The sequence below is a fragment of the Phodopus roborovskii genome, unplaced genomic scaffold (assembly GCF_943737965.1).
Source record: "Phodopus roborovskii unplaced genomic scaffold, PHOROB, whole genome shotgun sequence".
In the NCBI taxonomy this organism is placed as follows: Eukaryota; Metazoa; Chordata; class Mammalia; order Rodentia; family Cricetidae; genus Phodopus; species Phodopus roborovskii.
In genome coordinates, this window is record NW_026126480.1 from 50,000,074 (window position 1) to 50,070,338 (window position 70,265).

The following is a 70,265-nucleotide window of genomic DNA, read 5'->3' on the forward strand; positions in this document are numbered from 1 at the left end:
TGATTGGGTTTTGTATCAGTGTTTTATGCTAGCCATCTTCAGTGCTTTGTATGGCAAGTGATGATCTTAGAGTTTAGAAATCTGCCCATAAAACTATCATACTTTCTCTGGGAAATTTTACAGCTTCCAGGTAGAAACCTGGTTGTTGATGTCTTCAGATTTTCTAGGTCCTCCAGAACAATCTAGATATTTACTTTATATTCTATTTAATTTAGTAACTATATCTCAACCCCTATGTTTGGGCATAGAAGGAGGATATAGTACAACCAGAATGCCATATATACTTACTATGGGGACAGGTACTCCATAAATCACAGTGTCTTTACTCTGTTCACTCACTCTCCACTAAGACTACCTCAGATGAGAATTCAGAGAGATGCTTGTGGGTGAACAGCTGACATATCCATCTACCATCCCATTAATTTTTCTATCCATCTTCTATACATTCATATATTCATGCATCTATCCATTCACTTTTCCAAACCTGCCAAACCATTCACACATTCATGAATGTATCTATCTGTCTGTCCAAACATTCACCTATTCACGCTTCTATCCAACCTTCAGCCTATCCTCTATCCATCCATCTAGCCACATGCATACATCTATCCACTCTCCCATCCATCAATCCACCAATCTATCTGCACATTTGTGTATCTATCCATCCCACCATACCATCTACATATTCATGTATATATCCATCCATCCACCCATCCATCCATATATTCTTGTATCTATTCATCAGCCCCATCCATCAGTCAGTCCATCCACATATTCATACATGTATCTGTCCATCCAATGATAACTCTGTCCTTGCATCTATCCATCCATTAACCAATCCACATGTTCATGCATGTGTCCACCCATATATCCTTCTATATATTCACTATCCATATATTCATCCATACACTCATACATCCATATGCCTTCCCTCCCATTCATGCAGCTCATATTGAGTTCCTGCTTTCCATTATATACTAGTCTAGATATTGAAGGTTCAATGCTGGAAGATATAAGCCAAGTGCTGGAAGATCAAATTGAGATTCAAAATGGTCCTAGCAAGATAATGTCATTGACATAATAGAAACAATATGCCTTTATGGAATTCAGGAACCCAAAGGGCAGATCCAAGTGCCCAGTTCCAGAAGATGGAGCCCTCTAGCTCCAACAGGAGAGCCACAGAGGTTTGAGGAGAACCTTTGGAGAGGACATGACAGGCTATGTGAAATGTTAGCCTGGCTGTCTCCTCAGCCTGGCAGTCCATCAGGCTTATGAAAATGTATTGTGTCCTATTATCTATGATTATCCTGAAGATCAGAATAAAATTCTGACAAGAATGGAATTCTGTCCATCCTGGTTCTAGGGGCTCCTCTGAGGTCTGATTGGAACATTGACTAACAAGGAAGGGGGAAAAGAAGAAATGAAGGAAGGAAGGAATGAAGGAAAATGGGTCCCACATCTCGGAAGCAGTAAGTTCTCAGTCCCAGATGTCACAGAGGATCCCTATGCTGAGTTGCATCTGGGGTTGTAGAACCGTTGAGAGACTAGTATAGCCATGGCAGCAGCTAACCCATCACTGTAGGAACTGTGCTCTGCATTTCTCCGCACCCCCCCCCCCAGACTCTGAACCCAGGGAATAGGGAGGCTCTCTCAGCCTTAGCCCACTCCTACCTTTTTGGCACTGGCATACCTTCTATCATCCCAGTGTGTCAGAAAGAAGCTTTTTGAGCTGGGCCAGGGACCTGTCTGGGGGTGTTGTAGGCAAAACAAGATGGGGAGGGTGGGTATCTTGTTCTCTCTCGTCCTCCTCATCTTCACAACCACCTCTGTAGAGAACCAATTTGCTTTATCAGAAAGTCTAGCAAGTGGCTGGCTAACCAAATAGCTAGAATTCCTGCTCCAAGGCACATCTGGTCCTGATCTAGGGGAGGCCAGGGATGACGGCAGGGGAGGTGGAAGTAGAGGTACTGGCCAGACCTTCCCAAAGCAATGCCCCAGGCCATTAAGGACAGCCTGCCATCCTGGCCAAGGGCAGACCCTCAACCCCACCAGTACATGAATCTAGGCCAGTCCTCTATGGGTCTGGGAGGGATGGGGAGAATACCCCACTCTAGTGTGTGCTATGGTGTTGGCCCATACTGTGCTCCTCCCAGCTGGAGTACCACCTTGTTCCCCACCCCATCCTGCCCCTCCTGTTCCAACCATCATCACTCCATGAACCTTCTTTCATAAACTTGCAGTTGGGTGCCTTGGTCTCTCCCTAAAAACTCTCCTGTTGCCACTCAGAGCCCTTGGCGGGGTAAGTTGAGGTTCAGAACCAGGACTCAACCCTGGGACACTTTGAGCTCCTGGTTGTTCCTTCTAAAGAGGCTCTTCCAGCCCTCCATGTCCAGGACTTTCTGCTCTGCCCTCTTCAGATGCAAGGGCGGGAGATTTCTCATGGGGGAGGGAGGTCCTTTTCAGGCCCAGTTGCCACCCTTCTGGCCCATCTGGTTAGTGGAACTTATCTCAGGGCTCGCTGGACTCAAAAAAAGACCCTTCTTCTGTGATCCAGACTGGCACGGACACAGGAAATTGAAAATGAGTGAAGACCGGATTGCCTGGGAGGAGCAAGAGGGTGTAGGAACTGGGGGCTGTGGTAAGGCTCAAATGAAAGGTTTGCTTAAGTTTCCTGTCTCCATAAAGAGCAAGAGCAAGCAGGGACCCTGTCCTTCCTTCTGTATGGCCAGGACCCTGACCACTGGACTTCCACAATGCCCAAACCATCAGTCCCAGCCAGCTCCCCAGAGGTAGCTCATACTTTCACAACAGTAGCCAGGAAACACCTGGCTGTGCATCTGTTGGTCCATTAACCCAGGTCACAATGACAGAGGACATCCCTGCTCTGCGGGCTCCAGGGCATCATGGCCTTGAGGGATGAGGAGATGCAGGAAGGAGGCCAGTGGACAGGTGGGGTCCATTAGTCTAGGCACCAGTTCTGTGAAATGGAGGTACTTTGTACTTCAGGGCAGACCTGGGGAGCAACCAGGCAGTATGTCCTCCACCTTCTTGCTCTGTGCGGAATGGATTCAATCAGACTGAGTCCTAACACTCCTAGCCTCCAGATTCATCCCCATTGCCCCAGGGGAGACAGAGCCTCCTCCAGCTCCTTCCCTTTCCTCACCATTTCACCAGGCCTGCAGTCCCTTCCTGGGGGCTCCCAGTGCCCAGGATGAGGGCACGGGCAGAGCAGAGGCCAGTGGGGGTGTGTAGCAGCCAGTGTAAACAGATCACTTCTGTCTGCCTGAGGGGAGGGTGGGGGCAGGGAGGGAGTTGTCTTGGGCTTTGTTATGTTCTGAAAAAAAAAAAAAAAGGCAAAAAATTTGGGTCACAAACCACAAACTGTTTTGCTTTCGGCATAACTGGCATAAACAGGCATTTTCTTCTTGGTTTCTGGCCGGCAGAGGCCTGGGTTGGCTGGGGCTGGGAGCGGGAGAGGCTGCAGGCTGCGCTAATGAGGCCTGAGGCCTCAGCCCAACAGTCAGAAGGGGGCTGGGCAGGGACAGGGATCAGCAAAACAGGTAGAGAGGCCAGGCTTGGGGGGATACTGTGAGCACCCCAACCCCAGCCTGTCTCTGCCTGGGCAAGAGCTCCTGCTGGGAGCCAGGCCTCAGTGACTCTGTGTGTGTGTTTGGAGGGGGCAGGGAGCTAGGGACCCTGGAAGTCAGGGCACCAGGGCAGGTAGAAACAAGTGCTTGAAGATGAATCTGATGGCCGGGCCCAGGAGATTGGTCCAAGAGTAAGAGGCCATTGTAGAGAAGGTCTCACCTCTAAAGAAGATTGACACAGAGAAGCATTTGTCTTTATATTGGGTGCCCTGGGGTCCCCAGAAGCACCATCTCTCTGGCCAGCTCTGGAGTAAAGCTACAGAGAACTCTAGACAAGCACTGAAAGGATCTGACAGTAGACATGTTTTGCTGTGGTCACTGCATCTCTGAGGGCCTGGCAGAGGGGCCAGATGGTTATCTAAAGAAGACAAGACATTTGGGGGGTTCAGAACAGAACCACCCAGGATATCAGAAGGCATGTCAAAGCCACCAGGGTGATGACAGACACCAAAGGGTCTGGGAGAGGGGGCAGCCTTACAGGACTAGATGTGGGGACACTGAGTAAGAGGACCCAGGGGATGAACACAACTGAGATATGGGGAAGAGGTCATGGCTGAAGAACCCCAAAGCCTACTCGGGCTCTGCTTTACCCAACATTCCATGTGATCCAAAGAAGATTCTAGATGGAGACTGGCAATCTCTGACCAGTCATTCTGGTTTCATGGGGAATATGTCTAGAGGGAGCTGAGAGTCTGTTTTATGGCTTGTGGGCATGGAGATAATGGATAGAAGGGTCTTTAGGATGTCCCCGGGGAATAAATGGGCACGTGAGGTAAGATTTTGAATACTGTTCTCTTAATTCCTAGAGACTTTGTGGGGCACATACATATGAAGTGCCATTGTGTACAGGGTGCTCAGGGTAGGCCTTGTGGAGATGGCCCTATCAAGAAAGGCTACATGGGGCAGGCCTCTCAGGGGAATTGATATAGGCAGGGCAGCTCTTGAAAAGGCTCAGAGGTCCCCAGATGTCAGACTCTTGTGGCTGGGACAGTTGTTGGAGGGAGTAGTGGCTAACTGGGTGTGTCAGGGTGGCTTCAGGTCTCCATGAGTTGGTTGGTTTATCTAGAAACTGCTGGCACATTTTAAACAGTGCAATGGCATCTGGTCTTTTTACCATACCACTACCTTGGTGCTGCAAGGAGGTAAGTGGAGCAGGTGGAGCAGTGGAGGTATGGCCTGGCGGGGCTCAGACCACTGAATAGAAGCTCCTCTTGATGTTACATATCCAGAACTGGGCTGTAACAGAGTGAGGGCACTCCAGTGCAATTCCTTTCCTAAACAACCCCAACTGTGCAGCTTCTACAACAGGAACATATTCTCTTAGAGACCAGGAGCCTAACATCAACTATCAAGGTGTGCAAAGGCCATGCTTCTTCCCAAGAATCCAGATGGTGGTCCTTCCTGTCTGTTCCAACTTCCAGGGTCCTTAGGCATCCCACTCTGGTCTCTGCCTCTATTTTTGTATAACCTATTCCTTCTGTAACATTTTGTGCCTCATGTCTTCTGAGGACACTTGTCATTTGAGTTAGGCCTATCCTAAATTAAAAATAATGTCATAGCAAAATCTTTATATATTTTTGAGGACCCTTCCTTTACCTAAATAAGGTCACATGCATAGGTCCCAGGATCAGGAGATAAATATGTCTTTCTGGAGGCTACCATTCACCCCACTGAAGAGATGTCCCTAAGTGTTGAGTGAATAGTAATGGCCTATATGGACCATGTGACTGACCTTGTTCTATCTCTGACCTCATCTCTTATATTTGTACCTCCTGCTGTTACAACCCTACCCCATCCCAGATGAATCTCTAATACTCCAAGCTCAGCCATGCACATCCCTCCCCTTACATGTTCTTCTCTACATTTGCCACATCCTATATGTCATCTTGGTGAGGCGAATACATTTCTACCACACTTACCCAGCTACTGCTAAGACAACCTGAACATTATAGATGCCCACCTATATGTGTGGATGGGGTAAATGATGGATGGATGGATGGTGGGTGGGCAGTTGATATATAGACAGTTGGTGGGTGAGCAAGTAGGCAGTTGGGTAGATAAATAGGTGACTTAATGAGTTAATGAGTTGGTGAGTGGATAGATGGATGAGTCATGATGGATGGGTGGATAGATGGTTGAGTGGTGGGTAAGTAGATGGATAGATTATTGGATGAGTGGGTGGGTGGATGAATTGGGTGTATGTGCATGGATAAATTGGTAGATGGGTGAATGAATGGGTGAGTAGATGGATGAATAGACAGATGATTGGATTAGCATATGGGTGAGTAGAATGGTGGGTGGATGGGTAGATATATGGATAGATGTATGAGAGGTTAGGTAGATGAATAGTTGAGTATGTTATTGTGGGATGTGAGAATGGGTAGATGGGTGAGTGGATGGATGGATTGTTAAGTAGATGGGTGGATGAGAACACAGGTGGATGAGTTGGTAGATAAGTGGTTGCATGAATGAATAAATGGGTAGATGGCTAGATGGGTATGAAAATGAATGGGCAGATAGGTGGCTGGATGAATGAGTGGATGGGTGAATGGATGATATAATGGATGTATGGTTCCTATGGATGGGTAGGTGGGTATATAATGGATGTATGGATGCTATGGATAGACTGATAGGTAGATGAGTATGTGCATCAGTGAATGGGAGATAGATGAATGAATGGGTGCATGGGTGGATGGGTGGTGGGTGGGTAAATGGGCAAGGATAGGTAGATGAATGTATGGATATAGGTAGATTAGTGGGTGGATAGGTAGGGACATGGATGGTGGATGGCTAGGTGGGCTTGGTGGATGAATGGACAGATGGGTGGTTGAATAAGTACGCATCAGTGGATGAATAAGTAGATAGAAGGATGGGTAGGCAGATAGATAAATGAATGGGTGGATAAAAAGATGGATGGATGAATGGTTAAATGTATGAGTAAGCAATGAGTGGATGTTTGGGTAGATGTGTGGAGACTATATATATATATATATATATATATATATATATATATGGAATAGATGAGTGGGAGGATAGAAGGATGGATGATTGATTAGAGGATGGAAAGACAAGAGGGTAGATGAATGGGAGTTAGAAATGTGGGCAGTCAAAGAGACAGACAGATAACTGGATCTTTGAAGAACTTTAACAAGCAGAATTCACTAAGCAGAAATGAGAGAAAGGAGAGCCCAAGACTGTCCTGGAACACCCAGTGAGGGAGGGGGGCGAGGCAGTCCTGGAAGGGTTTATGAGAGGTGAGGACTAATCCAAAAGGTCTGGGCAAAGTGGTTGATTATACTCAGGACTTTAGAGAAGTCAGAGGATGTCAGGGTGTCAGGCAGGTACCAGAAAAGACAGGTATCCACTGCTGTGAGAGTGAAGGCCAACTACAGTGGAGTGAGAAGCCACCCTGGGAGCTTTAGGGGTGCAGCAAGGGACAAGTGGAGATAGCAGGAGGTGCCAATAACTCCAGGTTAGGGTGATCAGGAAGGGGCCAGCCTAGGAAAGGGGGTGAGAGCTGGAGCCTGGATACCCTAATGCCAACTCCATAGGGGCCTAAGTCACTGTAGAGTTGACAGAGAGTGGACAGACCCACAGTGGGCTTTCAGGAACTCATGGGTGGGAACACAGTGCATCGCCCTCAAGGGATCAGGTGGCTTTGGGCCTTCCTCCAGCCACAGTAGACACTGAAGGCTTCCAGAAGATTCACCGGTTGGGAAGATGGTCTGCCCGATCCAGGCCCCATCCTAGCCTCAACTCTGCCATGCCAGGGCTGTCTCAGAAGCCCAGTCCTCTTTATTTCCACCTTGCTGCTGTCTAGATTTCCTCTTTAAGGATGAGCTTGCTTCTTCCAAGCAATACCCCAGGGCCACTGCACACCCTGAGCTTAGGAGTAGCTCTTGGATATGTATGCTGTATGCTGCCCTGGAGATAGATAGACCTGGAGGTCTGCAGACCTCCAGAGGTCACACCCCACAGCATGGCTAGCAAAAGACCCTGCAGTGAAAACAAAACTAAAAACTAATGCTAACTGGTACGCTGTCTCACACTTATAATTTCAACATTTGGGGGGCTGAGGCAAGAGGATTGAGATTGCTATGAGTTCTAGACCAGCATGGACATCCTTATGCAGTTGTTCCAAGCTTGCCTGGGATACAGTGTGAGATTCTATTTCAAAAAAACTAGCCAAACAATAAAAAGAAATGCTGGTGTGAAGAAATGACTGGGAAAAGGGCAGGATCCCCAGCACAGGGCCTCACCAGGGAGCCCCAGTTTGGGCTCCTCCCACATGGGGGAAGGGCAGATACCCACTTGCCCTGGGAAAAGTTGGGGGAGGGGCTAAGGAAAAATGAAGTGGAAAGAACATATCCAAGCCAGGCTTCAAGCATCTGGGGACTGGCCTCACTTTTCTCCCAGGATCAGGGACCCCAAAGACCACTGCCACTGGATAGGTGTATCTAGTGACTGCTGACAGGCTCTAGCATAGCCTTCAGAGAGGGAACAGTGGAGGTGACTACATGTGCAGGACACCCATCCCAGGCGTTTGTCACGCTGATTCCCCATGTCCAACTAACTAGAGTTCTTGAAGTATCCCGGTCCCCAGCCCCCAGCCCCCAAAGCTAAGGGCAATGATCCCCAGGATGTGTACTCGTGGCACATGACCCATTAGAAAAGCATCATGAGATCCCTCCAGCCCCACGGCACCCCATCTTTGAGGATTTGGGGCCTACAGTTGTCCCCAACCCTCTGGGTTCCTCAGAGAGTGCCTTACTGTGTAAGACCTAGAGGGTTATATACTTCAAAGATTGTCCTCTTCACATGTCATCCCCCAGGCACCCTCCTTCCCATCCTTCCCACCCACCTTTCCCTCCTTTTGATCCCCAAATAAAATAACAAAGAACTCAGAAAATAGAATTTTAAATGCTTTATTAAGTTTGCAAGCGATAACAGGTTAAAAACAAAACCCAAGCACTGGATTTTGCCAGAAACAGCATGTTAAAGGGACTGAGTTGAGGCAAACACCCCGGGCACTGCTAAGATGACACAGACAGTGACACAGGTGACATATGGCATTCGACGCGTGGGGAGTCTTCGTGTGATGACAAAGGGAGGGACCCAAGAGGGGACCCCGCCGAAGACAATAGGAAGAAACAAGATGGAGGGCCACACTAGGCACGGGAGGTCAGGGAGGTGCCTGCATCAAGGTGATCTATTGGGGAGAACTGTAAATTTGGGGACACAGAGGGTGGTCGGCAAATGCCTCTGAAAGCACCCATCCTGTCGAGGCAAATTAACACTGGGTGGGTGGATTCCAGCCGAATGGGCAGGTAATTTAGGGTGCCTCGAGATCTTTTGGGTATCAGGCCAATTCACACTCTCCAATTGTAACAATTTACTCTTTTAGTTTCTGTCCAATGTTCCAAATGGCCCATTCTTCAGGCACTTGCAGAGGAACCCTCTATGCCATGGTCGGGCTGACACACACCGCCCCCAAGGGTGGTGCCAGTCCTGTCACCTGGGCCCAGAAGCCTCAGGCCTCTAGACTGCTAGTGGACTGTTGGGCAGGGGGACTGCACTGGAGGCAGAAGTGGGGGTGAGGTAAACCTCCAGCCGCCCTGGTCCCTGCCACAGTCCTAGGCACCGTGGGGTGGCTGCAACGGCTTGCCAGACCCTCGGGCCTCGGGGTCCAGGTGACCCCGTGTACACAGCTCTCCTGGCTCTGCAGGCTTTAAGCCTCCTAGCTTCCCCAACTCCAGGCCTCACCCCACCCTGCCCACAGGAGGTCTGTAGAGCTCCAGACCTCCTGGGGACAAGGTGGGGTGCTGAGAAGTGGGCAAGATGACACTAAGGGCCGAGGGGAGGACTCCCCAAGTACTCAGAAGGCAGCCACTTGCTCCAGCCTGATGGAACCTGTCTACTTCTACATTCCCTTCCCCCCCAAATGGCAGTGGCCAGATGGGGGCCCCATCTTTGTGGCCTCCGAGCACCTTCCTAACACCTGAGGGGACACTGTCCCACGCCCCCTCCACTCCTCAGAACTCCTGGGGACCAGCCACTGTCCTCAGAAGCCAGGCCAGGCAGCGGCCTTCTCAATTCCTTTTATTTCTCTGTGGGTGCGTGGCCAGCACCCCACAGAGACTCCACTCCCAACTCAGGCCAAGCGACAGAGACAGATTAAAAACAAAAATCAATAAGGGTGATAAATGGCGGAGAGCAGGACATGATGGTAATAGTGGCGATGATGACTCAATGCACATTCATTACTTGGTCACTGCTCCCCTGTTACTTAGGGAGTGGGTACAATTGATTATATGCGCTTAAAAAGCTAGGGAGGGATAAAAAAAAAAAAGGAAAGACGCCCCAAGAAACAAAAAAGAGGGGAATAGATCAATTGGCGTAAAATTTGGGCTCCTAATTCTTCTGTAATTCTGCAAGTTGACCTGTGCCTCCTCCTGATTCTTCCATCCAAAACCTCTCTGGGACCACTTCCTACCCATAGCTCCCCCCACCCAGCCCCCACTGCCCCCCACCCACCCCTCCAACCGCCAGACTTCCCACACTCCCCACCATCAGTGTGAGTCTCCTGGGGAGCCCCTAACAAGTAGGGGCTCCCCAGGAGACTGACACAGATGGCCCATAGGTGTGTTCAGGGTAGGGGGTATCCCCCAGATCTTTCCTCCTAGAAACACACCCAGGTGTCAGACTACTCGGGCAGCATGTCTTACTCAGCAGTACCATCTCCTTATCTGGCCAAACTTATTCTACACTGGGGGAGGCCAACGCACAACACAGATACGCATTGGCCCACATGGTGGGCTGAGGAGCACTGGGCTCATGCTGTAGGTGCCCAGATGGAAGTGAGCCTTGTAGGAACACCTCCCTTCCTAGGAAAGATAGAACTTACAGCCTGATCATACACAGGGCCCACAAGCAGCAGCAGAAACTAGATGGACTGGGGGGGGGGGAGCTCAAACAATGCAAACTGCTCAGGGAATTTGGGGTGAATCTTGGTTTGCAATATGATTTTAATAGTAGCTATTCAGCCATTTCAATGTTCTTGTCCAATTGTTAGGGATATACATACATGTATGAATGCGTGAGGTGAGTGTGTAAGTGTAGTGTATGTGCGTGCATATATGGCGCATACTTGTGTGTGTTTGTGTGTGTGTGCGTGTCTGTGAGTCTGTAGGGATGTGTATAAATGTGCTTTTTTTTAGGTAGGTACAGAAAAGTGAGAATTTTGGGATTTGGGGGCTTGTGCCAATTAAGTTTTGTTTCCAGTTTTGATGTTCTATTCCTATCCTTGGGTTATTTCACTCAGCCCCATGGTGACATGGTGGCATTTGTGATGGAATGGCCAGTGAAGAAAGAGTTTGGGTGGCTGCTGTTGTTCTCAGCCAGCTTACAATAAAAGCACCCTATGTGAGTGGTGATAAGGAGAGGGTACTGAAGCAATGACATGCCACCTGCAAAATTTTGGGTCCCCTTCCTTTCTTCTTGGGTTCTGAGATCCAAGTCTAAGCCAATTTGACTAAAGATCCAAATGGGATGAAGAGGAAGGGGGCGGGGCGCCAAATTAGTTTATTTTGCCAATTGTTTCTAAGCCAATTAATTTTTAGTATGTTTTTAGCCAATTGATTTTTTTTTTGTTATTTAATTTTTAAATGAACAGTTCTGGTGTTTCTAAAAATCCAATTTGTTTTAAAGGGGACTGAATGTTTTAAAGTTTTTTGGGGTTTTTTTTTTAAGAATTTAAGAATAATTTTTGGGGGGGTCACTTGGATTGTTTAGAGCCAATCAATTTGGTTTTGGTTTTGAAGAGCTGCCCGATGGTGTGGGGCAGGGGGAGTAGCCTGATGTGGGGAGGCGGGGCATGGGGGTAGGTGGGGAGAAGCCTAGGGAAGGAAATGGAGCAGAGAGATCTTAGTGTGAGACGTGATGGTACTGTCCCTTGCTCAAGAGGAGGTCACAGAGTGATGGTACTACATTGCAGAATTACCAAACAATTTGGTTCACTGATGATTGCTGGACATCTCCGAAGAGGCTCCCCCGTGGGCGGGATCGATGGGTGGTAAGGCGATCAGGGGGCGGTGACGTTTGGCCTCTCTGAAGGCTTGGAGCTCTCTGGCGAGCATGCGACCCCGGCGGGCACGCAGGAGGGCAGGCAGGCCTCTGCGCAGGCGCTGGACGGACTGTCTCCAGGTGTCGTATTGGAAAAACTTGCCCACGGGGTATCTGGGGAAGTCGTCCTTAAGAGGAGGCGCTAGTCAGCAGGTGTCAGGGTATCATGTTAGCCTGAGTACCAGGTCTCACATGTCCCACCCCCTCCCCCCGCCCTCATTAGAGTCACATCAGCTTATGGCAGCTCCCCACAAATATCTATGGATGAACTCCATGACACCCCAAATCAAGAAGCTGATGGTCTCTTTGTCCCACCCCACCATTTCCCCAACCCCACCTCACTACCTAAAAATTTGCCCTCTGTCCCAAGCCTCACCGGAAGCACGGTCGGAGAGGTCGACACGTCCCTCTCGGACTTGGCGGGGGTGGCACAGTATGTCTCCAGGAGGGCCAGGTCGCAGCTGCGGAAGCAGCACTCCTCCACGATGCCACGGCTGCGACGGTTGGCACGGCTTGAAGGCCTGCCTGGAAGTTCCACAGGAACAGAGTGCTTTAGTCAACATCAGCTGGGTCAGCACCCATTGGGTGTCCTCCCCAGCCCCCAGGGAAGACTGCAGAAGGAAGAAACTACCCCTGCCCTCCCACTAGGTCACCCTGCGTGAATGAGGTAGAAGTGTGAGCCAGGTGGGCCAAGATGCCCAGAAAGGAGAAATGAAGGTGCACGCTGTAGGACCAGCCCCTGGCCTCTGGTGCCTCCTGCCTGGCAACTAACATGGCACAGCCTCTCTGTCTCACAAACTCCATGCAGACCAGAGGCCACACTGGAGTGGTTTGGAAAACAGGGAGGAGGGAGAGGGTGAGCCCCGCAAGGGGGCCATGGTGGACACAGGTGTGGTCCCTGGACTTGGAGCCCTGGCCTGGTGCCACCTTGAGCCTGAGGGGCCCACCCCCAACCCCCAGCACTGAGCTGAGACAGAGAAGATAGGGTAGGAGAGAACAAGACGGGAGGGGAGGAGTGAGGCACCCAAAACCAACTCCCTTCTCTTCTCCCGTCTTCCTTCTCTTCCCCCACGCACTCAGGTCTGTGGCTGGGTTGGGGGGTAGAGCCACTGAAGGCTACACCTTGGACCCTTCTATTCTGGAAGCCCCCCCCCCTTTGTTCAGGAGTGGCTCCCGGAGCAAGGGCTGGTCCTGCAGTGTCAGAGGGCGCAGAGAAGCCAGGTGGCTGGCGGGGGCTTCAGAGTGACCAGGAGCAGGAGTGGTTTCCAGAGGTTTGAAGTGGGAGTACACTCAGAGCAGTTCACAGGCAGGTAGGTAGAAGTGCAGAAGAGGAGGCTGCGAGTCCAGGACCAGGTGAGGAAGATAGAATGGCCCATGCCAGCAAGGAGAGTCATCCATTCTGGTGCCCCTGCCCTCCCAGGCATGCCCCACCTGGCTGTTCCCCATTGCTGTCTTCTGCAAGCAGGGAGCCCATGCCCAGCCCCCACCCCCACCCCCAGGCTGGGAAACCAAGAGAAGGCGTGAGCAATACTAAAAGCAGATAAGCAGCCCATGTTGTAGCTCTCTCAACCTGGCCAAGACCCGATGACCACATTTGGTTTTACTTTTATTAACTATCGGACTTTAAGTGTGAGACCACAGCCCTCCCCAAGTGGGAGGGGGTAAAGTAAGCCCAAGGCCAAATCAGCATATCTTAACTGTCACCCCACCCACAGAGGCCTGATTCTTCCCTTCCCCTCACCCCATGTGTCTGGAGTTACTTACTGAAGTAAAAGCCGCGGTCCGAACAGACAAACTGAAGCGTGTCAACAAGCTCCCCACCGCACAGGGTCTCGCTGGGGCGGTAAGCAGCAATGCAGCACGAGGCGAAGGCCAAAGAGATGAGAAGCACCAACATCGACTTCCCCATTGGGATCCCCATTGGTATCTGGAAAAAGAGATGCAGGCTTTGAGTTAGAGGTCCCAAGCCACACCCATGGTCTCAAGATGCTCCTCTCCATCAAAGACACCTATCATCTCTTAATTGAAAATGCAATTGAAATTTGAAAGGCAGTGTTCTCATTATTTACTTGACCTGCAAAAACAGGAGCACTTGAATTGCAGAGGTGACAAAGCACTTGAGCGTGGAGAAACTCAATGGGGCCAGGAAGGAACCCCGTGGTGGCTTTGAACTGTAAGAAACCCTCAAGGACCACCCACCCACAGGCGCAATTGTAGCTTGACCACACCCACAGCAGCAAGGGCCAGTGCTGGACACTGGACACTGGACCTGGTTTCCATGTTATGACATCATGGGGGTGGGGCCAGCCCAAGGGCACATCACCATTGCCACTCCTACTCTGGCCTCAAAGTGCTGGCCAAGATGGCAGATAGCTCCACCCCACCCACCGTGGAGCATGTGCATCCAAAGGGACCAGTCGCCAACCTCCCTGCCCCCCCCAGCTGGCCACCCCTCCCTAAGCAGCAGAGCCAGCTCCACCCGTCCAACCCCCACTCCCAGGCCATGCTAAGCAGGGCCCAGGTCAAGAATTCAATGGTTAGTGCAATGGGACTGCTGGCACTCCTGTGAGCCTTGCTCTCCAGGGTCACCCGGTCCTCCGAGTCCAGACTTTCCTGGGCACCTCAGACTTCAAGACAAAGCCTGGAGTCCCTTACCGGGCCTCAACTCTTTCTATCTAGAGTCAGGGGCCCTGGAGAGTCCCTCTATGGCCCATAGGTTCATCTTCCTGATAGGAACTAAATTCTACTCAGGGTACTAGAGACAGCAGTTCGGGTCCCTGGGGGGGCTGAACACTCCAGCATGGAAGGACACACCCCCTCCAAAGGCCAAAGATCGATCGAGTGGCCACAGGCTGGGGCAATGGTTAGTTAGTTTCTTTAGGGACGAGAGGCCATCATGGCTCACAGTAAGCCACCCTTGACCCTCAGAAAGTAGAACCCTCCAGGCCGCTGCCCCAGCCTCTGCTCCACAGGCCCAGAAAAGGATTTGGTGCTGCAAAGAAAACATGTGAGAGACCAATGCAGAATAGTCAAGAAACAAACTTGTTTGAGCTCCTGGGGAACTAAAAAGCACCTTTGCCCACCCCCTCTCGAAGACCCAGACCCACCGCCCAACGCCCTTTATGCTACTACCACCGCTTGCGATCAGCCAGCCATGGCTGCAGCGGTTAGTCCTGGGGTGGGGGGTGTCAGACAGAGCTGACTTCGAAGTCCCTTCCCAAAGCTGGCTCCAGGTCCAGCCCAAGTGGCTAGCAGAAACAGGCAGAAGGCTGACCAAGAGGTAAGGGATAGGTGAGGGTCCAGGGAAGGCCCAAATCTGCAGGAAGGGGCAGGCGGAGGGGAAGGAAAAGGAGAGAATAGGGCAGGTGAGGAAGCTTGGGGCTTGGGGGAGCACCGGACAGAGGCCGGGGAGGACGAAGGCTTGTGAGAGGCAGCAGGCCCGGCTGCAAAGGCAGAGGCCCCAGGCTAGCCGGTGCCCTGACCACCCCACGGGGCAGGCCGGAGCAGGATGGCAGCAGGGTCCTGGCTCCACGGCCCTGGTTACCTGAAGTTGGATAAGGAGGCCGCTGGGGCTGGAAGAGGAGGAAGACAGGAAAAGGCTGGAAGGCTCTCACAGGAGAAGCTAATGTCCAGTTTGCGAGCTGGTCAGTGCCTCGGCTTTTATGTCTGAGTCGGCTCCTCCCAGTCCCGGCTCCACCCTACCCCTACCCCCCTCCCTACTGACCACTCCCCCCCGCCCCCTTTGCACCCGCCCCCTCCCTCCTTTCAGCCAGTCCCCTCTCTCCTGCACCCCCAACAGCTAGCCTTGGTCCACTCTTTAGCAAAGCACCAAAGTGGGAGGGGGGCCTCATCGTGCGCCCCCAGCCCTCTCTGCACAGACTAATGGGGGCGGGGAGGGGGCTCCTTCCCACATCCTCCCATGGAAAGTTCCACCCAGTAAAAGGCAGGGGCAGTTATTCCTGTTTAGATTGTAACATTTTTGCTCTTCCAAGCCCGAAACCCGCCCCTCTCCCCACATTCCAGGTTGGGAATGTTGGGGATAGAATTGGGGTGTGCTTGTGTGTGTGTGTGTGGGGGAAACAGAGAACTGTGGCGTCTGGATTGATTGTCTGTCTCCTTTGCCAATTTGGGGGGGCTCCTGGCCCCGCCCATCCACTTTTCTTCTCTCAGTCTCATTGGCACCAAGTCAACATACCAGGGTGGGCTTCAGAGACTCTACCCCCCTCCTCATCACTCAGCACCCTGGGGGGACAGGGCCTGCACAATACGAATCAAACATTTTAAAGCCGCTTATTCCTCCTCCCCAATACGCACCAAAGAACCAGAAGTCTCCAGTGAGTTCAACTTACACACCCCCTCCCCACTAGTCCCCAGACCCCTGCCCCCTCCCCCACCCAACGGCGCAAGGGGGAGCGCGAGTTTGCAGAGGGAACGGCCCCCAGCCCCCAACCCGGACCGCACCAGTCCCACCAAGCCCAGGCTAGGCCCTGCGCACCCGCCTGGGGCGCCTGAGAGCCCTTACCTGGAAGCCGGCGACGCTGCTGCCCATCTCCCTGCTGCGAGTATGCAAACCAAACAGCGGGCGAAGGCCCTTCTGCCGGGCACTCCTCTGCCAGCGCCGCTCTGACCGAGTCGCAGAGGCCGAATGTGCGACGGGACAGAACGGGGAGATGGCTTTTTGGTGGGGGGGGGACGTCTCTTCTGCTTCTTTAGGGAGGATGGGGTGTCTTAGGGCTGGGGCGGGCTAGATATTATACTTTCGGGAGGGGAAAGGTATCGGGAAATGAGGTCAGCTGTTGTATCAAGGATAGTGGGGGGGCAGAGATAGTGAGAGAGATAGAGTGAATGTGAAACGGGGGGGACCACAGAGAGGGAGAGAAGAAGAGAGGACAGCGAGAGGCGGGTAGGCTCACAGCGGGAGAGGACGGCACGGAGAGAAACAGAAAGCGTATAATTAATCTGCGAAGTCAGAGGGAGGACGTGAGAGGGGAGGGAGTCTGAGGCGAGGAGGAGCGGGGAGGGGGCGGGAGGGGAGCCTAGGAAAGGTGGCGGGTAAGTGCGTGCGCGGGGGGCGCACGCAAGCGGAGGGAAGAACGCAACTTCGAAGGGCCGAGGACGGTGCTGAGGGGGGAGGAATGGAGGCGTCACCCTGGCCACGGGCACCCAGCTCGGTTAGGGCCGACGGAGCCCTCTGCCGTCGTAAGCCCGGGCCTCTGGGGGGACAGGCGTGGCGGCGCCGCGGCCACTCGGGACTGCAGCGAGAAGAGGGGAGCGGCCGGGCTGCGCGCCGGGGAGGGCTGGAAGGGGGAGCGCGGGGGATGACAACGCCGGCGACCTGCAAGCCGGACTGCCTGCGGTGGGGACCGCCTCCTCTGGCGAAGCAGGAATGGGGTGTTGAGGTAGATAGAGGAGGAGGCGGTGGGGAGATCCGCAGGCCCGACGGAGCGCGGCCCCGCCGACGGCGCCCTGCGCGGGAGTTAGCAGCGAGGCGGCGGACGGCGTCGACGCGGGGCCGCCAGCCCGGATGGAGGCGCTGGCGGGCCGAGCGCGGGCGGGCGTGGGCTAGGAGGCGGGGGCGGCCGGAAGGGGGGGCCGGGGACCCGCCTGGCCTCACGCAGCTCCGCCGGAGAGCAGGCGAACTCTGGGCGCCAACGCCCGGCTCTTATAGCCGCGCCACCCCGCGGCTCGGCGCCCGCTCGGGCCCCGCTGGCCTTCCGCCCGCGCCAATGGGCGCCCGTAGGGCCCTCGCCCCGCCCCGGGACCGCCCCCGCAACTCGAGCCACGGGGGGGTGGAATGCGGGCCAGGGGCCATGGGCGCGGGGATGAGGGTGGGGGGGCGTGCGGTGCGGGTCCCGAGGCTGTGGGGGTGGGGGGGATGGCCGCCCCAGCAGGCCCACGAAATACCGGGTACCCGTTCCAAAAAACATCGAGGCCCCATGTCATGTTTCCGGGGTGCCCTGTCCTTGTGCGACAGGGACGCGTGGTGTGAACCGACGTGCGTGGCACCCTAGGCCTCAGTGGCGGTGAGGGGATCTGTGCTCAGTTAGGGAGTTACAGTTAGTGCGCGCATCCTGGCACACAGAACTCAGGCTCAGGTAGCTGGGTGCTGGGCCGACGGTCCTCACTGGGACCCTCACAGAGACCTACCTGACAAGGCCCTCACAGGGACCTACCTGACAGAGCCCTCACAGGGATCTCTCTACCTGACAGGCAGTGGCGGTCCCCAGGATCGGCTAGGGTGGAGCCCACAGCCGCCACCTGCCTGAGCAGGCCGGGCGGGCTGCGAGGCACCTCGAGTCTCAGCCAGATCCCGAGCGCCCCCCGGTGCTTCTCGTAGGATACCTGAGCAGCCTCGGGGGGCCACCAGGTGCGCCACGAAGGGAAAGCTGGTTTGGCCACGCCAGAGTTAGGCCCTGCGTGGAGCCCAGCTCAATGTCTGCACCCTTAGGCAGAGAAAGAAGCAGGGCGGGAAACGTAGCTCAAACCATACCTGTAAGCCAGAGCTCACTGGAGTGCGTCTAAGCAGCGCGCCTTTGGGACCCACCCAGAATATCCGGATAACAGTTCCCCCGTCCTCAGTGCGTTGAACTTGCGTAGACGCGGGTTCGGCCCCAGGGGCCACCACAATAATTTGGGGTTCTGAGGAAACCATCTCCTGGAAGGTTCGGATGATGTAAGAAAGCCACTGTGATTTTTACGGAGTCAAAACCACTCACAAACCGGTGCACTCTGCTCCCCACCACCCCGCACTGTGCACCTCTAGGAGTGGAAGGGGCCATCACCGGCGGAAACCCGCACACCCCGGGCTAGCCTCTGGGCCTGGCCATCAATCACCGAGCCCGCGCTCTGCGCACGCCTCCCCAAGCCCTAGACCCGTAGGGCCAGAGGCTCCCGGGGCTGGAGGCTCCAAGCGGCCAGCCCCAAGCGGCCGGAGCGCTCAGCGCCTCTCCCTAGCTTGGCTTTGCCCAACGCTCTGCCCTTCCAGCTTCCTGGCCGCCAGGCGCTTTCCCTATCACCGCGTTGTTTGCAGAACGAATAATGTAAAGTGGCGCGTGTTTCGGGGCGCCCAAATCAAGAGCGCCCCGCCACCGAGGGAGAATCTATCAGCCCGCTCCCGCCCCGCGCTACTCGGCAGCAACCCTGGGGACTAGCTGCGAGGTAGCCCGGTGCCTGCAGCCGCAGAGCCGGGGCGCGGGTTGCGCACCATAGGGAGCTCACCGCAAGGCCGAAGGTCGGGTCCGAAGGCGCAGGAGGATCCGAGGAAAAGGGCCGCCGGAGAGGCTCTGTGGAGCGCAGTGGACGCTGATGAAGGTGAGCGAGACCCCAAAGGCAGTCCCCAGTGTCCCGGGGCAACGCCCAGTCCGTTGAAAGACCCGGGGACAATGCCCAAATTTGGGGGAAACTGGGGGCAATGCCCAGTCGTTTTCCTGGACCAGGGAGCAGCACTGCCCACGTCCTGGCCGTCGCGCAGTGTCCTGAGCGCGTTTGGGGCACACAGACTTTTCCAAAAGCTGAGCTGCCGCCGGGACACCGTAGGAAACTGAAGAGGCTGAAATCAATGTTAAGCACAGGACAGGGGAAGCTGCCGAGAGTGGCCAGTGGAAACAATGCTCAAATCTCGGGGATCCCAAGTCAGACCCTTGTTTGATTTGCAGCCCTGTGAATAAGTGTCCCAAAGTAGGGGGACTGGAGGGAGACTGCATAAATGGGAAGACCGTGGTTAATCACTAAATTAGAGATCCCAGAAAAATTAGAATCCAAGTTGGGAAATGAGGGAAATTATTCCATGCAAAAAAAATAGGGGACCTTGTGATCCAGGCCTAACTTGGGGAACCCAACATCTTGGTCAGCAAGCTTGGGAACCCACAAAATCCTAGACTAATTTGTAGAAATTAGTTAGTTATTGTTGAGATTAAGAAAATTCCCAACATAAAATTTAGGGGAGCTTCATTTTAATTGCTTAAAATTGGGAGATGGAATTTTAGGGATCAAGGTCAATTCTTTTTGGGGTCGGGCGTGGAGACTAAGATTTACCCTTGAGGCCAGTGGACCTTGTAGCACCCGGGAAAAATCACCTCTGTAATTTCGGTGGCTTCAAAGAAGTCCTTCAGAGAATGGGGAAATGCTGTCTAAATGTGAGCGAATTGGGAGTGCAGGCAGTCCATTTGAGGAAGACAGAAAATCAATGTCGTTTAATATTTTAATTTCTTAGACAGATTTCAATTGGTCTTTTTGTTGAACAAGGGGGAAGTCTGTCTGTTTTCTTGGACATTGTTTGTGCTTGGAGAAAAGTACTCCGAGTTTTAGGAATCAATAAAAATTACCCAATGAATGTTGAAATCTAAATTGCAGGGAGTAGAATTAGCTAAAAAAAAAAAATTGTAAGGCACAGACATTTAAAACCTAGGACTTGGGGGATCTGGGATGTTTTTCACCGCGCTTTGGGGGACCATAAAACATTGTCTAAATTTAGGGAAACTCTGACAGGAGTCATAAATTCTACAAAATTCATTAAAATTTAATAAAAACCCAACTCTTTGAAAGAAAAAAAATCTCAATTTGTTTTGGAGTTCCTGAATTTAGGGGTCCTAGGAAAATAATTTCTGAATCTAAAGTTTCCCAATATCCTTGGAGCACTTTAGGGCCAACTACTACATTTTAAGGAATAAAGATTATAAGTTCCTAAATCATAAGTTCTGAGAATCAATGCCCCAAATTTGTAATCTGTAGAGATTTTGCAGGGTGACTTGGGGAGGGGGAGTTGAAATGTTAGAAGCTGAGTGGGTACATGGCTGGCACTACAGCGGGTGATAGCAGAAACTTTGTGTGACCCAAGACTAAATGTGTTTAGGGGCCTGGTTTAAAACATTGTCTAATGTTTGAGGACACTCAGCAAGGGCCAATGTGAGGAATATGGAGAAGGGCCCAGGATGGTACTGGACTTTACAACTAGCGTTTGAATTTAATTTTTTTTCTTTTTAAATTGGTAAGATAGAAGGACACAGGGACTCTGAATATTTTGTGCAGAGAAAATGCTTAAACTGCTCAAGCATTGGGGATATTCAACATTCTAGTATAAAGGAAATAGGCTTTGGCCAAGGGTTAATTTTGTGCCTTTTGTGGCCCAGAGAGACATGTATGACTTAAGAGTATAGAAAGCTCACGCCACATGTGAGCATACGCCTTAGATCATTACTTAGCCTGCTTTGGGGGCTTGCATGAGAGTATTTTAAAGAGTCCTAACTGTGGCCAGAAAGCTTGCAGGATCCCTAGAACCCCCCATGTGCCCCTTGTGTGTGTGTGTGTGGGTCTTGTTGAATGAATTTTAGGTGTAATTGGTGAAGGCAGTCCCTCTATTTTTCTGGAATCCGGGAAATGAGTGTAGGCTGCCTTAGTTGCCTACATTTAGGGGAGGGCATAGAAAGAAAGGCTAGAACTTTGAGGGTTCCAGGAAAATTGTTAAAGAGATCTGGGCAGGTTTCAACTTGTAAAGTTTGGGGTTGGGGCAACAGACTACAGAATCTAGTGTCTTATGTTCTACACTAATAAAACTGTGGGGCGGGTGTTGAGGAAAGACAACAGGGTCAGTGCTGCAGAAATAAAATGACAGGGACACGGGAAAATACCCCCCCCCCAACACACGCCCTGTGGATACAGCACCTAAAGGCTGTGACATTTTCCCGAATAAAGAAAATTTGTCAGAAGGCTTATGTTTAAATTTTAGGGAACTGGGGTAGGAGCTTGCATATGAAACTGTGAAGAGACAGGAGCAAACGTGGGGGCCCAGTCCACATAATCTATTTTGAGGGAGCCAGCAGAGGCGGAATTCCTACCTTTTGAAATGTTTAAAAATCAACTGTCAAGGGGGAAAAAAGATTTCACTTGTGAGAACAAACGCGGAAAGATTTTGGAGGGACGGGAAGGCTATGCTTAAATTTTGAGGATCTCAACGCCTGAGGTGCAGAGAAGCCGGCAAGTTGCTCTGGCTGCACGTAGACCACAGACAACTAGCGCTGCATTTGAGAAACTGAGCTCCGAAGACAGGGAGCCAGGATCCGCGGTGCCAGGGAACTCACACGGAGCAGGGGCGCCCTCACGGGGGAACACGGGTGCGGGAAAGGGGCGCAGGCAGAGCAGACAAGGGAGCACCCGCGCAGAGGAGCGCGCGCCCGAGCCAGCTTTTTTTTTTTTTTTTTTTTTTTTTCGTTATTTTGCCTTATAGTCACCCAGAGGCCTCCGGAGACGAAGGCCAAGCCGGACGGCGTCGGCGAGGGAGGGGAACGTCGAGCAAGCAGCCGCCGCTGCTTCCCAAGGCTCCCTGGGCTCCGGGCACCCCGTTCGGCTCCCCGCCGCCCCTGCGCCCCACGCGTTCAGGCGCTGCGAGCCTAGGCGAAGCCGCGGCGCGGCGGCCGCTGGGGGCAGGCTCGTCCCTGGCTCGGTTTGGGGGCCCGGGGCACCCCCAGTGGCCACCCCTGCCCGGCCTTGCGCCCCGCACGCGCCGATCCGGTCTTGCCCGCTCCCTAACAATTAACAACGAAGGAATCAGTTTTGTTTGGATAGTATGGAAAGAGGGAAGAAAGTGGGGGAGCAGAGGAGAAAGTGGGGGGAAGAGGGGCACAAAATGACACACTGGTGGCAGTGGCCAAGTGCCAGGGCCCTGATTTCGTTTTCTCAGAAAATTTCTGCGACTAGCCTCTCAGTTCTGGCTGGGGAAAGTCCAGTACCTTAAAGGCAAATATTAAACCCACACACAAGCTCACCGTGCTGTTGTTGGGAACAAAGCCACCCCCTCAAAGTTGGGCAATGCTGAAGGTGAAGGGCCACATTTCTAGCGGGACCTGGGGGTGGGGTGTTGGGGTGTTAGACAAGGGAAGAACTGGGGAGCAGCAGAATGGGGGAAACCCTGGGGCCATGACTGTAAGTACTTCTTGTCTCTATAGTCACCCATAGAGACACATAGAGGACAGTATGAAGGGAGAATTCTCAAAGCTGGACACTCTGGGGAGGCAGGAGTTAATGTCCTTGAACAGGTGTGGGGACCCAGGCAGGGTGAGGCATCTCCTTCACATTAGCTTGGCAAGACTGAGAGAGCCCCCCACACCCATTTTCCACCCAGAGCATGAGGCACGTGGGGAATGTTCCCCTTTCAAATTCCAGTCCGCATCAATCACCCCAGTGTCCTATTCCAAGAACATCTGGCCTGTCTCCCCCCGCAACACACCCATGCTGCCCCCCTTCCACCAGCCTCTATCCCTGGCTTTTCTGGCCTGCATGGGTGTGTGCCTATAGACTTGAGGAAGCTTCCAGCGAGGAAGACTGGGGTATGATGATTTCCCCATTCTGGGGGGACTTGTAAATTTGTTGGGAGTGAGGGACGTTAAAAAAAGAAAAAGAAGAAAGAGAAGAAGGTGTCTGTCAACACCCAGCCTTTGTGAAGCCAGCAGGCTACAGCCCTCTGCTGAGGGTCTGCTTTAAGGAGAAATAGCAGGCTGGCTCCCAAGGGGCAGCTGGAAGGTTTTCCACCTTTCCCCAAGAAGTGGCAAGGCTTGAGGATGAGCAAGATACTGGGGCCTGAGCCCCACTTCCAGAGTTCTGCTTCCTTGCTCCTAAGGGGCATCTGAGAAGGCAGCAGTAACAGCAGTGGCCTGTTTCATGGCCTAATCTCTGCTTCCTGCCCCACAGAGGTGCCTTGGAAAAGCCACAGGAACGCCCCAGAGCTGCACTCCTGGATTTTTGCCAGGTAAGGAGATTCTGAGGTCACCTTGGGGTGCCCACTGAAGAGCCACCAGAGCATGCAGGCAGGGTAGGGTGGAGCACGGGACATGCATGTTCTTTCCTGTACATGGCTGCCCATAGAGCCTTCACCTGGTCTTATTTAGTCCAAGGGGCCCACAACAGCTATAGAATGTTACCGAGTGCTATAGTTTCCTCTAGGCAGGGCTTGACCCACTAGACTTCAGTCCCAAGGGCACCTCAGTTGCTGCTTGCCCTGCCCCACACCGTGGCAGTCCAAGTCTTTCTGGGCTTAAAAGCTCAAATTCTGAAGAAACTAAATACCCTTTAAAATTCAGATTTACCCCTTAAGCCTTGCCAGAACCCTTCACCAGGGGCTTTGTCTGTCTCCCTTCAGGCAGTGGGCCTTCCTTATTCCCCATGTCTCTTCCAGCTCCTCTGTTTCCGAAGCTCAGCATTTTGCACACCCAGCTCCTCTCTGAGGGTCCCCAGTATGCTCTTGCTCATGCCCTGCCAAATGGATGCCTTCTCTAGAGGCCACACTCTGCTGGGCTGTGGATGTGGCCACCCCACAGGGACTCCACACCAGGAAGACCCAGGCAGTGCTCTGTGTTACCCTGCAAGCCTGGGAAGTTACCGTGGGAACCACCAATATGAGGATTGCACCCCTAGGCTGATCAATGCATTCAAAGCCAAAAGTAAGTACGAGTTACTGCGGGGGGGGGGGGGGAGGGGGAGGCTGCACTGCCCAGGGAGCAGCTGAGAAGGCCATTGTGCTGGGTGGGGGTGGACTGAGACCAGGACACTATGTTAACCGCTTTAGTGTCTGAACCAACACTTAAAAAAGATTTTTGGCTTCTCTTTGGCATGGGTATGATAGCCTGGAAGTGCAGTAGGAGTTCACCTGCTGGGCCCCACCCCGCCAACTCTGGGAGGCTTGTGCCACTTAAGACGTAGGCACAAGGACACAGACACACACACTGCCCACCCACAACCTCCAGTGCTCTGCCAGACGCTGAGCCTTTGCTTTCCTGATCCCCAGTACCTGAGCAGTGAGCTGCAGGGGGCCACAAAGCAGCAGCGCTTACTCCAGCGAGTCCGCAGTGCATCTGGCCCCAAGCCCTTTCTAGCAGCCTCCCATCCCCGTCCACACAGGAAGCCCACAGCCTCCAGAACACAATGGAAGCAGGACACGAGCTCTCCTAAGGCCCCTTTGCACGTCTCAGAATGTCTCTTTGGTCATTATTTCATTTACTGTTCACAGTTCAGCCAGGAGGCCTGAGACTGTCACACTTTGACAAATGGGGAGAGACACAGAGAGGTCAAGCCCCTCGTGCACGGGCACTACAGCTGCAACTGCGTAGCGGGGGAGGGGGAACAGGAACCCCCACGGCCAGCTTTCCTCAGTCTCCCAGTTCTTTCTCACTAACGGTTTCTTTTTCTTCTTCTTCCCTCAGATTCTTTTCTCATCTGGAACCTCTGCCTTTCCCTTTTGGGCTGGCTGACCTTAACCCTCAGCCCTTGCCACCTTTGTCCCCAGACTCCTGGGAGCACAGCTTCACAGACCTACAAGCTACAGAGACTGCCTGATGCTTACTCTGCCTACACCCGGTGTTCCAAGGAGAGGCGCCTGGAGCCCACCTGATTACCAGATACCAACTGTGTGACTGAATAGACTTCCCAGCCTCTGCCGGTCCCTTGGCTGCAGGAGACTTGGCTGGAACCCTGCAGGAGTCCAGATGTGACCCTGTGCTAGAGACACCTCTGTCCTGATGGATGAATGACGGACACTCACCTCTGGGGAAGGACTGGGGCTGGTGGGCGAAAGACTGGGGCTGGTGGTGGGCGGCGTCCTTTAGTTCTGGGAGCGCCGCGATCTCCGGGGCCACAGGCCACAGCAGCTGGCCTCGGGGCTAGACTCACGGGCTGCTCTGGCTGGTTCCTGCTCAGGCTGCTGCTCAGGCCTCGGCAGTGGCAGCGGGGGCAAAGGCCTGGGCCCAGGCCTTGGCGGCAAAGGCCTCGGCAAAGGCGTTGGGGGCTGGGCAAGAGGTTCAGCCCGAGGAGATGCGGGACCCCCGGATGGGGGCTCGGGATCCTCCTCCTGCACAATGAGCTGGAGCTCGGTGGTGATTACTCGGCCCCTGAGGAAAAGCAAAAATCCTTGAGATTATCTCAAAACCGTCTCCAGCTGAGGCTGGTCCCCCTCCCCCCCCTGCTTGCTGCAGGATGGGGAATCCTGCGGGTCAATTGTCAGCGCTGCCCCCCTTCCCGCACAGCTGCCTACCTCCCCCCCCCCCAAGTAGAAGGGAGAAAGCAGTTGGTGAGAAGTCACTTTGCCAAGTTTGACAACTGCTCAGGGAGAGGCAGGAGACCCTCCTTTGAGAAGGACAAGCTGGCCCCTTCCTGATTAGGGGTGGGCTTCTGACTTGGCATATGCAGGGATGCCTTACACAAAAGGATTTCTTTAATGGGTCACAGTTAAAATGATGAAAACCTCCCACTCTTCTCACACTCCCCGCCTTGGATGGGAGCAAAATTAAAAGGGCACATGGCTCTGCTTTAGGAAGGCAGCCTCTAGAAAGGGTGGTAGGGCTTCTCCAGGAAACAGCCCCCCTCCCCATAAATGCTATACTGGATGGATTAAAGTGTCTGGGATCCCAGTAGCAGGGGAGAAAAATGTTATGCACAAATGAATGTGCACCCGGGAGTGCTGCTACTGCCCCAAATTCATACTTGTGGTCAGGGCACACTAGAGGGAGGATGCATAAAGGGACTGGCATGGTCAGGAGAAAAGCAGCTTTGTTCTTTTAAACCCTGCTAGGGAACAGCCAGGGATACCATTCTTTCATGTTCTTTCTACTTACTCTCCAGTATCCCTGGTGGTCATTAGGAGATTTTATATATATATATATATATATATATATATATATATATATATATATATTCTATTATAGATATGCATGTAATATATATATATATATATATATATATATATATTTATATATATTTTATACACACACACACCCCACACTGCTCCAGAATCTCTGGCCCCTCTGCACAGTTGGGGGGTTGAGAGAGAGGCACGGGGGGGGGGGTTGCACCACGGGAAAATTTTTCACACAGAAAAACTTTTTCCTTGCACATTTGTAAAAGCAGCTGTGTGCTCCCGCTGGGAAGAGCAAGACACCCGCCTCTCCCCTTTTGCATGGTAGATTAGTAAAGGAAAACTTACTTTCCTTATAGCTTTGTGCAGCCCCGTAATCCCCTTCCCACTTGTCTTTCCCGTCCCCTCAGAAGCTGAAGTTACTTTTAGCCCCGTCCAGTCTAGCAGCAATTTTCCCCTCTTCAGAGATCAAGATCCTAATTGCCCCAAGTCCTCAGCCCAATTACCCGTACCAGAATATTTAAATTATAGTTGCACTCATACACAGAAGGAGTGAAAAGTCAGTTAGTTACCTGTATTCTAGTCGCTTTGTAGTCCCTGAAGTTCCCGGACGGTGGATAAAGAGGACCGGGGACTCGCTGGTGCCAAAGATTCTCTTCCGAAATTGCCTGGGCGATGATCTGCTGGCTGGGCCAGGATCAGCAGCCTCCTCCAAAGCAGGGGGTGCTCTGGCTGTGGTGCCCAGATGCTCCAGCCCGGTTGAGGAGGTGGAAGGGGACGAGGCTGAGGCTGAGGCTGAGGCTGAAGAGACGGTTAAGGGATCTTTTGGAGTTTGCATGATAACAGGGCCTCTAGAAGTGGGCTCTGCTCTCCACCACTGAGCAAGGCACCTGCTCAAATGATAACTGACTCTAAGGCTTTGCCCTCACCTCCTCGTCCCCTCTAAGCCCGTCCCCAGACCCCTCCAAATTTGGGAAACAATGTGCTAACACAGTGCAGCAAAGAATTCTGGGGCAGCTGACTGTGGCAATTTCCCCACTCTAGGGCATGGGGGCATTAGGGGGCGGGGCTTTGGCCCATGCCTGACAAACGGAAAGACGTCTATGTGGGTATAAACATAAGCTAGAAGCACTTCCTGTTAGCTAAGAGGTGGGGACTATGTGCAGGGGGGTGGGGGGTGGGTGGGACTTCACTATAATGGCACTTGGCAGTCACTTGACACCCTGGAATGTATGGGCGTGGCACAGGTAAAAAGGGGGCGTGGCTTATTTAAATTAGGAGCTGGGTTCAAAATAAATATTAAAATTACTTTCTAAGTACTTCCGGTGTATCTGTGTGGCACAGCGCCATCGTGTCGTTTCATGTTTCATGTGTACTCAATTTAGAACTCTTCTCTGTCATCAGTCATCTGACCTGGCCCCCTGCCCTCTGAGTGGTGCCAAGCACTAAGCATACTGGTGCAGATGGCATGTATAGTAACATTTGTTCACCCTTTTTTGGGATGTTGGTTGGCTGCGTTCTCACCCTTTTTTAGCGTAGCTGTAACTCCATTTAAGGCACAGACTGAGAGCTGACAGCAGCTGGGATAGGGCTCAGATACAAGCATTGAAAATGAAATTTCATTTTTAGTCTGAAATGTTTGTTCCTGGTTTTGAGCGAGAGCAGGTAGTAGAGCAGAGACTTAAAAAAAAAAAAAAAAGCTGGTGTGCTCCACAGAAACCCCACTACCCTTTGCACTGCATTCCAGCTAATCTTTTTATCTCACTCAGCTTATCAGCCCAAGCTAAGATTTAATTATTCCCTCTCCCTCTGTTATCCAAACTGAACTCCTTTACTTAGTGGCAGAGATAGGCATGTTTGGGGAGAATAAGACTTTCTGTAGGGGAGATGATCAAACTTTAAGGGAATTCATGTCAGAAGGGGGTGACTCAGCGTGCCACAGAGATCCTATTCCACGGGAGAAGGGCAGATGGGATTTCTCACTATGCTTGTGGATGTCCCCAGGTCATATCTGAGACACATAGCAGAGGGCACCTCACACTTCACAAAGGTGCGGAGTCTTTTCCTTGTGAAGATTCTACCTCTACTTTGGGGGTCTGTGCCTAGAAGTAAGTGGCAAGTGCTGCCCCCTATCGTATGCTGCAAAGTGCTGCCACTAGGGCCTTCTGAGAGCTTTTGGCTGGGATTTACTAAGCCAGAGAGAGGCTGGCATGGGGAAAGTGAAGGATTATTCCAAACCCATGAAGAGGTGCCTTGGAAGTGCCACAAGAGGAGGTGCCCTTTGAGCAGGTAGAAGGCCAACGAACTAGAAGGGAAAACTGGCTATATCCCACAGGTCAGAGACAGAGAAGCAGAGTTTTACCTCAAATCAACCCAAGCTCTGGTCCCTATTTTAATTATATATATATATATATATATATATATATATATATATATATATATTTTTTTTTTTTTTAAAGGAAGGGGAGAATGCAGGCGAAGAGTACCATGGAGGAACAACTAAACCATGGTGCCACAGAGGCAGGAATGAGGCACCAGGCACCAGTGAGAGTCACAGTCTGAGGAGCAATACCTTTCAGAATTATATTTCGTGGATGTTTCATCATTGAATAACACATTCTAGGGGACACAGAAGGGACCATAAAATAACACATATTGGGGTGCAAACAGGAAGATAGCACAGAAACAATCGAGTAATTTGAGGTTTTGGGAGAAGAGAGTCATCTAATTTAGGGGGATTGTCTGGACTCTCACTTATGGAAAACAAAGCTGAGGTACCCCTAGAAATTCCAGCATCTAATTTTCCTTGATAGGCTTGCTAAAGTGGCCTCATACTGACATCTGGTGGCTATATCTGTAATTACAATGCACAATCTAAAGTTTTTACTGCAGGAATTTGGGGTTACCCAGGGAGGCGAATTGGTGAGAGGTGAAGTTCTAACTCTTCCTCTCTCTAGAGAGACCTTCTGTAGCACCAGGGTGCAAGAGAGTTCTGTAGCTTTTTACTTGGACTTTTTTGTTTGTTTGTTTGTTTTGACTCTACCCTATCAGGCACTTTTTTCCCCCCATATCTTCTTGTCCTAGGACTTAGGAGCACCCCAAACTTCATAAACCCCAAACACCTTGAATCATCCATGTAGTTCAAAGAAAACTCACATTTATATTAAAAGTAATTTACCATGGACTCTCTTCAGATATAATCTCCGAATCCCAGATAAGAGGTGGGGGGTCCCTGGGAAGAACTAGGGTGGGTTAAATTTTGTTCTTAATTCCCATTGACAGTCCACCATCCTGCATCTATCTGTAAAGGGAATTTGCAAACCTGCCTCAAGCTTGTCATCTGGTGGACATGTAAGAAATTACACTGAAGCTTCAGAAAACACCTTTCTCTCCACAATCATAATTACAGGGTGCTTTATTAAGCCTTAGTGATGGAGGGAAGAAGAGGACAGGTGTTAGGGCCGGGGATGTAGTTCAGTGGTAGAGTAGCATGCAAGCATGAAGCTCTGACTCAATACACAGCATAGAAAAAAAATCCATCTTATACTACCTGTACATAACTTGTCCTTCTCCCCTGGGCGTATTGGTAGGACTAAGGCCATCTTCTCAAATGCTACAAGGCCACAGCTGAAAACCCAGGAAACTCTGTGTTTGGTGATAGGGGCCCATTCTATATACTTTGACCCTCTCTGCATCACACAGGAATAGTGAGCACAAGGGGTTGGTGACTGCCTAGGTTCAAATACCTAGGCTCATTACTTTGGACAACTTACCTTGAGCCTCCATTCCCCCTCCTGACCTCACAGGTTGTTTCTGGAACCATGTGGAAATGCAGCTGAAGCAATCCAGAACCTGTGGCCTTGAGAGACTTGTCCATAAAGTCTCTTCTACCTCTTCAGACAAAACTTTACTTCAGATGGGACTCTGGGATTTGGGGTGGAACACTGGCTAGTGCTTCCTTGAGAGCTGAGCTAGGACTTCAAAGAACTGCGAAGGCCTTCCTGCCTCAGCACACACAGTGAACCTCAGGGCCAGGGAATTCCTCATCTGCAGCATGGCACTGCTGGTCTCTTCCAAGGGCTTGCTCATGGCTAAATCTTTTCTCCCCAATCAACTCTAAGATGCATGGAGGCCTCCATCCTCCAGCCTTAGGGCACCCTAGAGTATGGTGCCTCCCATATAACCATGGCTATGCTGGGAGCATATGCAGGAAGTACATCAGCTTTCTTTTCTCTAGAAAACCCACATGGGAGCCATTGCTATCTCCAGGAGATGAAAGCCAGAGACTCCCAGATCCAAAACAGAACCTTCCACCAGTCTGACCTGCTAGCTCCCTGATTCAGCACCACTGACCCAAGGAGGCTAAAGGTGAAAGGGGTGGTATGAACCTCTTCTTACACCTACAACACACACAGCTCATACAATTTGTGGCCATAGTCACCTCTTGTGTATACCCTGGCCGGCCCATATGCCCGACCTAAGAGGAGAGCTCAGCATAGTCCAGTAATGGCTCTTCGCAGTGCCTGGCCAGGGGTTATAGGAGGCCATAGTGGACGTGCCTCAAGGCTCTCAAGGCTCTCAAGACTTGAGAGCATGTCTATTGCTTCAGAAAGCCTTCCCACTACTCACTTTCTCTTTGCTGTTAAGGCCTAACTCTGCAGTTGGAGCTGGGGTATCTTCCCTCTGCTGGCTCTCTGCCAGCTCTTCTTCCAACTCAACCAGCCACTCCCATCTTCTTTTCAATATTTGGGTCCAGGTGGAGGCTCTTCACCTTCTGCTGGTTCCCTAACCCTACTAACCGAAGCTACTCTTGGTCCCCAGAAGCCAGGCCTGGAGAAGATTAGTCTGCAATTGTTGGAGCACAGATTTGAGTGTTCCAGTGTTCCCCTGGTCTCCAGGCCCATTCTCTCTGCTCCTAGGTTACCAGGTGTTGCTGCTGCTAAGACCTGTGCCTCAGACAAGCTATGAGGAGGAGTCAGTCTTCCAGGTCCACAACAACCCAGGTCACAGCCAGTCTTCGGGATAGATAGGAGATCAGACCCAGCTGTACTAGGACACAGCTCTAAGTAAGGGTGGCCTTTGAAGAGCAAAGGGGGTGTGCCAGGGCCTCAGCGTGAACAGCTTCAAGCTGACAGGGCTGAGAGCTCCCACTCTGTTGTCCACAAACACAGATGGGCTGGGAGAGTCAGAGGGAGGTCCTGGAGGAATGTGGGTCATTGTCGGCAGTGGGGTTCTAAAGGCTTTGCAGGACTACGAGAAATGAGGCCTAATAGAAACATGAGGGGCTGTGGACATTCCAGGTGTGGCAGCTTTAAGACCCTATTTCTGTCATGGGCAAAGTACAGGTATGACTGGGAAAGAATTCACCAATAGTCTACAGATGGGAGCCATTCATGGCTGTTGGAACTTGACTGGCCTTGGCCCAGAGGTCAGATCTAGTCACTTTGAGCATATGGATGAAGCACTGGTGGGTGCTGCGTCACTGTGAAAACTGTCAGTCTGAGGAGCCCTGGCTTAGGTCCTCCTTGGATAGAGAAGCTGGTTGGTGACCTTATGTCTCAGCTCAGGCCCAGATTCAAGAGTCTGGGGCAAGGATCAGGGTCAAGGTGCTGGCTACCTACAGCAGAAGGGTGGCAAGTCAGGTGTTTGTACCACGGAGTGTGTGTGTGTGCGTGTGTGTGTGTGTGTCTGTGTGTCTGTGTGTGTTTGTGTATATGTGTGTGTGTATGTGTGTCTGTGTGTGTGTAGTGCATGTGGGTATATATGTGGGTGTATGTATAAGTGTGTCTGTGTGTGTGTATATGTATGTGTGTGTATGTGTGCCTATGTGTGTCTGTGTATGTGTGTCTGTGTATGTGTGTATGTGACTCTGTGTGTGTCTGTGTGTGTGTTTGTGTGTCTGTGTGTGTCTGTGTCTGTGTGTGTCTGTGTGTGTGTTTGTGTGTCTGTGTGTGTCTGTGTCTGTGTGTGTCTGTGTCTGTGTTTGTGTATGTGTGTGTGTTTGTGTGTGTGTGTGTGTGTGTGTGTGCTTGTGTATATGTGTGTGTCTGTGTGTCTGTGTGTGTATGTGTATGTGTGTGTCTGTGTGTGTCTGTGTGTGTTTGCGTATGTGTGTGTATGTGGTGTTTGTGTCTGTGTGTGTCTGTGTGTTTGTGTGTGTGTCTGTGTGTGTATGTATAAGTGTGTCTGTGTGTGTTTGTGTATGTGTGTGTCTGTGTGTATGTGTGTGTGTGTCTGTGTGTTTGTATCTGTGTCTGTGTGTGTGTTTGTATGTGTTTGTGTATGTGTGTGTCTGTGTCTGTGTGTGTCTGTGTGTTTGTGTGTGTGTGTATATGTATAAGTGTGTCTGTGTGTGTTTGTGTGTGTGTCTGTGTAAGTGTGTCTGTGTGTGTGTTTGTGTGTGTTTGTGTAAGTGTGTCTGTGTATGTCTGTGTGTTTGTGTCTGTGTGTGTATGTGTGTGTGTATGTGTATGTGTGTGTCTTTGTGTGTGTCTGTGTGTGTATGTGTGTGTGTCTGTGTCTGTTCTGTGTGTGTGTATGTATGTGTTTGTGTATGTGTGTGTCTGTGTGTTTGTGTGTGTGTGTCTGTGTAAATGTGTCTGTGTGTGTTTGTGTGTGTCTGTGTGTGTGTTTGTGTGTGTCTGTGTATATGTATAAGTGTGTCTGTGTGTGTTTGTGTGTGTATGTGTTTGTGTGTATGTGTGTATGTGCCTGTGTCTGTGTGTGTCTGTGTGTGTGTGTTTGTGTGTGTGTTTGTGTGTGTTTGTGTATCTGTGTGTCTGTGTCTGTCTGTGTATGTGTGTGTGTATGTGTCTGTGTGTGCTTGTGTATGTGTGTGTGTCTGTATGTGTGTATGTGCATGTGTGTGTCTGTTTTGTGTGTGTGTTTGTGTATGTGTCTGTGTGTGTGTTTGTGTATGTTTGTGTGTCTGTGTGTCTGTGTATGTGTGTGTGTGTTTGTGTATGTGTCTGTGTGTGTTTGTATATGTGTGTGTGTGTTTGTGTGTGTGTATGTGTCTGTGTGTTTGTGTATGTGTGTGTCTTTGTGTGTATGTGTATGTGTATATGTATGTGTGTGTATGTTTGTCTGTGTGTGTATGTGTGTGTGTACATGTGTATGCATATGTGTATGTGTGTGTGTCTGTGTGTATGTGTATGTGTGTGTGTCTGTGTGTGTATGTGTATGTGTGTGTGTCTTTGTGTGTGTCTGTGTGTGTGTCTGTGTGTGTGTATCTGTGTGTGTGTGTGTATATGTGTGTGTGTCTGTTCTCTGTGTGTGTGTGTGTATGTGTGTATGTGTGTGTGTCTTTGTGTGTGTCTGTGTGTGTGTGTCTGTGTATGTGTATCTGTGTGTGTATCTGTATGTGTGTGTGTATATGTTTGTGTGTCTGTTCTCTCTCTCTGTGTGTGTGTGGTGGGGCTACCTGGGAGTCAGGCGGTGAGCCAATGACTCCAACAGGACTGGCTCGATGCCACTGGGTAAGTTGGCGCCAGCACAGCGTGACTGATCACACAGGGCAGCCTCCACAGCTTCACTTTCGAAGGAATCCGCCTTGCTGTTCTGTGACCAGGCCAGAAACAATAGTGGGAGGGGTAGAGAGGAGTGGCACTGTATCCAGGCTGTGCTTCAGCTCTCAGACCCCTGGCCTCGCCACCCCCAGCATTCTTTCCAAATTTGTCCTTCCCTTCCTCTCAGCTCTGGGCGGAAGGTAGACATGGGAAAGGGCTGACCCTGTCCCAGATGTCCCTGCAGGAGGCATCCTGCACCCTGGGGTCCCTGTAGACCCAACTTCATGTGAAAAACCAGGGTTTGGCCTTCCAGCCTGTGTGCCTAAGAAAACTCCAACCAGAGCAAGGGACCACTGACTCCTCGCTCCCAGTCTCAGTGTCCACTAGGGCTCTGGGGACCTACCACCAGGGTCCTAGCTGGAAACAGACAGCCTGTACCCCTGGCTGTAGTGTGAGGAGTTGTATGGATTGCCCTATGCTCCCCTCTAAGCAGCTGTAATTCTAGGCAAGCAGTAGACGACTCTAACCTGAGACATTCTAGGAATATTGTGGACACCTGCTCCATAGGCATCTAGGGAGCCTAGAACCCCAAAGGTCACACCCAGCATGATGAGACACTTTCTCTCATTCTCAAACCTCGGACCCTCCAGAGTCGAGAGCAGCCTGTCTTTTGGGAAACCCCGTTGTCCCTGTGAGTGCAAGGGAGCAAAGGGAGAAACTGCAACCTCTACAAGGGCCTAAGGTACCGCTTTCAGGCTTAGAGTGCCTCAAAAGCAAGGCTTTGGTGCCCTCTGCTGGACACTTCTATGAGTAGCCATTTCTGGCTATATCGTCTGGAATTCACAAATGTCTGCTCCAAAACCACTGACGGGCACCCAATTTTAGTCTGTGGGAAGGCTTCCCAGGGGTTTCCCCCACTCACAGCTAGGCTAGAGATCCACCAACTAGTGGCAACTTTTCTGGGTAGGTTGACTTAAGAGCTACCTGGTTCCTGGGTGCTTTCTAGAACCTTGCTAGGCATAAGGACCTGAAAGGGAAAAAGCAGACCTTGGCATCCCTGAACCCACTTCTCACGTCACTCAGGGTCTGTTCAGGCCTGGAGAAGCTGAGTACCGTAAACATTTATTGATAACATGAGAAAGAAAATACCATCCTGGGGCTGGGCTCAGGCGCCAGCTCATCTGTGCCAGGAGCCAGTGCAATCTTGGGAAGCCAACCTGGAGGCAGCTATACTGGCAGATCATCGTAAGTGCCTGGAGACTTGTACTGTGACTGCAGAGTAGAAGAGAGTCACCCTGTGTGTAGCATTAGTTTGAGTCTCTCCACTCCACAAATATGGAGCTGAGCCATCTCGTTAGACCAGACAAGAGTACAACACCGAAGTATTGACTGTCCTTAGTAATACCCTAAAAGATCCTGAACCTTCAGATGCTAGGCAGAGGTGATGAGGGGCTCCAGCAGAATTGGAGGTTGTAAGGGAGCAGGTCCCCATAAGACACAGTCCCAGTTCTAACCTCCAAGTGACAGGCATAGCTTGTTGAAAATAATTATTACTGCAGGCCCCATGAACAAGGAGTTCCAAGGGCAGGAAGGAGCCTCTGTGCTGCAGGGCTGTCCTGAGCCTACATGGGGCGACCCCAAGGCTCAAGAGAGCCTCTGAAGTCCTCAGCTGGCATCTCTGGGGTTGGCACTCATGGTGGTGCTCATCAAAGACGCGATATGACATCTGCCCCTGGGCACTGGGTCACTTTGGGTGGCTGTTTCTTGTCTGCTTCTGGAGGGACTGAGAGGTGGCATATATCTGTCTCTAGTATTCTGCCTTTTTTCCTCTTCAAGGCCAGAAGAGGAGACCAAATGAGAAGTTAGGAAGGAGAACCCCAAACCAGAGTTTCAGGAGGCCCCAGGAAGCCAGTGGGGATATACTTAAGCCTGGGCTGCTTAAAGGTCCTGGGGGCAACCTGCCCTCCCTTGAGGCCAGGGTCAAAGGCCCCAGGAGTGAAGCTATAGACAGGAATTCTGACATCAGGACCATACTCTCGAGTTCCCAGAACCCATAGCACAAGTCTACTGCGTGTTCTGCAAAGCTGGGCCTGCCCTTCAAGGCCCAAGGACCCAAAGACTCTTGCTTCCTTTACCCCTGACTCATAAGCACTCAGAGAATCTGTGGCACCTGAATGTTGGGGTGCCACAGGTGCTCACCCAAGGCCTAGGCAGCTCTGGCCAATGACTTTCTGAAGGCTCAACAGACCCCCAACCAGCACTCTTCCTACTTCCTGCTCCTGCTCCTGCTCTGCAGAGCCCCATACCTTCACTCCAGCAGGGTGCCCTGTCTCAGGCTGTGCTAACTGACCCGGGGAAGTTCCCCTTGAAGGATCACAGCCTCCTCCTCTTCTTCTCTTCTGGGGCCCAGTATCCAGCCATTTACCCTCCTGTTCAGTTCTGCCCCCCACTTTCAGGGGCAGGCTTATAAGGGTCCTGTGACATTTCTCTAGGTAGGGGTGTGGTGTTGTCAGAGAGGAGGTGACTGGAAGGGGGTCTCCAGGGCTGCTCTAGGAGGCTTCCCAGCCACCAAGTTCCAGCGAAAAGAGCACACATCTAGCTCAGAGGCCTGTCATCCTGGCCTGGGTGGAGCTTTCAGGGAGAATCAGATTGGTTTGGCTTGGGTGGCAGGAAGGTCAGCTAGCTCTTGGGGTGACCAGGATCACTGTCTAGGCCCCTAAGCCTAGACATCATCTGCCTGACAAGCACCACAAATCGTGGTCAGTGGGTGCTGAAGAGAGGTGCTCTGTATTAAGATTCCCCGAATTCCTAGATGCCCTGTGGCTTTTCCTTAGGACTGAGGATATTTCTAGAGGAATTGCTAAGTACCCAGGTTCAATGAATCTGGTGAGAGAGCCCCCCCCCACCTCACTGGAAGGAGAAACTGAGAAATGACGAGAGATCCCGGCCCTAGGCCTTACATCATCTGGCTTTCTCGTGGTCATACTGCCTAGGACTCACCACTGTGCCACTCCTGAGAAGTGGGGTTCTGAGGCTCCCGCCCAGTGCTCATGGGGACCATTCAGTGTGTCCTTTCACCCATGTGGAATGCCCGTCATGTCCAGGGTCCCTTGGAGAGTCTGAGAAGGGTTGGGGATGTTCTCTGTCCTTCCAAAGCTAAGCACTGCCAGGATGGTTTCCATGACCTTCCAGATGATGTTCCCGAGCTCAGTTTCTGGCCCTTCAGAGACTCCCGTCTAAAATAGCTCTGGCAGAACTCAGGAAAGCTAGGGGGGAGCTGTTGTTGGAATATTCATGTCCTCTTTCCTTTAAAAGGTCTCTGGGGCCCTTGAAGGTCCAGGGTGATGGAGCAACAAAGCACGGGCTCCTAGCTGCCATCACAGCTTCTGAAGACTCAGAGCACTTCTCTATTCAGCTAGAAGCAGCAGGGGTCAGGGTCATGGTCCTCCCAGACAACTCAGGGTGAGGGTTATTATGGGCTACCTAAAAGCATTGGCCACTTTGGGGAAGGAACTATCTATGTTCCAGGTTTGGTTCAGTGGACACCTGTGGTTGCCCAGAAAAAGATGGGGGTGCAGAGAACACCAAAGAGGGAGCTATTGTGGCCAGACAGGTGGTCTAAGCTGGGGGCCATCCCAACCAGCCCTCCCCACTCACATCCTACACACACACACACACCACAACACACACACATACACACACACACACACACACCACAACACATACACTACACACACACACACACACACCACAACACCACACACACACACACACACACACCAAACAAATAAACAAAACAAACTGGCAGTGCTCCTTCGAAGGTTTTATTCATTGCAGGAAGGTGGGCTGGGCGTTGGTGAGGCCTAATTGCAGTAGTTCTCTAGCTGGTAGAGCGAGCAGATGCTAGTGCAGCACTGATCCACAATGCCTCGCTTCTGCTGGGCGACCTCCAGCGCCAAGGTCTGAAGGTCACCTGCTCCGGGGCCGCCAGCTAGCTCCAGCTGTGCCACTGCCAGAGAGGCGGAGAGGCGGTGTCAGAGCAGGCCAGAGCGGCAGCAGCACAGAAGCAAAGACACACAGACAATCCGGTCAGCAGCAGCTGAGCAGCCTCCCCTCACCCAGCCTATCCCAGGCTTCCTCTCACCCTGTCCACCTGCTAAGTCAGTGCAGGTGGCAGGGACTACGCGTCTGTGGGACAAGTCACTGAGCATGGCCACAAGGAGCTGCAAAGCCTATACATCCTGCCACCCCCACAATCAGTGCAGTGCTTTATGGGAGCCCCCAATAGGTGCTCTGGGGCTGCCTGCATATCTGCACCGAGGAGCTTTAAGGCAGGGTTCTTGTTCATTGCTAGCAGCTGCCATGTTTAGCTCTGTCTAGCTGCCCATGGGAATGTGTCCCCTGCCCCGGTTACTCTGAGACCCTCCATGCCCAGAGCATAATCTGTGAGGTCCTGTGGGGGAGGAAAACCAGGGTGGCAAGCACTGGGGACAGAATTCAGGGGGCAGAGCTCACCTTGTGGGTCCTCCGCTCCACGGCGGGACTTGGGTGTGTAGAAGAAGCCACGCTCCCCACACACCAGGTAGAGTGCCTCCACAAGGTGGGAGCCACAAAGGTGCTGGTTGACAAAAGCCTGGGCAGGGTTGGGCTCCCAGAGGACCAGCAGGGCCAAAAGGGGCAGAAGACGCATCCACAGGGCCATGATAGAACAATAACCTGGAAGATAGGTGGGGTTGAGACCAGCAAAGGGCCCATGTAGGAGAAGAGCCCATCACATCTTCCTCAAGTCCCTGGAGTCTTGGCTGGGGAGTCAGGCCCAGTGAGGAGGGTACGCACCTGCTTGCTGATGGCTTCTGGTTGCAGCTGGTCTATAGGGTTGGGGGTTACTGGATCCCCACTAGTTTTATAGTCTAAAACACCTCCTGTCTGCCCCCTGGACTCCGGTGTTTGGTCCATTAAGGGCTCTAGGGGGTGGATCAGCAGATGGCCAGAGGGGCTGAAGCTGCAGTTTCCAAACACTTCCCTGGTGCTGGGTCTGCAGAAAGCTCTCATTGGACGTCAATACCTCTACTTAGCCTCAGGGTAATTAGTCTTAACAAGGGGGCAGGGTGGCCTGATGATCCAGTTCACAGCAGGGGGCATTGTTCCAGAGAGAGTGAGGCCTTCTTCAGCCTTGGCTGAGCAATATCCATACCATTCCCCGGGGAGCTGGAGCTGTTGGGGGTCTGGTATCCCTATCCCTTGGACTCTTTCATAGTCCCTTAGCTCAGCTGGGGCCCTGGCTAACCCACACAGGAAGGAAGCAGAATTCAAGCAGCAAGGCCTAGCTGGTCCCTTCTCCTCTATCTCTCCTTCCATAAACCCACTCAGGGGTCAGCTGGGCTGAAGCCCCGCGGTAGACCCTCTTATCCCAATACCCCAAGACAGGCACAAAGGCCAGCAGGTCCCACTAGAGGTACATGCTTCAGAGCCGAGTCTCTGCCTCCTTCTCTTAGTTCAGGCTCTACCCCGGCTGCAAAACCTTTCTCAGACTCCACTTGGAGTGGTTGGGGGTTCTTTGACCCCTTCTGCCCATGATTTGGTACTTCCCTGTTCCCCAGCCAACTAGAAAAAACCCTTGGTGTAGTTGAATGAGCTAGAACTCTACCCTACACAGGGCTTGATAGCCACTAGACTAGAACTGTGGGCTCTTTGGTCCCTGCTCCCTAACACCCCCCAAGTGCTACAGCCATTCAAACTCTGGGTATCTGGGACACTACTACAGAGAACCCACCGGAGCAGGGGGTTTGTGGAGACTCCAAGAGGAGTGCAGGCAAGGAGCAGGATTCGGGTGGGAAGATGGGCAGTGGGGAGGGTCCTCAGGACCATAGTGAGGCTAGAAGGCCTTGCTGAGGGTCTTACTTACTTTTTTTTCTTTTTTTTTTTTTTTTTTTTGAGACCTTTCTCAAAGGCCCTGTGGTATAGCTAGGCTTATCTTCAACTCACAGTCTTCTTGCCTCAGCCTCCCAAGCTCTGAAATTCAGGTATGTACCACCACTTCTGGCTCTCCTTGGGAATTTAAAAATGCTTAGGGATTTCTTTATGTTTTTTTTTTTCCTGTGACATTTAAACTCTTTCTGGGGTTTCAGTGACATATAGAGACAACCCTGAGCATCCTTGCAGGTCTTTAAGCCCTCCACAGGACCATCATGGAGGCTCTCCAGGGTTTCCACAGGGCTCACACTAACTTGAGTCTCAGAGCAGCTCATGGGCATGCCAACATTGCAATGGGCTTACTCCACCCAAGGTTGCAGCAGGGTTTCCCCATGGCACAAGGCCTTTCATGGCGCCTCACATGGTTCAGCATTCAGCTCCCTGTGAAGGTTTCATTGAAGCTCTGGGCCTTTCCTAGAGTTTCCCCAGAAAAAAAAGCCTTCCCCAAGTCTCTGTGAGGTTTTAGAGTTCCCGATGACCCCCCAGAGACAGCTCCAGTTTCTCAGTGGCACTAAGACCTCCTCTTGGTGTGTTTGGAGCTCACAGCCTTCCTTGGAATCTCAATAGGCACGGTGGTCCTGCCATATCACTGCTACTTCTAATTCTTACTGTCTTCCCAGGGTACTAAAAGGACTTACTTGGGTTTTCTCCAGGTGTTACTGAAGCCTGGTCTGTTTGGGGACTCAGTGGGACTCACACTGGCTCCCTGGCTCTCATCCAAACTAATGGTGTTCCTGAGGGTCACAAGGGGACTTAAGGCCTTCCCTAAAGTCTCAGTGGATTTCATTGACTTCCCAAGATCTGAAAAGGACCTAACTCTGCCTCCCATCCCCCGTGCTAGTTCTGTTCATATCCCTGTGAATGAATCCCCCAAAGAAGCCACATCAAGAAGGAAGGTTTTTTTTTTTTTTTTTTTTTTTTCAGGAAGGTTTGAGGGGACATGGTCCATTGATGAATGAAAGGCATGGTATCTAGAGTTGGCCTGTGGCAGCAGGAGCTTTCAGAGGCACTGGCTGAGAAGCAGAAACAGACTGGAAGCAGGCCTGGCCTGTAACCCTATGGCTCACTCTTCTGGCCCTGTATCTACCAGCTTTACCCCATGAACAAAAGGTTTCACAGTCTCCCAGAACAGCACCACCTGCTGGGAACCAACGTTCAAACACAGGAGTCTGTGGGGGAAGCTTCACACTCAAGCCATTACACCAAAAACTCAGTGAGTCCCCATGGTTGCAGTGGGACCCACAGCTTCTCCTAAGGTCTCAAAGGAACAGGGAACTCTCCAGAGACCTCAGTGGGGGTGCACTGCTTCCTCTAGGGTTTCAGAATACTTCTCTGCATTCTCCAGGTTTTTAGAGTGTCTTACTCTCTGCCCCAGGGTCCCAGATTCTTAATGAAGCCCTCTGCTTCCCCAGGCACTCAGTAGGGTTCATGGCTCCCTCCAAACTCCCACTGGCATGTTATTGATTCCAAGACTTTCCCAGGATCCTAGAGGAGCTAAAGCCTTGGGATCTTAGTGAGGTTAAGGACTTCTCTAGGACTTCAGGAAACACCCATTTTCTCAGGATCACATAGGATTGAAGGCCTTGCTTAAGATTTAACATTGTTCCAGGCTCTCCTCCAGGTCTCAGTGGGGCTCATGGATTTTTTAAAAGAATTTCTGAGGTCTGAGGTCCTTCAATCGTGTCCTCTACCCTTCTCAAGGTCTCGGTAGCTTAGCAACCTTTTCTGAGGCCTCAGGGGAACATGAGGATTTTCCAGAGTCTCAGCAGTACTCAAACACCGCATGATTGTCTCAGTAGGGGAGAAGGCTTTCTCTAGAGTATCAGTGGGCTGGAAGCCTTCCCCAGGAGTCTCATTAGCTTTTAAGGCCCAAGGTCCCATGGCCTTAGGGAAACTCATAGACTTGCCTGAAGCCTCAGCTCCTCTTCTTTTATCTCAGTGTTTTAACTAATTAATCAGCTTGCCTGTTTATTTCCAAATGTGGAAGTCAAATAAGAATCCACAGGGCATGAGTTCCCCTTTCCATAAAATGGGTCCTAGGGGTAAGCACAGGCCATCAGGCTTAGTAGCAGACACCATTACAAGCTGAGCCATCTTGTTAAGCTCAGATGTCAGTGCTTATTAAGGGCCTAAAACCTTCTCAAGAGAATCACTTAGGACTAAAACCTACAGATGGACTTATCAGAGCCTAAGTCTTTTCTACTGACTAAATGGGAGCCTAATTACTTCTTCATGGTCTCAAAAGCAAGCAAACAACAAACAAAAACCTAAAGCCTTTCACAGAGATTCAATGAGACCAGGCTTTACCAGGATCTCAGTGGAGCCTAATATTTTCCCCAGGGGACCCCAAGAGAGACATATGTAGTCTCCCAGAGAAAGGGAAAGGGACAAGATCTCCTGAGCAAATTGGGAGCATGGGGTAAAGAGAAGGGTAGAAGATGAAGGGGGAGCAAGACATGAGGGAGTAGGAAGATTGAGTTGGGGGAAGAATAGAGAAGAGCAAGAAAAGAGATACCTTAATTGAGGAAGCTATTATAGGTTTAAAGAGAAATCTGGCACTAGGGAAATGTCCAGAGATCCACAACTAAGAATCTAAGCAGTAGTGGAGAAGTTATCTTAAATGACCTTCCCCTATAATGAGATTGGTGACTACCTTAAACCTTCATCTAGTAGTTGATGGAAGCAGAAGCAGACACCCATAGCTAAGCACGGAGCTGAATTCCTGGAATCCAGTTGTAGAGAGAGAGGAGTGATGAGCAAAGGGGTCAAGACCAGGCTGGAGAAACCCACAGAAACAGCTGACCTGAGCAAGTGGGAGTTCATGAACTCCAAACTGACAGCTGAAAAACCAGCATAGGGCCTAACCAGGCCTCCTGAACATGGGTGTCAGTTAGGAGGCCTGGGCAGTCTATGGGACCTCTGGTACTATTTATCCCTAGTGTAGGAAATATAACATCTAAATGGAACATAAGATCTTCCCACGTTCTCACTGAGGCAGAAATGCTTCTTCAAATATCACCCATAGCTAAAGCCTTCCTCAGGATCTCTCTTGGGCCTAGGGCCTTCCCAAAGGAATAACATCTGGGGATTCTAGAATCTTGCCAGGGTCTCAAAATGGCTGAAGGTTATCTCCAGTTATCTCCAGGTTCTAATGGTGCCTGATGACTTTCCACGATCTCATAGAGGTCAAAGGTTTTCTTCAGGGCCATCCTGTGGCTTAAACTCTTTCCAGTGTCTCTCTGGAACCCAGGCCATCCCCAGGGGCCTCTAGCCTTCCAAGGTTTACAATGGGGGCTGGTAACTTCTCCGGGATGTCACAGATATTGAGGGCTTATCCAAGATATCACAGAGGACTAAGATCTTATGTCAGGTACCCTGTACTTCAGGCCTTCCCCATATCCTCACTGGAGCCTAAGTCTTTCTGCCAGTACTTACTGGGGTCTAAGGCTAACCTCAGGTTACTCTATGACCTAAGGGCTACACTACATTCTCACTAGTGCTTAACACCTTCACCAAGTCTTCACTGGGTCCTAAGGCTTCTCCCTGGACCTAAGGCCTTCCCCATATTCTTGACAGGGCTAAAGGCCTTCTCCTGGTACTTGCTGGAGTCTTGGGCCTCCTTCAGATTTTCTCTGGGGCCTAACGTTATCACTGATACCTAAGGCCTTTCCTGGGTTGTCACTGGATCTTAAGCACGCATCAGGGTCTCACTGGGGCTTAACTAAGATCTTCCTATGTTGTCACGGGGGTTTAATTCCTTCCTCATGTTCTTACTAGGTCTTAAAGCCCTTCCCAGGTTCTTACTGAAGCCTAAGGCATTACCCAGGCTTCCAATAGACCTAAAAGTTTTCCCAAATTCTCAACAGGTTTTCAGTGGGTCTGAAGACCATCTCCACATTCTCACTGTGACCTAAAACCTTCTAAAGTTTGTTACTGGGGCTTAAGGTCCAAGTTTTCACAGGGGCCTAAGCCCCAAGATCCTTATAAGAATGTCAGTAGAGTCTTATTGACTTCCCTCACATTGTTAGTAGAGCCCAAACTTTTCTTTAGGTTCCTACTGGGGCTTAAGGCCTTCCCAGGTTGTCATTGGCTAGATAGGCCTTCCTCATGTTCTCTATGAGTTTTAAAACCTTACCCAGGTTCTCACTGGAGTCCAAGGCATTACCTATGCTCTCCCTGATACCTAAAAAATGTCCTAGGTTCTTACAGGGTCTATGAGACCTTTAAGCATTTTCACTGGGTCTCTAGGCCTTCCAAAACCTCTCACTTGTCCTAAAAGCTTCTACAAGTTCTCACTTGTGCTTAAAGCCTTCTCCAAATTCTCACTAGGACCTAAGGCCTTCCTTAGTCTCATTAAAGCCTAAGTCCTTCTTCAGTTTCTCACTGGGGCCTAAAATCTTCTACAGGTTTTCACTGATATCTAAGGACTTCCCAGATTGTCACCAGGTTCTAAGGCCTTCCACATGTTCTCATTGGGTCCTACAGCCTTGCCCAGATTCTCATTGGTATTAAGACATTACCCAGGGTCTTACTGAGCCTAAAATTTTTCCCTGGTTCTTACATGGTCTTTAAAGCCTTTACAAGGTTTTCACTGTGGTAGTTTGAATAAGAATGGCCCCCATAGGCTCATATATGTGAATGCTTGGTCACCATAGAGTGGCACTGTTTGAAAGGATTAGGAGGTGTGGCCTTGTCAGTGTAGGTGTGGCCTTGTTGGAGGATGTGTTGCTGAGGGTGGGCTTTGACATTTTCAAAAGCCCAAGTTGGACTCATTGGCTCTCTCTTCCTTTTGTTCTCAGAAGCCTTTCCTTGGTTCTCGCTGGGCCTAAAACCTCCTGCAGTTACTCATTGAGGCCTAACCTTTCCAGGATGTAACTTGAGGTCTATGGCCTTTCCCATCTTAGCAAGGCATCTTAAAGCTTTTCTCAGGTTCTTCTAGGGCCTGAGGTATAACTTAGGGCATATTATCACAGGGTCTAGAAGACTGACAGATTTTTTTTCTGCATCTGAAGACTTTCCTATTTTCTCACTGTGGCCTAAACTTTCTACAGGTTGTCACTGATGCTTAAGGCATTCTCTAGGTTCTCAGTGGAATTTAAGTTCTTTTCCATAGTCTCATTGAGGCCTGCAGCATTCCCCAGCTTCTCACTGCTGCCTAAAACCATCTAAAGGTTTTTACCAAGGCCCAAGTCCTTCCCAGGTTATAACTGGAATCTATGTTCTCACTATATTTTAAAGATTTGCCTAGGTTTCACTGGAGACAAAGACATTATGAAGCATCTCACAGGGACCTAAATGTACCTCATGTTCTCACAATTTTTATAAGTCCTCAACATGTTTTCCCTATGTCTGAAGGCCTTCCCCATGCACTCACCATGGCCTAGAACCTTCTACATTTTCTCACCGGAGCTTAAGGCATTCCTCAGGTACTCAATGGGGCTTAAAGTCTTTCTTAAATTCTCACTAGTTCTTAAAACTTCCTCCAGGTTCTCACTAGGGAAGCTTTCATCCAGTTATCAATGGTATCCTCAGGCCTTCCCAGGTTGCCACTTGGGCATAGGGCCTTCCTGTTTCTCACTGGTGTCTAAGGCATTTCACAGGTTCTCACTGGGTCTAAGGCCTTCTAGGGTTATCACTAGGGCCTAAGGCCTTCCCAATGTTCTCAGTAGGTCTTAAACCTTGCTCATATTCTCACTGGAGACAAAGGCATTACCAAGTGTCACACGAGGACCTAAAATCTCCCTAGATCTCACAGGGTCCTTAAAGTCTTTGACTAGTTTTCACTGAGTCTGAAAGCCTTCTCCATGTTCTCACTTTGGCATAAAACCATCTACAGATTCTCACAGTGGCTTAAGACCTTCCCCATATCCTCATGGGCATCTAAGGAATTCTCCAAAGTCTCACCCTGGCCTGAGGTCTTCCCCAGGTAGTCACTGCTGCCTAAAACCATCTACAGATTCTCATTGGAGCTTATGGGTATCCTCAGGCTTCCTCAAAATCTCATTGAGGGATAAGGCCTTCTCCAGGTTTTCATTGAACCCAAAACCTTCTAAGGTTCACACTGGCATCTAAGGCATACCCAATTGTCTCCATGAGGCCTAAGGTCTTTCCCATGTTTTAACTGGGTGTTAAAGCTCCCCCCAGGTTTTCACTGTGGTATAAGGCTTTTCCCAGGTTATCAGTGGCACCTAAAGACTTTCTATGTTATCACATGAACATAGTGCCTTCCTGTCTCTCACTTGTGTCTAAGGCCTCTTGCAGGTTCTCACTGGGTCCTAAGTCCTTCTCATATTTTGTTACTAGGATATATATATATATATATATATATATATATATATATATATATATATATATTCTCAGTGTTCTCACTGGGTCTTAAAGCCTTTCCCAGGTTCTCACCAGAGACAAAGGCTTTATCAAGTGTCTAGTGGGGCTCAAATTTTTTTCTAGGTTTCTCAGGGTCTTTAAAGCTTTCGACTAATTTTCACTGGGTCTAAAGACTCATTCTCACTTTGAAATAAAACCTTTCCCAGGTTCTCATAGGTATCTGAGGCCTTCTTTAAAGTCTCACTGAAGCCTTAGCTCTTCCCCAGGTAATCATTGTTGCCTAAAACATTTTATGGGTACTTACTGGGGTCTAAGTCCTTTCCATGCTATCAATGTGTCTTAAAGTCTTGCCCAGTTTTTCACAGGAGCTAAGGTATCACTCATGATCCCACTAGGGCTTAAAAGTATTCTAAATTTCACAGGTTCTATAAGGCCTTCAACATGTTTTGATTATGTCAGAAGGCCTTCTCCAGATGTTCACTGTTTCCTAAGGACTTCTCTAGGTTCTTATTAGTATCTAAGGCCTTTCTCAAAGTCTTATTGGGGCCTTAGGGTTTTCCCAGGTATTTACTGGACCTAAAACCTTCCAAGGTTCTCTCTGGGGCCCAAGGTCTTCTTAGGATTTAACTGGTGTATAAGGCCTTCCTCGTGTACTCACTGTGTCAAAAATCCTTGCCCAGGTTCTCATTGTACCCTCAGGCATTTCTCAGGGTCTCAATGGGACTGAAAGTCTTTCCTGTGTTCTCACTGGTTCTTAAAGTTCTTCATTTTCTCACTGGGGCCTATTGCCTTTCCTAGGTTGTCAACTGGATTTAAGGTTGTCTCCAGGTTCTGAATGGATCTTAAAGCCCTGTGCAGCTTCTCATAGAAGCCTAAGGTATTACCCAGGGTCTCACTGAGGCCTAAAATTTTTCTCACGTTCCCTCTGGTTCTATAGCCCTTGAATATGCGTTTACTATGTTTGAAGGCCTTCCTCATGTTCTGACTATGGCCAAAAACCTTCTACAGGTTTTAACTTGGCCTGACTGATGTCACTGTGTTCTAAGGCCTTCCCTAAAGTCTCCTTGAGACATAACACTTTCTCCAGGTTCTCACTGGGGCCTAAAGCATTCTGTAAGTTCTTACAGTGGGGTCTAAGTCCTTCCCATCGTTCTCAATGAGTCTTCTTACCATGTCCATGTTCTCACTGAAGCTTAAACCTTTACCCTGGTTCTCACTGGAGCTTAAGGCATTACTCAGGGTCTTACTGGGGCATAACAGTTTTGCCAAATTCTCACTAAGTCTATAAGGCATTCAGAAAGTTTCACTGGGTCTGTAGCCCTTCCCATGTTCTCACAGTGGCCTAAAAATTTCTAGAGGTTCTCACTGGTACTAAGACATTACCCAGGATCTCACTGGTGCCTAAAATTTCTCAAAGTTCTCACAGTGTCTCTAAGGTTTTTGGCAGGTTACCACTGTGTTTAAAGACTTTCTTCATGTTTTCATAGTGGTTTACAGTTTCTACTGGGGCTAATGGCATTCTCCAGGCTCTGACTGGGATCTAAGGCCTTCTCTTGGTTTCTTTGAGATCCTCTTTCTGGGGATCTAACTAGAACCTAAAACCATCTACAGTTTCTCAGTGAGGATGAAATTCTCCAGTTTTTCACTATGAAATAAAGCTTTCCCTAAATTTTCACATAGACCCCAGTGGCAAGCTGGGAAGTCTGTAGGCCCCAGTAGCAACCTAAAGAAGAAATAAAAAAAAATGTAAATGTGTTGAAGGCCTTTTTAAATCTGCAAAATATTGGGAAAATTTTTAGTCACTAATGAGACCCTGTGTAATGCTGTAGGTTCCAGTGAAATCATGGTCAAGGCTTTAAGACATAGTGAAAACATGGAAAAAATCTTAGATCCTAATGAAAATCTGGGAAGGCCTTAGGCCCCAGTGACAACCATGTGAAGTACTTTGCCTCCAGTGAGAACATGGGGAAGCTTTAAGACCACTGATAAGGGGAAAGACCTTAGGCCCCATTGAGCACAAGAGGAATACCCTAAGCTACAGTAAGCACCTGAAGAAGGTTTTAGGACATGGTGAAAACTGGGGATGGCCTAAGGCCTCAATGAGACTTTGGAGAAATCCTTATATTCCAGGGGATAACCTGTAGAAAGTTGTAGGACACAGTGAGAACATGAGGAAAATCTTTAGACCTGAGAAAATTTGGGGAAATATTTAGGCCTCAGTCAGATCTTGGGTAATGTTTTAGGCTTCAATGATAACATGGGCATAACTTTAATATGAAAGGCCTTAGAATCCAGTGACAACCGGGGAAGTCCTTAAGCCTCAGTGAGAACCTGTAGTAGGTTTTAGGCCACAGTGAAATCCTGGAGAAACTCTCTGGCCTCAGTGAGACTGTATGGAAAGCCTTAGATCCCAGTGAGAACTTGAGAAAGCCTTAAGCCCCATTGAGAACCTGTTAAAGGGCTTTGGCTCCTATGAGACTCTGGTCTTTCCTTGGGCCCCATTGAGAATATGGAGAAGGCCCTAGATCCCAAAGAGAGCCTGGATGAGGCCTTTAGACCCAGTGAGGAACTGTAGAAGGTTATAGGTCACAGTGAGAATGTGGGGAAACTCTTCAGACCCAATGATAAACTATCAAAGACTTTAAAGACTCTGTGAGATCTTGGGAAAAATTTCAGTCCCACTGAGACCCTGAATAATACTTTAGGTTCTAGTGAAAACCAAGGCAAGGCTTTAAGACCCAGTGGGAACACAGGAAAAGTCTAACACTACAGTAAAAAATGTGGAAGCCTCAGGCCCCACTGAGAACCTGTAGAAGGACTTAGGTCCAAGAGAGAACCTGAGAAAGTCACTAGGTTCAGTGATTCTTTGGAGACACCTGTATGCCACAGTGAGAACCTGGAAAGGCCTTAAGCTCAAGAGAAAACCTATAGAAAGTTTAAGGCCACAGTGAAAACTTGGGAAGGTCTTCAGACTCAGAGAAAACCTGTTGAGGGCCTTATAGGAACTATGAGAAATTTTTAGGCTCCATTGAGATCCTGGAAAATGCTTTAGACTCCAGCGAGAACTTAGAAAGGTTTAAAACACACTGATAATCTGGTGAGGTCATAGGTCCCAGTGACAACATGTAGAAGACCTTAGACAACAGTTAGAACATAGGAAGATTGTAAGACCTCTGAGAAAACTTGGAAAGGCCTTAAGCCCCACTAAGAACCTTGTATTAGTCAGGGTTCTCTAGAGTCACAGAACTTGTGGAATGGATAAGTATGTGTGTGTGTGTGTGCACGCACGTGTGTATATATGTATATACATATATACATACACACACACATATATATACATATATATATATATATATATATATATATATATATTACTGGAGTGACTTATAGTCCAACAATGGCTAGCTGTGAATGGAAAGTTCAAGGATCTAGTAATTGCTCAGTCTCATGAGGCAAAGTGTCTTAGCTGATCTTCTATATATGCTGGAATCTCAAAGAAATAGACTTTACTACTAATGAAGAAATGGGTGATCTGACAAGGTGAGGACAAGCAGGCAAAGAACAAATGAACTCTTCCTTCTTTTATTCTCCTTATATAGGCTTCCAGTGGAAGATGTGGCCCAGATTAAAGCTGTGTCTTCCTGTCTCAAGATCTAGACCAAAAGCCTGTGTCTTTCAGCTTTAATGTCCAGATCACAAGTGTAGCCTCCATTTCTGAATTGTAGTTCATTCTAGATATAGTCAATTGACAACTGAGAATCACAAACCTGCAGAATGTTTTAGGCTACAGTGAAAACCTGGGGTAGGCTTAAGGCTTCAATGAGACTTTGGAGAAGGCCTTAGAACTCAATGGGAATCTGAATAATGCCTTTAGGCCAGCGGGAGCTTATAGAAGGTTTTAGGCCATAGTAAAAATATGGGGAATGTCTACAGACCAAATGAAAACTTGTAGAAAGTGTTATGAACCCTGTGTGAACTTAGGAAAACTTGTAGGCCTTTGGAGAAGACCTTAGATTTAATGAGAACTTAGAGAGAGCCTTGAACCCAAGTGAGAAGCTAAACATTTAGGTCACAATGAGAACATGGGGAAAGCTCTCTGTTGCACTGAAAATCTGTGGGAGCCTTTATAGAACTTGAGAAAACTTGATATAATTTTTAGGCCCCAGTGAAACCCTATATAATGCCTTAGGCTCCATTGAGAACCCAGGCTAGGATTTAAGACCCAATGAAAACATAGTAAGTCTCTAGGTTCATTACAACCTGAAGAACACCTTGAGATACAATGAGAACCTTTAAATGGCTTTAGGACCATTGAGAACCCAGGGAAGACCTTAAGCCGGAAAGAGAATTTGGGGAAGGCATTAGATCACAATGAGAACCTGGAGAAGGCTTTTCACACCAGTGAGAACCTGCAGCAGATTTTATGCTTTAGTGTGAACATGCAGAAGGCCTTAGGCGCCAGTGCTAATCTGGGAAGGCCTTAAGTCTAATGACAAAGCAGGCCTTAGGCCTGGGTATAACCTGGTGAATTCTGTAAGTCCCATAGAGAACCTGGAGAAGCTTTAAGATCCAGTGAGAATACTGGAAAGACCTCAGGTCCAACTGAGTCCCCGAGGAAATCCTTAAACTCCAGTGAAACTTGGAAAGGCTTTAGGCCACAGTGAGAACCTCAAGTAGACTTGGGGGAAGACCTTAGGTTATAGTTAGAAACTGTAGAGAGCCTAAAGCCCCAGTGAGAACATGAGGTATATTTTAGGCTCCAGTATGATACAGGGAGAGGCCTAAAGTCTCAGTGAGAACTTGGGTAATGCCTTTAGCACCAGAGAGAACCTGTAGAAGGTTGTAGGCCACAGTATAGTTTTATAAATTGCTTGCACTGCACTTCCTGTTTACTTAAGTAATATTTTATCCTTCTGGTGTCTGTGATGGATATTGAGGATTAGATAGTTATAGTTTTGAAATTTTCTTTGTTGCCAAGTTCAGAAAAGAAACTTACATAAGAGATATAAAGCTTATAAGGTTGAAAAGACACCTGTTCAACTATGTTTGTAGCAGCATTAGTTGTAATAGTTAGAACCTGGAAACAACCTAGATGCCCCACAACTGAAGAATGGATAAAGAATTTACACAATGGAGTACTACTCACTGGAAAAAAACAAAAAAACAAAAAAACAAAGGAATCTTGTTTTGGCGAATGGATTTAACTAGAAGAAATTATCCTGAGTGAAGTAACCCAGTCATAAAAAGACAAACATGGTATGTACTCACTCATATATGTATATTAGACATAGTGCAAAGGATTACCATCCTACAATTCACACCGCCAGAGAAGCTAGGAAACAAGGAGGACCCTAAGAGAGATATACATGGTCCCCCACAGAAGGGGAAAAGGACAAGATCTCCTGAGCATACTGGGAGCAGGGTGGGGGAAGGTAGTGAGTGGAGAGGGAGTTAGGAGAAAGAGAAGGGGATAAGAGGAGGGGAGAGGAGAACATGAGGGACCAGGAAGATTGAGTCAGGGGAAGAACAGATGAGAGCAAGAAAAGAGATAGGTTTGAAGAGAAAACTGAAACCAGGGAAATGTCCAGAGACCTACAAGGATGACCCCAACTAACAATCTGAGCAATAGTGGAGAGGCTACCTTAAATGCCCTTCCCTGATAAAGAGATTGATAACTACCTTATATGCCATCCTAGAGCCTTCATCCAGTAGCTGATGGAAACAGAAGCAGACACCCATAGCTAAACACTGAGCAGAACTCCTGGAAACCAGTTGCAGAGAGGGAGAAGGGATAAGAAAAGGGTCAAGACCAGGCTACAGAAACACACAGAGACAGCTGACCTGAACAAGGGGGAGCTCATGGAAACCAGCACAGGACTGACCCAGACTCCCTGAATGTGGGTCTCAATTAGAAGGCCTGGGCAGTCTATAGGATCTCTGACAATGGAATTAGGATGTATCCCTGGTGCACAAAAGGACTTTGGGACCCCATTCCCCATGGAGGGATACTCCCTTAGCCTAGAGACATAAGGGAAGGCATAGGCCCTACCCCAAATGGCTTGACAGATTTTGGTGATCCCTCCTGGAAGGCCTCACCCTCCCTGGGAAGTGGATGGGGAAAGGGACAGGGAGAGGATGGGGGGGCATGGAAGGATGGGAGGGAGATATGTAAAATAAGAAAAATTTTTTTAAAATCTTATAAGGTTTAGAGACATAAAAACTTAAATTGCTTATCTAAAAATGTTTTGAAGTCTAAAAAGATAGTTTTAAGATGCTAATACAGGATAAAACTGTAAATTCATCAAGCTAGGATAGGTAATAGAGTATTTTCTCTGAATATGCAAGATACAAATGTGAATGTAACTCTTATTTGATAATTTTTCTTATTGCATATAGTTTCATTTGCCTCCATAATACCAGGCTTTAGGGAAGCCTGTACAGCATTTTCTTAACTAGTGATTAATGGGGAAAGGAAAGCCATCATGAGCAAGCCAGTAAGCAGCATCCATCATGGCCTCTGCTTCAGCTCCTACCTCCAGGTTCCTGCCCTGTTTTGAGTTCCTGTCCTGACTTCCTTTGATGATAAACAACAATATGGAAGTGTGAATCAAATAAAACCTTTCCTCCTCAACTTGCTTCTGGCCATGATGTTTCATCAAAACAGTAACAGAAACTCTAATTAAGAGACCAGATTATTACAGGGTCCTGGGAGGTTCCTAGGTTTCCACTGGGGTCTGAGGCCTTCCCAGATTCTCACTAGTGTCTAAGGCACACTTCAGGTTCTCTCTGAGGACTAAAGCCTGCACAGTCTGTTGCTGGGGTCTAAGGCTTTCCCCATGTTGTCACTGGGACTTCAAGCCCTGCCCAACTTCTCACTGGAGGTTAAGGTGTCACCCAGGGTCTCACTGGTGCCTAATAAATTTATGAAGTGCTTAGAGGTTCTATAAGTAATTCAACAAGTTTCTTATGGGTCTGAAGGCCTTACATATGGTCTTGCTGTACCTAAAACTTTCAGTATGTTCTCACTATGGCTTAAGGCCTTCTCCAGGTTCTAAGTGGGACCTAAGGCCTTCTCCAAAGACTCACTGAGGCCTTAGGCATTCCCCAGTACAAATTGGAGTCTATACTTGCTATAGGTTCTCTAAGGCCTTTCACAGTTTCTCACTACAATCAAAGGCCTTTCCCAAAGTCTCATTGAGGCTAAGACCTTCTCCAGCTTCTCAGTGAGATCAAAGAACTTCAACATCTCCTTGAGGCCTAAGGCCTTCCTTAGTTTCCTACTGGTTTGTAAAACCTTCCATGGGTTCTCAGTTGGGCTAAGGTCTTCCCATGTTGCACCTGGGACTTAAGGCCTTCCCCATGTTCTCAATGAGTCTTGCCCAGGTTCTCAGTGGGTCCTAAGATATTTCCCTGGTTCCCACTGTGGCCTAAAAGTTTAACCAAGTTCTTACAGAATCTATAAAGCCTTGGGCAGATTTTCAATGGTTTTGTAGGGCTTCTTGTGTTCTCACTGTGGCCTAAACCTTCCACAGTTTTTCTGTGGAGCTTAAGGCATTTCTCAGAGTCTCAATGGGGCCTAATGTCTTTCTCATGTTCTCATTGGGTTTTAAAGCTTCACCAGATTCTAACTGAGGCTAAAGGCCTCATCTAGGTTAGCATTAGGAAGTAAGGGTTTCCTAGGTTGTCACTGGGGTCTGAGGCCTTTCTAGATTCTTACAGGTGTGTAAGCATTTCTGCAGGTTCCCACTGAGACCTAAAGCCTTCCCAGGTTTCACTGTGACCCAAGGCTCATGTTTTCACTGGGTCTTAAAGCCTTGACAAGTGTCTTACTTGTTACAAGGGTCATCACTGTTTACAAAAGCCCACAAGTTTGTCAGTTCTCACAGCTTCTATAAATCCTTTGACAGGATTTACTGGTTCTAAAGGCCTTCCCCCATGTTTTCACTGTAGCCTGAAATGTTCAGCAGGTTCTCACAGAGTAGGAGTGCTTCAGGCCTTCCCCAGGTTTCCATTTTCCACTGGAGCCTACAACCTTCAATGGATTCTGACTGCTGCTAAAGGTCTTTTGCAGATTTTTACTACAATTGAAAGAGTTCCCCAAAGTCTTATTGAATCATATCACATTCTCCATGCTCTCTCTGTGACCTAAAACTTTCTTCAGGTTCTCACTGTGGCTTAATGTCTTCTTCCCGTTCATACAGGTATCTAATGCCCTCTGCAAAGCTTCAATTACACCTTAAATTTCTACAGGTTCTCACTGGAACTCAAGGAATTCCTCCGTGTCTTAGTGAGCCCTACAGCTTTTCCATTTTTCTCACTGTGTCTTAAAGCTTCATTAGGGTCTTACTAGGACCTAAGGCCTTCCCAGGTTGTCACTGTGGACTAAGTACTTTCCCATGTTCTCATGGGGTTTAAAATATTTGTCAAAGTTCTCAATGATGCCATAAGGATTACAAAGGGGCTCACTGGTGCCTAAATTTTCTTGAAGTCCTCATGGGTTCTATTGAAGGACCAGGGTTAGGTGTTTTTTCCAGAGGCTAGTTTGCTAAGATCTCTACCCCATATTACTCCACCATCCTATGTGACTTGTGTCTGGCTTCAACCAGACCCTCAGTAAGTATGTCCAGTCTGGCAGCCAATCAGAGTTTTATCCAGTCACAAACAAGAGCTGTTCTTGTTATTTTGAGTTAGACAGATACCTTGACACAGCAAACAGACCACTGACAATGCAACCACAGTGCTGAACAGATGTCATGAGCCAATCATAAAGTGATTCCTGTACCAGGAAGGGTTTATACCTAGTTACTTCAAAATACACTTAACCACAGCTGGATTTCCCCTAACCAGGCTTAAAAGGGACTGTCTTACCCTAGCCCTGGGTTGAAGCCATATTGATTGGACCCTAGCATGCTGGTTTTTCTGTCTCAAGAATAAAGCTGCTTTCTGCAATTGCATATCTAGTGTCTTCTGGTCTTCTGGACAAATCTAAGGACCTTATACTATAAAGCTATTGGCAGGTTTTCACTGAGTCTGAAGATGTTCTCTTGTTCTCATGTTCTCACTGAGACCAAAACCTTTCTCCAGGTTCTGACTCATGCTAAAAGCCTTCTACATGTTCTCACTGGGATGTAAGGACTTTTTAAAAGTATCGTCGAGGCCTTCGGTTTTTCCCAGGTTCTCACTGGAGACTAAAACTGCTACAGGTTCTCACTAGGGCTTAAAGCCTTCTTCAGGTTCTTGCTGTTGTCTAAAGTTTTTCAAAGGTTATCGTTGGGGCTTACAGCCTTCCCAGGTTGTTACTGAAGTCTAAGACCTTCACAGATTTTCACTGATTTCTAATTTTTCTGTTTTTTTTGTTTGTTTTTGTTTTTTGTTTTTTTTTTGTTTTTTTTTTTTTCCTGGAGCCTAAGGCATTCCCTATATTCAATTTGGTCTTAAGGCTTTGCCAGGTGCACACTGTAGCCTAAATGCCCAGGGTCTTTCTGAAACCTAACATTTTTTTTCCTAAGTTCTCACATATTTTATAAGTTCCTTGATAAGTTTTCACAAAGCCTGATGGCCTTCCTCATGTCCTCACTGAGGCTTAGAACCTACAGTTTCTCTGTGGGTCTAGGGATCTTCCCCTTGGTCTCAATGTAGCCTAAAACATTCTGCAAGTTTTCTCTTGGGTTTCAGTGACAATGCTTTTTATATACTGTGAAGATTTTTCATTATAATTGGTTTAATAAACGAGCTAGCTGAACAGAATAAGATTGGATGGGAAAGTCAAACTGAGAATGATGGAGAGAAGAACAGAGTTTGGAGTTGCCAGCCAGATGAAGAGGGAGCAGGAGATGAACGTGCCATGTTAATAAAGGTACTGCCACATGGAAGAACGTAAATAAGGAATATGGATTAACTTAAAATGTAAGAACTTGTTAGTAATAAGCCTAAGCTATTGGCAGAGCATTTGTAAATAATATTAAGCCTCTGAGTGATTATTTGAGAGCACCTGTGGGACAGGAAAATTATGCTTACACTTAAGGACTTCTAAAATTTTCACTGTGATCTAAAGCTTTCTTCAAATTGTCAGTGAGGTCTAAGAACTTACCTGGTTCTCACTGGGGCCTTAGGTCTTCCCAGATTGTCACTCAGATTAAAGACTTGCCCAGGTTCTCTCTGGAGCCTGTGGTATAACCAGGGTTTCACAAGTGCCTTTAAATTTTCCCAAATTCTCAGAGACTATAATGCCTTTGCCACATTTATCACTAGGTCTGAAAACTTTTCCTCATTCCTCACTATAAAACATTACAGGTCCTATAAAATTTTATATGTTCTCACTGGGGTGAGAGCCATCTCCACATTCTTAGTAGGGTCTAATGCCTTCCCCAAGTCTCACTGAGGCCTTCTGCTGATGGGAGGTGTCATTCTGTAAATATGTTTCTCTTATTGGTTAATGAATAAAGACCTGTTGGCCAAGAGTAAAGCAAGATAGGCGGGGCTAGGAGACAAGGAGGATTCTGAGAGATGTAGTAGAGAGAGTCAAGATGTAGGGACTTGAGAAAAGAGATCTGGACCCTCTCTCCAGTAAAATAAGACCACGTGGAAATACTTAGATTGATAGAAATGGGTCAATATTTAAGACAAAGCTAGCCAATAAGAAATGCTAGTAATTGACCAACAGCTTTATATCTAATACAGCATCTCTGTATATTATTTTGTGACTGATGCAGCTGTGGGACCAGGCTGGTGGCAAACTGCTCGTAATGCTCTGCCTTCCCCAGGTTCTCACTGGAGACTAATACCTTCTACATGTCCTCAGTGAGGCTTAAGGCTTTCTCTAGATCCTAAATGTGATCTAAGGCCTTTCCCAAAGCATCAAATCCTAACATCTTCCCCTGGTTCTCACTATGGACTAAAACTTTCTACATATTCTCACTTGGATCTAAGGCCTTCTCCTTAGTCACATTTAGGTCTTAGGCCTTCTCCATGGCCTCAGCCTTCCCCCATATTCTCACTGTAGTCTGAAACCCCCTGAAAGTTCATACTGAAGTCTACAACATTGCCCAGGGTCTAACTGAAGCCTAGAAACTGTCACAACTTCTCAAAGGTTCTACAAGGCCATTGATGTTTTTTTTTTATTTTTTAAACTAGATCTGAAGTGCTTCCCCATGTTCTCACTATGGTTTAAAACTTGCTTTGGGTTCTTACTGGAGCATTTTCTAGGTTCTGACTGATCTAAGGCCTTCCCCCAAATTCTAATTGAGGCTTAAAGCCTTCCACAGGTTTCCAAGATGACCACGCACTGGGCCTAAGGATTTCCCAGGTTGTCACTGGGTTCTAAGGTTTTCCCTTGTTCTCACTGGATCTTAAATGTTTGCCAAGGTACTTGCTGGATCTTAATTTTTTTACCCAGGGTCTCACTGGGGCCTAAACTTTTCCCAAGTTCTCACAGGTTCTATAAATCCTTCAGCTGGTTTTCACTAGTTTTGAAGGACTTCCCCATGCCTTCACTGGAGCCCAATGCCTTCTAATAGGCTTTCACTGTGGCTCAAGGCCCTCTCCAAGCTCACACTAGGATCTAATGCCTTCTGCAAAGTCTCATTGAGGTCTTAGGTTTTCCCCAGCTTCTCACTATGGCCTAAAATGTTCTACAGGTTCTTGCTGAAGCCTAGGGTATTACCCAAGTTCTCACACCTTCTCTAATGTCTTTGGCAGCTTTCACTAGGCCTGATGGCCTTATCCATGTTGTCACTGGAGCCCATCACCTTCCAGAGCAGCTGTTCTCAACCTAGGGGCCATGACTCCCAAAAGACCATCAGAAAACACAAACATATACATTATGATTCATAACTGGCAAATTACAGTTATGAAGTAGAAATGAAAATAATTTTATAATGGGGGGGGTCACCATAACATGTGGAACTGTATTAAAGGGTTACAGCATTAGAAAGGTTGAGAACCATTGTTATCGAGGTACTCACTGGGTCCCAAGGCCTCCTCTGCCTTCACATGGATCTAATGCCTACTTCAAAGTCTCACTGTGGCCTTAGGCCTTTCCTGAGTTCTCACTATAGCCTAAAACTTTCTACAGGCTCTCACTGGAGTTTATGGTATTCCTCAGTGTGTCAGTGGGGCCTAAGGTTTTCCCTTGTTCTTACAGCTTATTGAATTCTGTACAAATAAACATTCTGGCTGCTAGACAGTCAGGCTGCAAGATTCTCTCAACCATCATACCTAGCTCATCTTTCTCTCGCCAACACCTCACCTCCGCCCTGGGACCTGTCGCAGCCAGGGCTACTCCTTCCCACATGTCTCCATTACTCATCTGTCACATGGCCGCATGGGTTGGGGAGAGATTTCCCCCTATCCCCCCACCTCAACGTCTGAGGCAGATGAAAAGCTGGCCCTGGGGGCATGAGACCAGGAGAGCTGTCCTTGCCCATCAGCTGCAGCACTCTGGAGAGAGGCCCCCACATCTCACCTGGAGAACACAGTAGAGCTGGCCCTGAAGGTATAGATGTGGAAGAGCTGCCCCTGAGGATGTGAAAGCAGGAGAACTGGCTCTGCCCCTTGCTCATTTCTGCAAGGGGTGAACTAGCCAGGGAAATGCTGGAGTGCTCACCCTGGTGGACTGACCAACACTGCTACTACCCAGTCCCAGAACCAACTTTGTGTGTTGGTTTACCCCAATATCCACCCAATCTCTGATCTACTGGAACATGGAGGTGGGGTGGGGTCAGTCCTGTGGACCCAGGGCTGTAGGATCTCCAGGACACAGGACAGCAACAGCAAGAGTAAGGGCACAGCACCAGCGGTATAACAGACACCAGAGGCCTTGAACCAGACCAGTGAGTCTTTGCAATGAGCACCTGCATGTAAAAATGTATGGATGAAGGGGCTTACTATGTGCCTCACTGTATCACAATGCAGCTTCCATGATGAGATTTTCCTTTCTCCCTCCTGCTTTCCCCCCTTTTTTTCTCATAATTTTATTTTGTTTTATTGGGGCACGGGGTGGGGGGGTGAGATCAGGAACCATGGTATTAAAGACACAAAGAATAAATATTAAAAAAAATTTTTTTAAAGCTTCCCCAGTTTCTCCGTGGGACCTAAGTCCTTTCCCAGATTATCACTGGGCCATCAGGTCTCCCAGGTTGTCATTGGGGCCTAAGGCCTTCCCAGTTGTCCCTGGGATCTAATGCCATCTCTACATGTTCTCACTCTTTCTTAAAGCTTTGCCCAAATTCTCACTGGAACCTAGGGCATTACAGAGGGTCTCACTGGTGCCTAACATTTCCCCAGGTTTTCACAGGCTCTATAAGACCTGTGACAGGCTTTCACTGGGTCTGAAAGCCCCCCCCCCAATATTCTCCCTGTGGCCTAAAACTTTTGCAGGTTCCAACTGTAGCTTATTAGCTTCCCCAGGTTTGCACTGCAAAATAAGGCCTTCTCCAAATCCAAAGTCTCCCTGAGGCCTCAGGCCTTCCCCAGGTTTTCACTGGATGTTAAGGCCTTTTTTTTTTTTTTTTTTTAGTGGTGTCTCTCCCAGGCTGTAACTGGGAACTTCCCAGGCTTCCTATGGTCCCTTTGGCCATTCCAGATTAGTACTGGTGTCTAAAGCCTTCTCAGGTTGTCTCTGGTGTGCAAGACTTTCCACAGGATCTGATGCCCTTGTACAGCTTATCTTACAGCATTCCCCAGAGCCTTACAAGGCTGAAAATTTTCCTCAAGTTCTCATTGGCTCTACAAGGCCTTCCATAGGGTTTCATTGGTTCTTAACCCCTTCCCCATGTTCTCAGTGCTTACAAAACTTTGTCCATGTTCTCATTGGGCTATGAGGCCTTCTTCAGTTCCTACTTCAATCTAAGCTGTCTCATGGAGAACTGAGGCTTTCTGCTGATTCTTACTGGACCTTGGATTTCCCAGGTCACCACTGGTGCCAAAGGCCTTGTGTTGTTCTTTTGCTTCGCAGCTTATGCCTAAGAAACACAAACACGAGACTCAGCGCCCACGTGGAGTTTATTGAGAGAGAGGAGAGAAAGAGGGGGTAGCTGATGGTCAACCGAAAGCAGGAGAGAGAGAGAGAGAGAGAGAACAGAGAGAGAGCAAAGAAGCAGAGAGAGGCAGAGAGAGAGAGAAGCACTTGGCGCGCTTGCTTTAAAAGAGGCTTGCGCATGCGTAACTGAGTCCTCTGGCCGCCAGGTAAAGCTGACGTAGGGATGACATGGCCATGAGCGTCCCGCCCATCGTTGGGGCGGGGGTCAGATGGTCAGCTGGCTGCTAGTTCCTAAGGTCAGCTGGTCAGCTGGCTGCTAGTTCCTAACACCTTGTGTATATTCTACTTGGGCCTAACCTTCCTTGTGTCATCAGGTCTTCAAACTTTGCCCAGTTATCTTTGTAGCCTAAGGCATGGCACAAAGATTCGCTGTGGCCTAAACATATCTCCAAGTCCTCACAGGATCTCTAAAGCCATGGCTTGGATTTCATTGGATCTGAAGAATTTCTCCTTATTCTTACTATGACCTAAATTTTTCTGTAGTTTCTCCCAAGGGCCCAAGTCTTTCTGCAGGTTTTCACTTGGGTTTGAGGCCTTCTATGAAGTTTCCTTGGCTTTCCATCATCCCTAGGTACTGACAGGAGTCTAAAATGCTCATCAGATTCTTAGTAAGTTTTCTGCAATGCAATAATAAGTTTCTCAGCTGATGTAGTAAGCCCAATCAAGCATAGTTGATAAAGCCAAAGAACAGGTATATTTGATCAAAGAAACTCCCAGGTGAGCCCTCCAGCCCCAGAGACTGGGGCTGGAGAAGTCACGAGGCCAAATTAAATCAGGGAGTTTTTGTGCCCTGTAGGCAAAGGTGATGATGTGTCTTCCATAAGCTGGGTTTAAGCCCAAGTGTGGCCCAAAATTGCTTGCTTTAGGAAGGTTCTTGGGCTACTGTGAACTTCAGGAGATGAATTGCCACAGCCACCAAAGATGAAGAACTAAGATTTTTGAGCTTTCTGCATCAAGCAGAAGTGGGCTAGAAGATCCAACCTAATATCCCACCCTTTGCAGGTGTATGGGCACTGGTTCAAATCTGGCTGCTTCCTGTTGGCAAGGGGCAATGTGGGGAGGTGGAGCTGGGAGTCGATGGGCTTGTGCTCAGTAGGAAATGTGTGTCTTCTTCAAATTCTCACTGAAGCTGTTCTGCCTGCTTTCCCCATGTTCACACTGGAATATAAGACCTCCTGCAGTTTCTCATTGGAGCCTTGGCATTTAGCAATTTATCACTGTAAACTAAGGACTTCCTGAAACAATCAAGGAAGCCTGAGCTATTCATCAGGTTTTCACTGGGATCAAAGGACCTTCACAGGTTATCACTGGAGCCTAAAGACTTCTAGAATTTTCCTTGGTCCCCAAGACCTTCCCAGATTCTCACTGGTGGCTGAGGCTTTACACATGTCTTCACTCACTCCTAAGTCCTTCCCAGGATGACAAAGGGGTTTTGTGCCTGTGTCTGAGTCCACAAATATACCTAGGTTCTCACTGGAGCCTAAGCCCCCTTTCAGGTTCTTACTGGGGCTAAAACATTCCATAGGTTTCCTCTTGCCTAAAAAAATTCCTCAGCTTCTCCCTTGGGCCTCAAATATCTTACATGTTCTCAATAGGCCTCAAAGATTTTTTTTTAAGTTTACACTGGATCAAAAGCCATCTTCAATGTCACATTGAGGACTTAGGTCTTCTGCAGGTTGTCACTGTGGCCTATAAACATGTCCAGGTTTTGACTTGAGTTTCTGGCATACTTCAGGGTCTTAGTGTGGCCTACGTTTTTTTTCCCCCCATGTTCTCTCTAGGTGTGAAAGCTTTCTGAGTTCCTCCCTTAGGCCTATGTCCTATCAAAGGTTATAACTGGGGCCCATGTCTTCCCAGGTTTCCTATGGTCCCTTAGGCCCTCCCAGAGTATTGCTTGTGTCTAAGTTCATCTTAGGTTGTCTCTGGTGTGCAAGTCTTTCCACATATTCTCATAGGATGTGGTGCCCTGTCCATCTTCTCACTGGATCTTACAACATTCCCAAGGATCTCACTGGGTCTAAAAATTTCCTCAAGTTCTCTCTGGCTCCACAAGGCCTTCCATAGGTTTTCATTGGTTCTTAACCCCTCTCCCATAGGGATCTATATCTTTCTACCTGTTTTCAGTGGTCCATATGGCCTTCTCCAATTACCCACTTCAATCTAAGCCATTCCCCAAAGTCTCATGGAGAATTAAGGCCTTTCACTGGGCCTTTGGATTTCTCAGATCACCTCAGGTGTCTAAGGCCTTGTGCATATTCTCACTTGGGCCTAAGACCTTCTTGGTTTATCTCCAGGTCTTCAAGCTTTGTCAAATTCTCATTGTAGCCCAAAGCATGACACATAGATTCACTGTGGCTTAAACATGTCCCCAACTCCTCACAGGTTTTATAAAGCAATGACCAGGATTGCACTGTATCTGAAGAATTTCTTCTTCTAACGGTGGCCTAAAATTTTCTGTAGTGTCTCCCTGGTGCTCAAGAGCTCCTGAAGGTTTTTACATGGGTGTGAGGTCTTCTGTAAAGTTTCATTGGGTATCCATCATCCCAGGTATTGACAGAAGCCCAAAACTGTCAACAGATCCCCACTGGATCTTCAGATTTTCTCTCCAGATTCATATGTGACCTAAGTACATTCCCAAAGTCTCAGTGAAGCTGGCCTAAGGCCTTTCCAGGTTGTCACTGGAACCTAAGACCTACCCAGACTCACTGTTGTCTAAGACTTTGCTCAGGTTCTCACTGGGATTCAGTCCATTATCATCATGGTGGGACATGGTGGTGTGCAGGAAGATATGGTTCTGGAGAAGTAAGAGAGTTCTACATCTTCCAGGCAAAAGGAAGTGAATTGAGATACTAGGCATGGCTTGAGCATATATGCGACCTCAAATTATACCTCCACAGTGACACATTTCCTCCAACAAGGCCAAACCTACACTAACAAAGTCACGCCTCTCAATAGTGAATAGTGCTACTCCCTTTGGGGGCCATTTTCTTTCAAATCACCACAAGTTTCCCTTAGGATCCTCAGTGGCTTAAGGCCTTCCAGGTGTCTTTCTGAGGCCCAGGCCATCCCCAGGGCCAAGAAGGGGCCTACAGCTCTCCTGTAAGCCAGTGAGAGTTGAAAACTTCTCCAGGGTCACACAGATACCTCTGACCTTGTCCAAGCTATCACTTAGGACTAAGGATTTACACCATGTCTCACTTCACCTAAGGCCTTCCCAATATTCTCATGGGCACCTAAGACTTTCTCTCTTGAATAGGGCCTAAGATTTTCTCCTGGTTCTTACATGGGTTTAATGTTTTCCCAGGTTCTCACTGGGGCCTCAGGCCTTCCCCCAGGTTCTCATCGGATCCTAAGTCCTGTACTAGAATATCACTGGATCTTTGACCTTCCCTAGGTCTTAACTTGGGTCTATGGCCATCCCCAGATTTTTCACTGGGCCTATAGCCTTCCAGAGGTTCTCACTGTTATCCACCTTCCCATGATCAACAAGTATTTAAAGACCGTCTCTAGAAACTTTTCGGGGTTTAATATCTTAACCAATTCTCACTGAAGAATAAAGATTTCCCCCATGTACTCATTGGAGCCTTCTGCAGGTTGTCATTGGGTTTCAAAGACTTCTGGGTTCTGACTGGAACTTACAATCTTCCCTGAATCTGACTTAGGCCTAACACTTCCTCTAAATTCTCAGTCAGCCTAAAGCCATCTCTGGGTTTTCACTGGTGCCTAAGACTTTTACTGTGTTTCACTGGGGCCTAAGGTCTTCCCTGATTCTCACTGGGACCTTGGGCCATCCTCAGATTCTCACTGGAGTCTAAGGCTTTCCCCCCAGTTCTCACTGTGTATCCTTCCTCTGATTCTCAGTGAATCTTAGAAGTTTAATGTTCCTCATAGTCTCACTGAATCCTGAGAGTCTAAGGTTTTCTGCATGTTCTCACTGTCTTAAGGACTTCTCTGGAGTCTCTCTGTGGTCTTAGGACTTTCTCAGAATTTCACTGGGCTCTCAGACCTTTCTAGGATTTCACTTGGGTCTAATGCCTTCCCCACGTATTCACAGGAGCCTAAGGACTTCCTAGGTTTTCACAAGAGTCCAAGGCCTTTTCCAGGTTCTTACTGGGGCCCAAGGCCTTCTGTGTCTTGTTCGAACCCTAAGACTTCCCAGGGTCTCACTGGGTCCATGTTGCTTCCTCAGGTACACACTGGGAGCTAATGCCTTCCCCAGTTTTTCACTGGAGCCTAAGGCCATCATCCCAGAGTCTCACTGGAGCCAAGGGTCTTTTCTAGATTCTCACCATTGTCCTAGGCCTACACCTGATTCCTATTCAGCTTCCACAGATTCTCACTAGAGTGTAAGGCTTTCCACCGATTCTCACTTAGCCTCAAAGCCCAAGGCTTTCCCCAACACCTCACTGGGACATAACACCCAGATTCTCTCTGCATCTTAAGACCTTTCACCGAATCTCTCTATGGTCTAAATGTTTCCCTAGGATCTCACTGGGCCCCAAGACTTTTCCATATGCTGACTGGAGGCACATACCAGCCACAAGTACTCACAAGGCCTTAAGACCTACCAAGGTTTTCACTGTGATCTAGGGCATTTCCAGGTTCAGTGGGGCCCAAGGACTTCCCCATGTAACCACAGGGGCCTAAGGCCTTCTCCAGGCTAACACTGGGGCCTAAGGTTGTCTCTAGCATTTAACTGGCACCTAAGACCTTCTCACAGTTTTACTGGGACCTAAGGCTTTTCCTTAGATCTCACTGGGATCTTTTCTGTGTTTCACTGGAGTCTCAGGCCTTCCCAGATTCTCACCAGGACCCAAGGCTTTCCCAAGATACTCACTGGGCCTACAGACTTCCCCAGGTTCTCACTGGGTCCAAGACCCTCACCAGAATATCACTGAGGCTTCCTCAGATCTCACTAGTCTTAAGGTATTCCCTGTGTTCTAAACCCTTCTCTGTGTTCTAACTGTGGTTTAAGGCCTTACCTAGATTTTCATTGGGGCCTATGGCCTTCCTGTGTTCTCAATAGATCCTATGGCTCCCCTTGTTCTCACTGGGGCTAGGCCTTCCCCAGATTCCCAGTGAGCTCTAATGCCATCCCCAGAATGTCACTAGGGTAAGGCCTTTCCCCAGGTCCTCACTGAGGCCTAAGATTTTATCTAGGTTCTAACTGGGCCATAATGCCTTCCCCATGTGCTCACGGGGACTTCCCAAGGTCACAGACCTTCCCAAGTTTTCATTGTAGTAGAGGTTTACACTGGGGTCCCAAGGCCTTCTCAAGTATCTCACTGCTGTGAAGGATTTCCCCAGGTTCTCACTGGTGTCTAAGGCTTTGCCCAGGTTCTCAGTGGTCCTAAGGATTTCCCTGGGTTCTGACCGGATGATAATGCCTTTACTATACACTCTCAGGAGCCTTTCTACTATTTCACTGTTATAATCCACTTGGGCCCAAGGCCTTCTCCAGCAATTTAGTTGTACAGAAACATTTTCCAGGTTTTCACTGGGGTCCCAGGGCTTTCCCTAGAACTCACTGGGGTCTAAGGCTTTTCCCAGGTGCTCACCGAGACCTCAGGCCTTCCCCAAGATCTCATTGGGACTTAGGGCCTGCCAGTTTTTCACTGGGACTGAAGGTCTTCCCCTGATTCTTACTTGTCTGTGGATTTCCTGAGGGTCTCCTTGGGTCTAAAGCTTTCTCCAGGTTCTCACCAAGTCTTAAAGCCTTCTTTAGGATTTGCCTGAGTCATAATGTTTTCCCTGGTTCTCAGTGTGGTCCAAGTTCTTCCATTATTTCCCTATGGCCTGTGGCCTTGCCCACAAGTAGTCACAGGGGCCCAATGCCTTCTCTGAGTTCTCACTGAGGTATAAGGTGGTCCCCAGAATGTAACTGGAGCCTAAGGTCCTCTCACAGTCTCTTTGGGGCCTAATGACTTCAATAGGTTCACAGTAGGTTTTAAGGCTTTCTCTGAGTCTTACTGGAGACTCAGTTCTTCTCAGGATCTCACTGAGACCTAATGCCTTTCTAGATACTCATTGAGTATGGTGACCTAAAAGATAGGTACACATAGTTGGTATAACAAAATTTATATTTAATGTGCTGAGGATGTTCATGCAAGGTTTATACCACAAGTTCCTAACTACAGTCCTGGTCCTAACCCTATCTCCCCCATGCTGTTCACCTGTGTGATATATTATTATTTTATTATTATTATTATTATTATTATTATTATTATTGATTTTTCCAGACAGGGTTTCTCTGTGTAACAGCCCTAACTGTCTTGGAGCTAGCTCTGTAGACCAGATTGGCCTCAAACTCACAGAGATCCACCTCTGCTTCTGCCTCCCAAGTGCTGGGATTAAAATGTGCACCACCACTGCTTGGCCCTCTGTGTATATATCTTAGCCAAAGGTCTGGTTCAGTCTCTCATGGCAGTCTCCAGTTTGAGGGTCAGGATCCCAGGGGAGACTCTCCAGCTTCAGGGAAGATCAAAGTGGTCTTCTGTCCACTGTCTCCAGCAGGCCTAAAGAGGCAAAGAACTGTGCATTGCTCTTGGCCTCTGCTTATATATTGTCAAGTGAGCATCGTGGAGTTCTCTGCTTATGCTGTCGTTACCATGTCTGGTTATTAGGTGCAGCCTTGGGTATAGTGGGGTTCTTGACCCCCATTTTTGTTTCATGACTAAGGTCTTGTGGGATAATTGTACACTGTATGAAGGTGTACAGCTGTGATTGATGTAATAAAAAGCTGAATGGCCAATAGCTAGGCAAGAGGTTTAGATAGTATTTCCAGGGAGAAGAAAGAAGAGGAGGAGAAATCTAGGCATGCAGAAAATGCTAAGAGACACACAGAGGAAACAGGAGGTGGAAGATGGAAAAAGGTAACACCATGTAATAGAATGTAGATTAATATAAATGGGTTAATTTAAATTATAAGAGCTAGTTAGTAAAAAGCCTAAACTATAGGCTGAGCTTTCATAATTATGCCCATTACATTATTTGGAAGCTGGCTGGTGGGACAGAAAAAGACTCATTATAAAAAGAAATTTTGTTTTTAAATTGTGCTCATCATACTGAGGAAGTCCTTTGACCCCACTGAGAACCAGTAGATGGCCACAGGCCCCAGTGAAAACCTAGGAATGCCACAAAGGTGAGTAGCCTTGAAGAGATCACTTAAGATCATAATTAGGAACTTAGAGTGTGAATCTTGTATGAAGACCTCAGCATAGCAAAATGGAACTTTTATTATACCAACTACTTACCTTCTTCTTGCTAATGACTCTCAGATTCTTACTGGGGCTATGACCCTCCCCAAATTCTAACTTGAATCTAAGTTTTTCTTGTGATTCTCACTGGGGTCCAAGCCTTTCTCCAGGATTTCATTAGGGTAGAATATCTGTCTTCTCCAGTACTCATTAGGGCACAAGGCCATCCCCAGATTCACACTGGGGCCTAAGACTTTTCCCCAGGTCCTCACTGTGTCTTAAGGCCTTCACCCCCATCTCTCTGTGGTCAAACGCTCTTGTGGAACACCAAGGCCTTCCCAGGTTTTCATTGGGGCACAAGGCCTTCCTTGGGTTCTCACTGGTTCTAAGAAAGTCCCCAGAATATCACTCGAGCCTAAGGCCTTCTTCTTGAGTCTCACTGGGGCCTAAGACCTTCCCCATGCTCTCTCACTCTGTTCTAAGGCTTTCCTCACTGGGACCTCAGAAATTTTCAAGTTCTCAGGGGAAACTAAGACCTTTCCCATGTTCTTACTTGGGCCTAAGGACTTTCCCAAGTTTTCATTAGCACCTGAGGCTTTACCTAATTTGACATTGGGCCTCAGGCCAACCCAGGTTTTCACTAGGATCTAAGGCTGTGCCTTAAAGCCTTCTCCATTATCTCAGTGGGGTCTAATGTCTTCCTTAGTACTCACTGGGGGCCTTCTGTAGTATCTTACTGGGACCTAAGGTCTCTTAAGTTTCTCAATGAGAAGGCTTCCCTATTATCTCAGTGGGGTCTAATGTCTTCCTGAGTACTCACTGGGGGTCCAAAGCCTTCTGTAGTATCTCCCTGGGACCTAAGGTCTCTTGAGGTTCTTACTGGGGCCCAAGGCCTTCCCCAAGTACTTACAGTGCCAAAGCCTTTCCAAGATTCTTATTGGGATCTAAGGCTGTCCCTAGAATATCACTGGTGCCTCAGTTCTTCTTAGGGTCTGACTGGGGCCCAAGGCCTTCCCCAAGTTCTCATTCTATTCTAAGGCCTTTCCTGGTTCTCATCTTAAGACTTTCTCAGGTTTTCACTGGAAGCTAAGGTCTTCCTCAGGTTTCCACAAGACCCTCAGGCTTCTCAGATTTTCACTGAGGCCTAAGGCTTTCCCCCAGATTCTTATTGAACACTAAGCCTTCCTCAGATTCTCATTGAAGCCTATAGCCTTTCCAGCATCTCATGGTATCTCTAGATTTTCAATGATATAACTAGAGATTAAAGGCCTTCTTCAAAATCTCACTGGGCCTCAAGTTATTACTGGGGCCTAATATCATCCCCAGTTTCTCACTGGGTTCTAAGGCCTCTAAATACTTACTGGTAAGCAATGCTTTCTCTGCATCTCACTGGGACTTAAGGCAGTTCCTCTGAATCTCATCCATGCCTAAGACCTTCTCCACATTCTTACTGAGGCCTAAGGACTTCCGTGGGTAACACTGGCTCTTAAGGCCTTGCCTTAATCTCATTGGGACCTAAAAGCTTCTCCAGTTCTCTTTGAGACCCAAAGTCTTCCTCAGGATCTCACTGGGGCCTAAGGCTTTCCCTAGGTTGTTACTGTATCTTAAGTTCTTTCCTACATTCTCTCTGTGTCCTAAGATCTACAATTTCTCACTAGGTCCTACAGCTTTCCCCAAGTTCTCACTGAGGCCTAAGGCCTTTCTCAGATTCTCATAGGGTCTAAGGCCTTCCCAGGATCACATTGTGGCCTAAAGTATTATGGTCTCACTGGGGCCCAGGGCTTTCCCCAGTTTCTCATTAGGGCCTAAGATCTTTCCAGGTTTTCAATGGGTCTTAAGTTTTTACACTGAGTCTTACTGTGTCTTATATAGGTCTTTCCCAGATTCTTAATAGGTCTTTAGACCTTTCCCAAGTTTTCACTGAGGCATAAGGCCTTCATCAGCTTTTCACTGGGACCTAAGGTTTCCCCCAAATTCTCACTGTGACCAAAGCCTTCCATAAGCTCTAATTGAGACCTAAGGCATTTCCCAGGGTCTCCCTGGGATCTAAGACTTTTTCCCATGTCTCACTGGGACTTAAATTTTTCACCAGGTTCTCACTGAGTCCTATGGCTTTCCTTAGGTTGTCACTTTTCTAAATTCTCCCTCTAGCCTAAAGCCTTCTCTAGTTTCTCACGGGTACCTAAGGCATCCCCCAAGTTCTCACGTGGCGTGAGGTTTTATTTGGTTCTCACTGTAGTATAAGGCCTTCCCAGGTTCTCACTTGACTCAGAGCCCTTTCTAAGTTTTCACTGTATGTAAGAACTTACTGAGGTTCTCCCTGGGGTCTAAGGCTTTTCTTTGATCTCTCTGGGGTTAAGGCCAGATTCTCACTGGATCTAAGGCTATCCTCGGGTTCTCACTGGGTCCTAAGGTTTCCCCTGTTTCTCACTGGTAAGGCTTTCCCTGTGTCTCCCTGGGACCTAAGGCAGTCCCCTGAGTCTCACTCATGTCTAAGACCTTCTGAACATTCTCACCAGGGTCTAAGGCATTTCTTGGGTTCTCACTAGGGCCTAAGGCCTTCATAAGTTCTCACTGGGACCTAAAGCTTTCCCTAGATTTTCACTGGGGCCTAAGATCTTCTCAGAGTCTCACTTCCACTTTGCCCTAAGTCTTTTACATGTTCTCATTATGTCCCAAGGCCTTCCCCACACTTACCGTTTCTTAAGGCCTTCCACAGGTTCTCACTGGGACCTAAGTTTTACCATAGAGTTTCACTGGTTCCTAAGATTTCCCAGGTTTTCAATGGGCCTAAAGCCATCCTAGGTTCTCACTGGGGCCTAAAGTTTTCCCAGTTTC

At 48.8% G+C, this 70,265-nt stretch overlaps 2 protein-coding genes across 7 annotated transcripts; both read right to left on the bottom strand.

The window, feature by feature from the left end:
* Positions 1-8,556: 8,556 nt before the first annotated feature.
* Positions 8,557-25,321, bottom strand: Igf2 (insulin like growth factor 2). 6 transcript variants are annotated; one of them, XM_051193445.1, is made up of 4 exons: positions 25,297-25,321; positions 13,533-13,695; positions 12,145-12,293; positions 8,557-11,896 (listed from the first exon to the last, which is right to left on the bottom strand). In XM_051193445.1, the coding sequence occupies exons 2-4, from the start codon at positions 13,687-13,689 to the stop codon at positions 11,660-11,662; spliced, it is 543 nt and encodes a 180-aa protein (XP_051049402.1). In that variant the 5' UTR covers positions 13,690-13,695; positions 25,297-25,321; the 3' UTR covers positions 8,557-11,659. The 6 variants fall into 6 exon arrangements, with proteins under 6 accessions (XP_051049402.1, XP_051049397.1, XP_051049398.1 ...); XM_051193440.1 differs by lacking the exon at positions 25,297-25,321 and adding an exon at positions 18,259-18,435; XM_051193441.1 differs by lacking the exon at positions 25,297-25,321 and adding an exon at positions 18,259-18,435 and having other exon boundaries at positions 8,557-11,910.
* Positions 25,322-25,356: 35 nt separating this feature from the next.
* Positions 25,357-38,606, bottom strand: Ins (insulin). Its single transcript, XM_051193446.1, has 4 exons — positions 38,409-38,606; positions 26,958-27,186; positions 25,520-25,642; positions 25,357-25,432 (listed from the first exon to the last, which is right to left on the bottom strand). The coding sequence occupies exons 1-4, from the start codon at positions 38,593-38,595 to the stop codon at positions 25,357-25,359; spliced, it is 615 nt and encodes a 204-aa protein (XP_051049403.1). The 5' UTR covers positions 38,596-38,606.
* Between the last annotated feature and the right edge of the window lie 31,659 nt (positions 38,607-70,265).

Coding starts and splice junctions, on each gene's coding strand:
- Igf2 (XM_051193440.1), bottom strand. CDS start 18,420: ATGGTTTCCTCAGAACCCCAAATTATTGTGGTGGCCCCTGGGGCCGAA. Junction 12,294..13,532: donor GGACCGCGGCTTTTACTTCA/GTAAGTAACTCC, acceptor TGGAACTTCCAG/GCAGGCCTTCAAGCCGTGCC. Junction 11,897..12,144: donor CCTCTCCGACCGTGCTTCCG/GTGAGGCTTGGG, acceptor CCTCCTCTTAAG/GACGACTTCCCCAGATACCC.
- Ins (XM_051193446.1), bottom strand. CDS start 38,595: ATGGCCCTGTGGATGCGTCTTCTGCCCCTTTTGGCCCTGCTGGTCCTC. Junction 25,643..26,957: donor ACAAAGCGACTAGAATACAG/GTAACTAACTGA, acceptor GCTTTTCCTCAG/GGGCCGAGTAATCACCACCG. Junction 25,433..25,519: donor CCCCCAACGCCTTTGCCGAG/GCCTTTGCCGCC, acceptor GGAACCAGCCAG/AGCAGCCCGTGAGTCTAGCC.